Source organism: Pleurodeles waltl, chromosome 2_2 (assembly GCF_031143425.1).
Source record: "Pleurodeles waltl isolate 20211129_DDA chromosome 2_2, aPleWal1.hap1.20221129, whole genome shotgun sequence".
NCBI classification, from domain to species: domain Eukaryota; kingdom Metazoa; phylum Chordata; class Amphibia; order Caudata; family Salamandridae; genus Pleurodeles; species Pleurodeles waltl.
Window position 1 is genome coordinate 1,119,004,528 of NC_090439.1, and position 72,089 is coordinate 1,119,076,616.

Below are 72,089 nucleotides of genomic sequence, written 5' to 3' on the forward strand. Positions count from 1 at the left end.
ATGCCATCTATGAGTTTCTGAGAGACTCCTCAGTCTACAACTGGCCAGGCTCCAGGGTATGTCTCCATGAGGCGTGTGGTAACAGACTCCTTTCCCCACTAACGCGTTTGGAGGCCTGACCCCATAAGTGACCAACAACTACACCAGAAGAGGTTAGACATGAACCGAAGGGCCAGTGGCCACTGGCGCACCAAGAGCTCAGACCTGCGTGTCGGAGACTTAGTGCTTCTCAAGGATCAGTCCCCAAGAAGCAAGTTCCAATTGCCCTTCGAACGACATCCGTGGACTATGGTATGCCTGTGCTGCACCATGGCCATTGCCCAGAGAGGGAGATCCACTGTCACTCGGAACGTATCCATGTTTAAAAGATTCTATCTGAGACTTTGTCCGTCGAGGTCCGATTCCCCATCCCGTTTTCCCGAGAGTGATCAAGGCTCAGTTTGTGATGATGTTCCACCTACACATCTCTCTTTTACTCAGCGGAGCCATGCCCTGTTTTGGAGGGGACTGGAAGTACCCCACTTCCCAGTGGCAGACCGACGGATGACCTCATGATTCTGTCCACACGCATCAGGTATGGGCTACGAGGCAACCCGGTGCATTTCCAGAAGTTGCGAGATAATCTGATGTGAGAGAGTTATACTATTATGTAATTGTATGACACCTCTGTATGCTTCCATTTTTGTTGTTTATTTTGTGGAGGAATGTAGTGTTGCACCAGTGACGTAATTGGTTGCATGCACTAGTACTTACTATTGTGAAATCCCAGGGGAGTCGGCAGTGTTTAATTTGGAAATAAAAATGTGCCGGTGATCAAAGGCCGCCTCTTAAATTTGGGGCTGCTGCCATTAAATGTGGGAAAACGGAATACTGATGCAGCGTAATCGGGAAGCCATCTCGGGCCTCTTCAATCCATTTACGGCCACTCCGTGCCCCTTCACCTCACTCTTGCAGCTTTCTACTTTCTCCAAATGTGACGCTTTTTCGTTTTTCTCTTCCTCCCGCTTTCCCATATGTGTCTTTTTTTCTCGCAGCAAATGGTCGGGGCAGAAGAATAAGAGCGGCCCTCAATAATAAGTGCCGGTTCAGCGGAAACGGTCGTACGATTGACATAAACGTCCCAAGAGTGTTTCTCTTCCAACATGGCCGCTTGTGACATCATTCTGGTTACGTCATCAGCCTGAGACCGTCGGCGAGTTGATGTTGCAAACATTTCAGTAGCCGTTGCCTGGGATCGGGAAGGAGGAGGTAAGGGGCGGCGCGCGCTGCCGCGAGCGGGGGCGCCAAGGGCTGCTGTCCGCGAACGCAGTACAGAGGGGCGAGGGCGGCGCGACCCCCATGGTAAGGAGCGTTTCCGCTTCCTCGTCGCAGCTGGCCAGTCAGGCGGAACTGCTGCTGACCCCGGGACAGGAAGAGTAAGATGGAGATGGTTTGGGCAGGAGGTGCGTTGACACCGGACTAAGCGCCCTGATATGGTAGGTGTAGTTACTCGGGGCATGTGTAGGCAGCAAGTGTCATTGGAAGAGCACTGGGAAATAATAATAACGTGCCGGAGCCCGCAGCTCACTCTTGCAGCTTTCTGCTTTTCCCCTTTGTGACACTTTCGTTTTCCTCTTCCTCTCTCTTTCCCATATGTGTCTTTTTCTTGCAGTAAATGCTTGAGGCAGAAAAAGAAGTACCGGCCCTCAAAAATAAGTGCCGGTGCTCGGCACCGGTAATAACCAGCACAAATTAAGCACTGACACAGATACAATAGGCGTCTCATTCCCAGTGCTCTTAAAATATATCATAGCTAGCATAAGTCTCATTACAGTCAAGTTCTTATTATTACAATTAAAGCGCGGCGCCAATAAGTGAGGCCTTGAGAAACATTCACTTTGCTAACCTAGCATGAAAAGAAAACTTTAATATTCTACATGAAACAATGACGTGTTTCGAGATGTTATTTACAATTTATCAATCGTGTGCTGAGTGCATGGGTGAGGGAAAGGGTAAGACATGACTGCGTGTAGAGATAGATGGCTCCTGAATGCAGGAACCATTCTTGAACTTCAAAGCCTACATTGTCATTGTTAAAATTAATATAGTTTCTCATCAAAATGTGTTGAACAAATTGTGTTAATCACATCCTAGTAATACAACTATGTATTTTTGTTAAAACCACTCTATCAACAGTAAAGGAGGTGAGTGGTACGTTCTGCATAGAAAGTGGGTTAGTTAAGTGGCTGTAGGAGGCTGGCCTGGTTTGTAGTGGTACCAAGGGGTACTTACACTCTGCACCAGGTCCAGTTATCCCTTATTAGTGTAGAACAGGTGTCTAGCAGCTTAGGCTGATAGAAAATGGTAGCTTAGCAGAGCAGCTTAGGCTGAACTAGGAGACATGCAAAGCTCCCACTATACCACTAGTGTCATATGCACAATATCATAAGAAAACACAATACACAGATATACTAAAAATAAAGGTACTTTATTTTTATGACAATATGCCAAAAGTATCTCAGTGAGTACCCTCAGTATGAGGATAGCAAATATACACAAGATATATGTACACAATACCAAAATTATGCAGTAATAGCAATAGAAAACAGTGCAAGCAATGTATAGTCACAATAGATTGCAATGGGAGCACATAGGTATAGGGGCAACACAAACCATATATTCTAGAAGTGGAATGCGAACCACGAATGGACCCCAAACCTATGTGAGCTTGTAGAGGGTCACTGGGACTGTAAGAAAACAGTGAGGGCTAGAAAAATAGCCCACCCCAAGACCCTGAAAAGTGGGTGCAAAGTGCACCTAAGTTCCCCAGAGAGCACAGAAGTCGTGATAGGGGAATTCTGCAAGAAAGACCAACACCAGCAATGCAACAACGATGGATTTCCAGACGAGAGTACCTGTGGAACAAGGGGACCAAGTCCAAAAGTCACGATCAAGTCGGGAGTGGGCAGATGCCCAGGAAATGCCAGCTGTGGGTGCAAAGAAGCTGCCACCGAATGGTAGAAGCTGTGGATTCTGCAAGAATGAAGAGGGCTAGAAACTTCCCCTTTGGAGGATGGATGTCCCACGTCGTGAAGAAGCTTGCAGAGGTTTTTTCGTGCAGAAAGACCGCAAACAAGCCTTGCTAGCTGCAAGGGTCGTGGTTAGGGTTTTTGGGTGCTGCTGTGGCCCAGGAGGGACCAGGATGTCGCCAATTGCGTGAGGAGACAGAGGGGGCGTCCAGCAAGACAAAGAGCCCACTCAGAAGCAAGCAGCACCTGCAGAAGTGCCGGAACAGGCACTACGAAGTGGAGTGAACCAGAACTCACCCGAAGTCACAAAGGAAGGTCCCACGACGCCGGAGGACAACTCAGGTCGTGCACTGCAGGTTAGAGTGCCGGGGACCCAGGCTTGGCTGTGCACAAAGGAAATCCTGGAAGAGTGCACAGGAGCCGGAGCAGCTGCAAATCACGCTGTACCCGGCAATGCAGTCTAGCGTGGTGAGGGAAGGACTTACCTCCACCAAACTTGGACTGAAGAGTCACTGGACTGTGGGAGTCACTTGGACAGAGTTGCTGAGGTCAAGGGACCTCGCTCGTCGTGCTGAGAGGAGACCCAGAGGACCGGTGATGCAGTTCTTTGGTGCCTGCGGTTGCAGGGGGAAGATTCCGTCGACCCACGGGAGATTTCTTCAGAGCTTCTAGTGCAGAGAGGAGGCAGACTACCCCCACAGCATGCACCACCAGGAAAACAGCCGAGAAGGCAGCAGGATCAGCGTTACAAGGTCGCAGTAGTCGTCTTTGCTACTTGGTTGCAGTTTTGCAGGCTTCCAGCGCGGTCAGCAGTCGATTCCTTGGCAGAAGGTGAAGAGAGAGATGCAGAGGAACTCTGAGCTCTTGCATTCGTTATCTAAAGAATTCCCCGAAGTAGAGACCCTAAATAGCCAGAAAAGGAGGTTTGGCTATCTAGGAGAGAGGATAGGCTAGCAACACCTGGAGGAGCCTATCAGAAGGAGTCTCTGACGTCACCTGCTGGCCCTGGCCACTCAGAGCAGTCCAATGTGCCAGCAGCACCTCTGTTTCAAAGATGGCAGAGGTCTGGAGCACACTGGAGGAGCTCTGGGCACCTCCCCTGGGAGGTGCAGGTCAGGGGAGTGGTCACTTCCCTTTCCTTTGTCCAGTTTCGCGTCAGAGCAGAGCTGGGGGATCCCTGAACCGGTGTAAACTGGCTTATGCAGAGATGGGCACCATCTGTGCCCATCAAAGCATTTTCAGAGGCTGGGGGAGGCTACTCCTCCCCAGCCCTGACACCTTTTTCCAAAGGCAGAGGGTGTAACACCCTCTCTCTGAGGAAGTCCTTTGTTCTGCCTTCCTGGGCCAAGCCTGGCTGGACCCTAGGAGGGCAGAAACCTGTCTGAGGGGTTAGCAGCTGCAGTGAAACCCCGGGAAAGGCAGTTTGGCAGTACCCGGGTCTGTGCTAGAGACCCGGGGGATCGTGGGATTGTCTCACCAATGCCAGGATGGCATTGGGGTGGCAATTCCATGATCTTAGACATGTTACATGGCCATGTTCGGAGTTACCATTGTGAAGCTATACATAGGTAGTGACCTATGTATAGTGCGCGCGTGTAATGGTGTCCCCGCACTCACAAAGTCCGGGGAATTTGCCCTGAACAATGTGGGGGCACCTTGGCTAGTGCCAGGGTGCCCACACACTAAGTAACTTAGCACCCAACCTTTACCAGGTAAAGGTTAGACATATAGGTGACTTATAAGTTACTTAAGTGCAGTGGTAAATGGCTGTGAAATAACGTGGACGTTATTTCACTCAGGCTGTAGTGGCAGGCCTGTGCAAGAATTGACAGAGCTCCCTATGGGTGGCAAAAGAAATGCTGCAGCCCATAGGGATCTCCTGGAACCCCAATACCCTGGGCACCTTGGTACCATATACTAGGGAATTATAAGGGTGTTCCAGTATGCCAATATGCATTGGTGAATTGGTCACTAGCCTGTTAGTGACAATTTGTACAGAGAGAGCATAACCACTGAGGTTCTGGTTAGCAGAGCCTCAGTGAGACAGTTAGGCATCACACAGGGAACACATACATATAGGTCACAAACTTATGAGCACTGGGGTCCTGACTAGCAGGGTCCCAGTGAAACATAACAAACATACTGAAAACATAGGTTTTCACTATGAGCACTGGGCCCTGGCTAGCAGGATCCCAGTGAGACAGTGAAAACACCCTGACATACACTCACAAACAGGCCGAAAGTGGGGGTAACAAGGCTAGAAAGAGGCTACTTTCTCACACAACCCCCCCCCCCCCCCCCCCCCCCCAAACGAAGGACAATAAGCCTAACTTGGCCAGTTGAGACTTTATTGTCTAAGTGGAGAGTAGCTCTGTAATAGACTGGCTACTCCCTTTATCATCCACTATATGGTTACTTCCCTGTGGGGAGGTAAACCACCCTGTTTGAAGTTTTTTTTAGCTAAGCAACAATGTGAAGATATATTTTCAGAGTTTCTATCAGTAAGTTTTAGTTTAGAGCAGTGGGAATTGTCCACTGAACCTATTTGTAATGATGAAAAAGCCAGACAAGGATGCTGTCTCAGTAAAGCCATAGCTGGGCAAAAACTTTGTCCATATGGCTGGAAGAGGGAACAGGGATGCTGTTTCTCTTTAGTTGGAGCAGGGCAGGGATGCTGTCCTATGAGCTCCACACTAGGGCATGGATGCTGTCCTATGAGCTCCACACTAGGGCAGTGCTGCTATCCTAAGTGTTGTGAGGCAGTGCAGGGTTTCTGCACTAAAGTTTCTCTGGGAGGGTTGGAGGGATGCTCCATATTAACTAAAATGGTGCTCTTTTTCTCACCATTATGAGTTATCCCACAGAGAGGTACTTCCACCTCAGGGAGTACAGCTATGCCAGCTGATGATTCCCTTGGAACAGGTGCCACCCCAGGAGAGGTTTCTCCTACCACAGGAATGGTATCCAGAATGGTAGGGTGGGTAGGGGATACTATGATACCCTTTTTACCTGTTGTTGGAGAGGGATCCTGAGTTTTCAGGCCTTCTCTCCTTTGCTTTTTCATTTCAGTAGAAATGAGAGGGAACAATTCCTCAGGGATACCCAGCATGGCTGCATGGGTATAAAACTCTACATCAGCCCAACCTGAGGCCTCTAGGTCATTACCTAAGAGACAGTCTACAGGTAAGCTAGGTGATACTACCACCTGCTTAGGTCCAGTAACTCCACCCCAACTAAACTGAACTATAGCTAATGGAAGAAACTTAGTGGAGTTATGGACATCAATAATCTTATACTGTTGTCCAATGATGTGTTGTTCAGGAGCCACAAGGTTTTCAGTCACCAAAGTGATACTGGAACTTGTGTCCCTGTAGGCCTGAGCCTCAACACCATTTATTGTAACTGTCTGCCTGTATTTATCCATTGTAAGGGGACAAGCAGCCAGTGTGGCAAGGCCAATGCCACTAGGTGTGACAGAAACTGTCTTGGGACTGACTACCCCAGTTTCTATGATGGACCCATAAGTGAACCCAACTACACCCTTAACTTGACTGTTGCCAGCAGTCCCACCACTAGTACCACTACTGCTAGGGGCACTAGAGCTTGATGTATTAGTGGTGGTAGGCTCAGGGGGTTTACCTGGACAGGACTTATCCCCTGGCCTATGGCCTCTGTTTTTACACACAAAGCACCAAGGCTTTTTAATGTGGGTTGAGAAGAAGAGGAAGAATTTGTTTTATCCCCCCCCTGAAGAGTGTTTAGGATTTGAAGAAGGATCTTTGGTTTTACCCTTGTCCCCATGCTTATCCTGAGATTTCTCACCATCTTTCTTCTTGCCATCCTTGTCACCACCTGTATTAACTTTTCTGTTCACTCTTGTTCTGACCCATTTGTCTGCCTTATTTCCCAATTCTTGGGGAGAGGTCAGATCTGAGTCCACTAGATATTGGTGTAACAAATCAGACGCACAATTATTAAGAATATGCTCTCTCAGGATTAAGTTATACAGGCTTTCATAGTCAGAAACTTTACTGCCATGTAACCACCCCTCCAAGGCCTTCACTGAATGGTCAACAAAGTCTACCCAGTCTTGTGAAGACTCCTTTTTGGGTTCTCTGAACTTGATCCTGTACTGTTCAGTGGTTAAGCCATAACCATCTAGGAGTGCATTCTTAAGAACTGTAAAATTATTGGCATCACTTTCCTTCACAGTAAGGAGCCTATCCCTACCCTTTCCACTGAAAGATAGCCATAGGATAGCAGCCCACTGCCTTTGAGGGACCCCCTGTACAACACAGGCCCTCTCAAGTGCAGCAAACCACTGGTTAATGTCATCCCCCTCCTTATAAGGGGGAACTATCTTGTGCAGATTCCTAGAATCATGCTCTTTCTCAGGATTACTATCTGTAAAACTGCTGCTGCCACCATGGGGTCCAAACCCCAACCTCTGTCTTTCTTTTTCTAAGTCAAATGCTTCCCTGTCTAGATCCAGCTGTTGCTTTTTAAGCTTCAGCCTGGACTCTTCCACTCTCAATCTATTGAGTTCCCTTTCTAACATTCTGTCTTCAGGGAGGGTGGTTTGGGCATGCCTTGACACAGAAGAATGGTGTGAATGGACAGAGGGAGACCTGTCCCTAACAGATGGCACTCTAACATTCTGGCCTACAGAAGTAACACTCCTACTGTGATGAGAACTCACATTAGTACCAGCCATGCTAGGTGGCCTGCTAAGGGGCATGTTGGGAAGGTTCCCTTCTAACACTTTTACTGGGGCTACCCCAGAATTAGAGTGTGAACCATCAGCTAATTTCTCACCAGATGTGCCAACTATGGTCTTATCCTGTTCAATGAGCATATTAACTAACAGCTCTCTTGAGGGATTCTTCCCCACCCCTAAACCTCTTTCAATGCAGAGACTCCTTGCTCCTTTCCAGCTAAGGTGATCATAAGCAATTCTGGTCAGATCAACAGTTTGACCTGTGCCAGACATGATAGAAAAGGTTTAAGGGACAGAAAAAGAAAGAAAAAGTTTCAGGATTTTTTAAATGGAAACAGAAAAAAACCTTTTTCAACTTTTAAGAACTTTTTGAAAGTTTTAGAGGTACTTTTCAACACTTAGCAATAGAGTAAGAGGAGAAAAGTAAAACTTTTTGGTTAGGTGTACATACACTGAACTTGTTTTGTATATTTTTCTCTTATGAAAAGTACAAAATGACAAAGTGGTAAGTAGTTGCAAGTACTTATCCCACCACTGCACAACCAATGTAGGAGGCTGGCCTGGTTTGTAGTGGTACCAAGGGGTACTTACACTCTGCACCAGGTCCAGTTATCCCTTATTAGTGTAGAAGAGGTGTCTAGCAGCTTAGGCTGATAGAAAATGGTAGCTTAGCAGAGCAGCTTAGGCTGAACTAGGAGACATGCAAAGCTCCCACTATACCACTAGTGTCATATGCACAATATCATAAGAAAACACAATACACAGATATACTAAAAATAAAGGTACTTTATTTTTATGACAATATGCCAAAAGTATCTCAGTGAGTACCCTCAGTATGAGGATAGCAAATATACACAAGATATATGTACACAATACCAAAATTATGCAGTAATAGCAATAGAAAACAGTGCAAGCAATGTATAGTCACAATAGATTGCAATGGGAGCACATAGGTATAGGGGCAACACAAACCATATATTCTAGAAGTGGAATGCGAACCACGAATGGACCCCAAACCTATGTGAGCTTGTAGAGGGTCGCTGGGACTGTAAGAAAACAGTGAGGGTTAGAAAAATAGCCCACCCCAAGACCCTGAAAAGTGGGTGCAAAGTGCACTTAAGTTCCCCAGAGAGCACAGAAGTCGTGATAGGGGAATTCTTCAAGAAAGACCAACACCAGCAATGCAACAACAATGGATTTCCAGACGAGAGTACCTGTGGAACAAGGGGACCAAGTCCAAAAGTCACGATCAAGTCGGGAGTGGGCAGATGCCCAGGAAATGCCAGCTGTGGGTGCAAAGAAGCTGCCACCGGATGGTAGAAGCTGTGGATTCTGCAAGAACGAAGAGGGCTAGAAACTTCCCCTTTGGAGGATGGATGTCCCACGTCGTGAAGAAGCTTGCAGAGGTGTTTTCGTGCAGAAAGACCGCAAACAAGCCTTGCTAGCTGCAAGGGTCGCGGTTAGGGTTTTTGGGTGCTGCTGTGACCCAGGAGGGACCAGGATGTCGCCAATTGCGTGAGGAGACAGAGGGGGCGTCCAGCAAGACAAAGAGCCCACTCAGAAGCAAGCAGCACCCGCAGAAGTGCCGGAACAGGCACTACGAAGTGGAGTGAACCGGAGCTCACCCGAAGTCACAAAGGAAGGTCCCACGACGCCAGAGGACAACTCAGGAGGTCGTGCACTGCAGGTTAGAGTGCCAGGGACCCCGGCTTGGCTGTGCACAAAGGAAATCCTGGAAGAGTGCACAGGAGCCGGAGCAGCTGCAAATCACGCGGTACCCGGCAATGCAGTCTAGCGTGGTGAGGCAAGGACTTACCTCCACCAAACTTGGACTGAAGAGTCACTGGACTGTGGGAGTCAAGGGACCTCGCTCGTCGTGCTGAGAGGAGACCCAGAGGACCGGTGATGCAGTTCTTTGGTGCCTGCGGTTGCAGGGGGAAGATTCCGTCGACCCACAGGAGATTTCTTCGGAGCTTCTAGTGCAGAGAGGAGGCAGACTACCCCCACAGCATGCACCACCAGGAAAACAGTCGAGAAGGCGGCAGGATCAGCGTTACAAGGTCACAGTAGTCGTCTTTGCTACTTTGTTGCAGTTTTGCAGGCTTCCAGCGCGGTCAGCAGTCGATTCCTTGGCAGAAGGTGAAGATAGAGATGCAGAGGAACTCTGATGAGCTCTTGCATTCGTTATCTAAAGAATTCCCCAAAGTAGAGACCCTAAATAGCCAGAAAAGTAGGTTTGGCTACCTAGGAGAGAGGATAGGCTAGCAACACCTGGAGGAGCCTATCAGAAGGAGTCTCCGACGTCACCTGCTGGCCATGGCCACTCAGAGCAGTCCAGTGTGCCAGCAGCACCTCTGTTTCCAAGATGGCAGAGGTCTGGAGCACACTGGAGGAGCTCTGGGCACCTCCCCTTTGTCCAGTTTTGCACCAGAGCATGGCTGGGGGATCCCTGAACCGGTGTAGACTGGCTTATGCAGAGATGGGCAAAATCTGTGCCCATCATGAAAGCATTTCCAGAGGCTGGGGGAGGCTACTCCTCCCCAGCCCTGACACCTTTTTCCAAAGGGAGAGGGTGTAACACCCTCTCTCTGAGGAACTCCTTTGTTCTGCCTTCCTGGACCAAGCCTGGCTGGACCCCAGGAGGGCAGAAACCTGTCTGAGGGGTTGGCAGCAGCTGCAGTGAAACCCCGGGAAAGGCAGTTTGGCAGTACCCGGGTCTGTGCTAGAGACCCGGGGGATCATGGGATTGTCTCACCAATGCCAGGATGGCATTGGGGTGGCAATTCCATGATCTTAGACATGTTACATGGCCATGTTCGGAGTTACCATTGTGAAGCTATACATAGGTAGTGACCTATGTATAGTGCACGCGTGTAATGTTGTCCCCGCACTCACAAAGTCCGGGGAATTTGCCCTGAACAATGTGGGGGCACCTTGGCTAGTGCCAGGGTGCCCACACACTAAGTAACTTTGCACCCAACCTTTACCAGGTAAAGGTTAGACTTATAGGTGACTTATAAGTTACTTAAGTGCAGTGGTAAATGGCTGTGAAATAACGTGGACGTTATTTCAATCAGGCTGCAGTGGCAGGCCTGTGTAAGAATTGTCAGAGCTCCCTATGGGTGGCAAAAGAAATGCTGCAGCCCATAGGGATCTCCTGGAACCCCAATACCCTGGGTACCTTAGTACCATATACTAGGGAATTATAAGGGTGTTCCAGTATGCCAATATGCATTGGTGAATTGGTCACTAGCCTGTTAGTGACAATTTGTATAGAGAGAGCATAACCACTGAGGTTCTGGTTAGCAGAGCCTCAGTGAGACAGTTAGGCATCACACAGGGAACACATACATATAGGCCACAAACTTATGAGCACTGGGGTCCTGACTAGCAGGGTCCCAGTGACACATAACAAACATACTGAAAACATAGGTTTTTCACTATGAGCACTGGGCCCTGACTAGCAGGATCACAGTGAGACAGTGAAAACACCCTGACATACACTCACAAACAGGCCAAAAGTGGGGGTAACAAGGCTAGAAAGAGGCTACTTTCTCACTTTGGCTGAATACTCTCACACAGTAAGGGGAAGAAATGGGATACAACATGCATAGTAGGGAGCATTGCAAAGTGTGATGGGTTAAGTGGCTGCAGTTCCCTGCACATTAATAGAAGAGGATGGGCTATACTCTGCGCACCCTACTTCAGGCATAGAAAGGAAGGCACTTTGTACTTTTTCGGTGAGTTAAGTGACTGGGGACCCCTGCAGAATAAGGGGTGGAATTGCAAATCCCACTTAATGCACAGAACGGAGAGATAAAGGGTGTGCCCCCTTTGTTATGTTTTGTTATATTGATTTGTATAGCACTCGAATCACCCAAGAGGGTATCCTGGCACTTGTGTAGGGGTTTGGTCCCAAGGTGCTTATACGAAGAGACAGTTGTTCTTGAGGTCTGCAAGAAGCTGAAGTGAGGAGGAGCCTCTGATTTGTTGAGGGAGGTTCCTCCATGTCTTGGGTGTGATGTAAAGCTCCAGTTTTGTGTGCATGCGTGAGAGTCGGACAGAGACTAGGTGTCTGGTAAGTTGGTGAAAATGTATGCAGCTGTTCAGGTATTCTGGTCCTGTGTTTTATAGGGCTTTGTATGTGTGTGAAACATTTGAATTGGCTACGCTTGTGAATGGGGAGCCAGTGAAGCTTCCTGAGGTGCTGTGTGTTGTGGATGCATTGTGGAAGGTCAAATAAGAGTCTTGCAGTGGATGGTCTAGAATCTTTGTAGGAGTTGTTTGGCCATTCCCTCATGAAGTGTTTCCGTACTCCAGACTGCTGGTGATAAGTGCTTGCATGATGGTCTGTCTGAGGCAACCATTTGAAGTTGTTTGACAGCAACTGTAAGGATGGAGCTACTGGTTCACGGCTGGTCCTGCAGATGCAGGGCAGCCCTACTCGGGCTGTTCTGGTCCATATGGGGTTGCCTTGCACAGGCCGATCCCGAGCATAGGCAAGGCGTTGCACGGGTCTCACCACCTGGGTGGGGGACCATGGTTCAAGTCGCATCGCTGCCTCAGGTTGGGCGATGGGTCAGGTGATGCCATAGCTTCATAATGCAGCCGCAATGGCTCAGGCCACAGTGCAACTTCACGAGTCTGGCACAGTGGCTCCAGTCATGCAGCAACTTCACAAGTTGTGCGCAGAAACTCCAGTCACGCTGCAGCTTCATGCTTTGAGCCCAGTGGCTCAGATCATGCTGCAGCTTCACCATTCTTGACTGTACTCTCGGGGGAAAAGTTTCTGGCCCAGTCACACATCGCTCTTCATAGTCTTCTGCAGATCCATCACTCCAGGTTCATACTGCAGGCTGGCTGGTTTCCAGGCGGTTCAAGACAGGTGATCAGCTCTTCAGCAAGAGATGTACTTGGGTAATGTTCCTCTCACCTCTGGTAAGCAGCTGTCTAAGAGACAAAAATCAATTCCAATTGCACAGCAGTCCTCTGAGTACTCTGCACAGCAGTCCCTTCCTTGATCAGAAATAACTTGGAACAACAAGTGTGACATTTGCTCCTACTTTATTCTGTCAAAGCAGAAAAGAAATGGTGATTCACTGTCTGCACACTCGGAAACAGTATGTGTCAGTTCCTCTTTCAAGTGTGCTCTCCAGAAACAGCCTTCGTGCAGAGTGATGCTCTTCATAGCAGTGTTGTCTCCTGCCTGGAGCACCCTCAACAAAGGCACCCACAGATGTGAGCTTTCTAAACCTAGTTGTCATCACCTACACTGAAGAGTGATTAGGAAATAGCAAAAGCCTGGCCTCGCCAAAGCGGTCCCTCCTACTTTGAGCAACAGAGACTGCAGTCCCACCCATCACCCCTATTATCTACTTATTGACAGTGTTACAGGGAGGTTAATCAGCAGCTCCTCTTAACAAAAGGCCTAATAGAATTTCTGAAGGAGTCTTATCTTCTGTTTCTCACTTCATTGTCTGGTCTTCTCCCTCCGGCCAGTTTCAGGAATGTCAACAATATACTCTTCTTTTTTTTTTTTTTTTGTGTGTGCAAGATACCCAGTCAAGGGTTTCCAAAATGGATCCCACAGGCCTCCATTACCCTTGTTCAGTCATACAAACCATGCATGTACCTTGTAGGCCATACATACAGATATTCATAGCATACACTTGTAATGTCAGTGCTGTGATAGGCTCATAGAAGCAAAACTTTACATGAGTCGACAAGTTGGCCTCCACTGCAGTGACACTTATACAGATGTCTGGTTACAACTAGATTTACATAAAACAGGGCAGCACCACCGCTGCTTTATGTGCCTGTGACAGTAGTTGACTGCCTGTTCAATGAGGGAAGGCCTGGTACGTCACTCCCTGTTACAGGAAAGATCTAAGACCTTACTTATGTCAAGGGACAGGTGTAGGACGCGGCGCGCATGCTAGATTAATATGAGGATAGGGCCAAAAAAGTAGATACTCATAGTCAGGCACTCGGATCAGGGGAGCATGAATGTACACAATACAGAGAATCTTCCTGCCCAAGCACTAGGTCAAGACACACAAAGACTTTCAGATTTTTTTAAGCGACTCACAGATACGTGCTCAGTATTTTGCATTGTTCTCCTTTTGTTGCAATATAGCGTTGATTAAGGCGTACACAGTATTTGTTGATATTAATCTAAATTTAGAAATTTTATTTTTATCTTGCATTGGATGTATACAGTGGAGCTTATTACACTTTTTTAGTAAAGAATTAGATTTTTAATCCTGTAAAAGCTTTAATTGAGATTTTCCTAGCCTTGGTGTCAGAAAGGCTAGATTTTATTAAAGACAAGGAGGCGAGTATTATGCTTTTCTTTTCCTACTTTATTTAAACAGCAGCCAAGAACTACAAATCCCAGAATCCCTGGGAAAAGAACTACAAAAATGCATCACAATGGGGCCAACCAATCACGCAATGAGCCCCATAATAACAATCTTGACTGAGAGCACCGAGTCCTCTTTTCTTGTGAATGTCAGTCAATGGAGTAACTCGAAAAAAGCCATAATAAACCATAGAGAGTCAAAATGGCAGAGAGGTAGTCTTTGCAGAAGTCCTTGAGGAAAGGATAAACTGTAGAGCCGGATGATTCCTGTGAAGGTCCAGAACGATGAGCCGATAGAAGATGGTCAGCCAGAAGCTGTGTTGCTGGTTGCGGTTGAGGCAACTGGAAAAAAAGAAAACAGGGAGGGTTAGATGAGGAGGGATAATACTTGCCTCCTTGTCTTTAATAAAATCTAGCCTTTCTGACACCAAGGCTAGGAAAATCTAAGTTTTATTACAAGACAGGAGGCTCGTATTATGCTTGTTCAAAGCAATGAAATAACCGTTTGCAAAGGATGATCAACAGGTTTACAATAGAAGGTTCTAAATGTACTAACGTTAGACCAATCTGCAGATCTAAGGATATCATGCAAACTAGCACCAGACCAAAAGGCACAAGAAGCCGTAGCTTCTCTAACGGAATGGGCGCCATAAATTTTGCTACGGACCCCAGCCAAAGACATCAGCCACATTACCTACCGAGCCAAAGTGGGAGATGAGACAGGTTTGTGGGGCTTCAGAAAGGAAATCAGCAACTGAGATGAGGAAGGAACCCTGAGATCTGCAGTTCGTGAAACGTAAGTTTACAAGCAATTACCAACCCACAATTTGGGTTGAGAGGGAAAAAAGGGATAAAGGACAGAAGACAAATTGGTCTTGGTACGTCTAGATACATTAAAATACACACCTAAAGCGGAAAAATGAAAGGAGGAAACATCCAGAGCCTTTACATCTGAAACACGTTTGATAGATACAAGACAGAGGAGCATAGTGAGCTTTAGAAGACAAATATTTCAAAGATAGATCAGCATTATCAGGCCAAGAAATAATCAGACGAAGGACTGAGTTCACATCCCACATAGAATTATATTTGGGGACTTGAGGTTTGGAAAAACGTACTCCTTTTAGAAGACGACAAACTAAAGGCTGTTCTCCTACTGGTCTACCATCTACCCTGACATGTTCTGAAGAGATTGCAGACCTATAGGTATTGACGGTATGGTAAGCTTTGCCTTGAGAATCTAGGAAATTTACAACTAAGGTAACGTCTGCTGAAACTGGATTGGAATTCCTGTCCACACACCAGCTACACCATACTGACCAGGCAGAACGGTAGACCCTTGAAGTACCTGGAGCCCAGGATTGCTGGATGAATTGGACAGCCTGTTCCGAAATTCCTGGGGTTCTCCAGGAAGCCCTGAAATCCTCTAAGCTATGAGATACAGGGAACCTTGTAATACAAGATTTTGGGGAAGACCCTGGGGATTCAAAAGAAGATCGGGGAAAGGAGGGATCAGGATTGGAAGATCTGACGAGAGTTCTAACAGGGTTGTATACCAAGGTTGAGACTGCCAGAATGGGGTGACTAGAACTAGAGAGGAACATTGGCGGCAAACGTGTGCCAGGACCCGAGCAATAAAAAGGAAGGGGGGAAAGGCATACAGAAGGGAAGGAGGCCACGCTTGAAGAAAAGCGTTGGTAGCCAAGGCCAAAGGATCTGGTCTCCAACTGAAGAAGTTCGGAAGTTGGAAGTTGAGCCTTGAGGTAAAAAGGTCTATGGGCATAGTACCGAAAATAGAAGAAAGGAGCTTGAATATGGAAGGGTGAAGCTGCCAATCGCTTGAATCCTGGGAGTGTCTTGAGAACCAATCGGCCACTACATTCAGATTGCCTGGGAGGTATTCTGCCCTGACTGAAATGTTTTTGTGAAGACAAAACTCCCAGAGACTCTCGGCCAAGAAAGCCAAAGGTTTGGATCTTGTTCCGCCCAGGCGATTTATGTATGTTACGGCATATACGTTGTCCATTCTGAGAAGAATGGAGCATTTTACCCTGTCTTTTGTAAAGGACTGGATGGCAAAGGAACCTGCAAGCATCTCTAAACAGTTTATGTGCAGGGACGACTCCTGAATGGACCATGGACCCCCAGTCGAGTGTGGACCACATCTTGCGCCCCAACCTGTCAGACAAGATCTGGGGCGGCAGAGAAAATTGTTCTCCCGTTCCAGGCGTCTAAATGACTCATCCACCATGTGAGTTCTTCCCTGGACTCTGCATCTAGGACAACCTGATCTGAATATGAGAGACCTTGTTGAAGGTGACAGATCTTGAGCCTCTTGAGGGCTCTGTAATGAAGAGGGCCTGGAAAAATGGCCTGGATGGAAGAAGAAAGCAGGCCTACGAGACAAGCAAGCGCTCTGATGAAAGAACAAGGGAGAGACAAGGCATGACGAATCTCTTTCTTTATTAAGGAGACTTTGTATTGAGGAAGCTGGAGAATCGACTAGGTAGTGTTGACTTGAAACCCCAGGAACTCGAGAGTTTGTGAAGGAATTAAAGCAGACTTTTGGAGATTTATAAGGAAGGCCCAGTTGAGAAAGAAGGTCTTGACAAAGATTTAGTTGATTTACAAGGGAAGACTTGTCTTGCGCCATAATAAGGAAGTCGTCGAGATAGACGATAAGTCGTATCCCTTGAGCCCTGAGGAAGGCTACCACAGGTTTGAGTATCTTGGTGAAACACCAAGGGGCGGAGGAAAGACCGAAGGGAAGAGTTTTGAATTGAAAGAAAGTATTTTCCCACTGGAATTGAAGACATTTTCTGTAAGAGGGATGGACAGGCACTGAAAGATAGGCGTCCTGAAGATCTATGCGAACCAGCCAGTCGTTGTGAAGGAGGAGATCCCTGAGATGGAGAATAGTTTCCATCTTGAAATGGTGCTAAACTACGAAATTGTTGAACTCTTAAGTTTGACAGGACTATGTTTTTTGTTCTTCTTTTGAGCCAAAAAGATATTGCTGAGAAAGCCGGAAGGTTTGAGAACCACTTCCTCGATAGCCTGTTTTGATAGTAAAGCTTGTATCTCGTCCTGAATGAGGCGAGACTGATTGCGAGAAAAAAGGAGAGGACAAGGAAGAAAGGGCTGACAAGCGGTTTGGTAAAGATCTATGCAATAACCTTGAACGGTCTGAATTACCCAAGGATCGGAAGTTATTGACAACCAAGTGTTTAGACACAAAGCTAGTCTGCCTCCTACTGGAGGAAGGCCAGAACTGAAAGTTCTTACCTGCAGGTTGTTCTCCTTTGGATCTGTAACCCCTATTGTGGCCACCGCTGAACCTGCGGGGGTAGAATTGGGGTTTGTACCCCTGGTAGACGTCGAGCTGGTTTGGTTTGGGAGTAGTAGCCTCTGAGGGATTGTCCTCTTGCTGAGAAGCGGCCGGCAAAACGACTCCTTTACCAGTCCTTCCAAAAACCTGATTGCAAAAAATTATTTTCATAGAGGAATGGGCTTTATCCAAGTAATTGAAGGTAGAGACATACTTACTCATCTCCTTTATAAAAGAGTCTCCAAAAAGAAGTCCATCAGCATTAAGACCTTCCTCCTTGGAAGCAAGAGAGCTGAGCTTAGGATCAATCCTGAAGAGAAGTCTTTTGCGGCGTTCTTGCAAAATGTAGGCGTTGGCATTGGCCAGCATACAAATCGCCCGTTGAGCCCAGTTGGAAAGGATGTCCGGATCCACTTGTGAACCTTCTATTTTTGCTTCCTCAGCAAGGTCAAAAATCCTGGTGAGGGGACCCACGCGGTCTAGAAGTCTGTCCTGACAATTTGACCAGGCACAGTCAACTCTTTTTTTTTTTTTGGGGGGGGGGGGGGGGGGGTCCTTTCCAAATTTAGTAAAGAAGAGTAACATATTAGGGTCAATGGCGGGGGTGTCTGTAACTGTAAAAGGAAGGGAGGGTCTGGGACATTCAGACTTTAGTTTGTTTCTGGGTGACTTATCAAGAGGGTGCCAGAGATCGAAGGAAACATCATCCGAAACATGGTCGGAGGGAAACCACTCAGAGGAATTGGGATGATGGATGGAAGTAGGGTCAAACATGGGGTCACCATCAGGATCAACAAGATCCTCGGTTACTAAGTGAGGGGAATTATCATGAGGAGAAATGTTACGACTTTTCTCCGGAGGCCCATCAAAAGTCATAATTTAGCGTGTCTTGTAAGACATCGTCCCCGTCACTGTCCGTGTCCCGTAAATGAAGAATATTAAGAGGGGAGGAAGGGACCCCCGAAGAATTCGCCTCTCGGGTTGGAGGCCCAAATTTGGAAGAAACGCCTTTTGAAAGTGAATGAGAATGAGATACACATTTCTTACCTCTCAAAGGAGGATTAGCCTTGGGTGTATGAAGCATTTTAGAAATGGAGGCTTCTACATTTTTTTAAATGTCCAACATAGACACTGAAACAGCGTGTTGGACTGAATCCTTAATAAAGGATTTCAAATGATCTTTTATCTGTATGGATTGGGTCTGGTCATCCTCTGACATAATGGAAGGGAAAAAATTAGGATTTGAGAGAAAAAAGGGGTAAAAACGAAAGTAAAAGTGAAAGAACAGGCTGCAATCCTGTTAAACGTGAGGAAACCGGTGAGGAAGGGGTTAAAATGCCAGTTGTGAGAGAGGGGGAGTGTCTGCCTTGGAGAGGCTGGCAGGGGGTGTGCAGTGGGCGTGCCACCAGAAACTAAATGAAGGGAAACCCTCGCCGCACCAGAAGCGGAGGGTAAACACAATTAAACGAAGCCGAGCGTGTGAACGAAGCCGAGCGTGTGACTTAACAAGCGGGCGAAGCGAGGTAAGAATACCTCAGGCGCCGCTCCCAGAACGTCTATAGAATGTTCTGAAAGCTGGCCTAACGTGCGAAAAAGCGCAAATGAGGACGCGCAAGCACGCATGGAAGGGAATCGCAGAGCACGATAGAAACGAGCAAGGAACACGTAAAATACATAAATAAAACGTAATACACACACAAATATCCTTAATTAAATATATAATTGGCGAGCAGGGTACTTATCTTGACTGCGAGCAGCAAGAAAAGAGGGCTTGGTGCTCTCAGTCAAGATTGTTATTATGGGGCTCGTTGCATGATTGGTTGGCCCCATTGTGATGTATTTTTGTAGTGCTTTTCCCAGGGATTCTGGGATTTGTAGTTCTTGGCTGCTGTTTAAATAAAGTAGGAAAAGAAAAGCATAATCCTGTCTTGTAATAAAATTTACCATTCTTCTTTACTTGTAAGCAGATTGTGCCATGTCTTAATCATTGAACTATAATTGCTCAATGCCATTGAAATTTCACTTCTTTCTAAATGGATAAATAATTGAGAGTCGACACATGCTTTAGTGTGTGTGTGTGTGTGTGTGTGTGTGTGTGTGTGTGTATATATATATATATATATATATATATATATATATATATATATATATATTCTTTTAAACCTTAGTATACACTGGTTCCATGACCTCTGGGGATTCTTGTGTTCCAAAATGGCCAGTGATAGGTTGACATACAGGATGGTCTTTCTCTGAGCAAGAGTAATCTTCTAGCATGTGACCAGGCACAATGACTAGATTTCTTTAACCTTACCCTTATTATGCTGGCTGGCCTATAGAGTAGTATATATATATATATGTTCTTCGTCATATGGCAGTGTTCTCTCTTTATTGGAGCTTGTACAATTAAACGTTCATTTGTTTCAAGACTCCTAGTTTTTGTTGCAATTTAGCTAAAGTTAATTAAGCCATCTTTCTGATTATTCCAAGATCTGGCTATGAAAAGGCAACACATATTTCAGTTCAACATATTGACATTCAATAAGTACATGTTATTGAATGATCGCTTAGAGTAATGGTCCTGAGTCTCAGAAAAGTTAGTGAAGCTGCACTCTGAGGCAATGACCTTGCATTGCTGTATATTTACTCGTTTTTGGGGTTCCAACCATTTTCTAATGTATGCTTAGAAACCTACGCTAGCTGTAGGTTTTTAGATGCAGTTATTTAAAGCATTTATAAGTACACTATTTACACACATTTGCTTTTGAGAAAATGCTCATTCTCTTTTCACTGCACCATCAACATATATTCTAGCCACTAGTCCATCCATTTTTAGGGGAGATCCCGTGTCCTTTCCACTGTGGAAAAGGCTTTACTCCTTCCCTTGTCTAGAGAAAATGTATTTTCGAGTTTGGCAATGGGAATGCCCAGAGTGTTTTTCAGTCTACACAAACTCTTAAATATTCCAGTCCTGATCCCCCCCCCCCCTAGTTTCTGCCAGTTGTAGCAGATTTACTCACTCAAGAAATATGTGAGCGATACAATGCTAGCACAACAATGCTATGTAAAAGCCAAAAGTGGTTTTGTACTCCTAAAAAAAAAAAAAAAAAAATGTGCATGCATAAGGCGAACAATCATGCTTAAATAGACTTATGAACCACGTCCCTTGTCCTTAAACTTTGCCTAAAAATCAAAACTACTTAGCAAAACTGGATGGAACCGTTGCAATTTTTTCATGATGTCAATAGTTTCCAGTGCATTTTATTTCAGAAGCAGTCTCAAATCTCGTACAAATTGATGTACTTTCAAGAGGTGTTTACAAACTAATATTTCAGATTTTATGATGTTCTTACATGTTCCTTGGAGTTCTAGCTACTTTTGGCACTGGCAAAACTAGAGTTTTCAAAAAGAAATTATTTATTGCTTGAACAGTATCTGGTGAACAGCAGCCTGTTTAATAACAATTTGTTTAGTGGAAAACTGACTATAGATTTAATCGCTGCACAGATATCAAAAGTAGCATCTGCGTGCCTGCTTAAATCTTTGTAGGACTGTGCTTGCCTTTGGTTTTCAAGTAGTCAGAAAAGCTGAATAATTTGAATGATTGCTCCTGTATCTGAGGAGGCACCACATTTATTTATATATACATATCAAGAGACATTACCAGGGGAAACAACAAAGTATTATGTTTTACAAACCAGCTATGCATTTACACGGTGGAGTCACTGTGCCATTAACTTAAGTTGAGCCTGGAGTTCACCTTCTATGCATAAGAAACTTGCTGCAGCGTAATAGGAAAGTCTGTGCTTTAGTGAGTCATGATTCTGAATACCTGTATAGCGAGATCACTGAGAAATCAAGCACACATCAGCTGGCTTGAAGGGTGGGGGTGCAAAAAAAGTGCCTTCTAAAAATCCTCACTTCTCCATCCCCGAAGGTCAGTGTTAGGAGCTCAAATTAGATCAAGGACCCACGCTTGAAGCTGAGTCTTGTTGTGTCGGCACACGAAGATGGTCTGCTTAAAGAAACAGGAAACACTTACATTTTTTGTCCAGTCTGGTAGGAATTTACATAATTGGATCTTCCATCATCCTTATGTACAGGAAGTGACATCCTGGCATCCTCCTCATGGTACCCTGCTCTCCTCCCCCGCCTAAGACCTAGTTAATGGCAGCTACAGTGGGCACTCCAAAGACAATCACCAGAAACTGTCGTTCTCCACCATCCTCTGCTAACCTACTGTGCTCGGCCATGCTTTCAACACCGACCGCCTCTCACCGTACTGCTTCCACAAAACACAGTAGGAGCTTTCTCATGCGTGTCCAGCAAGTTCTCATGCTTTTTCCCACACCCTACCCCACCACTCCTGCTCCAACAGACCTTTCCTCACTTTCTCAAACCATCCACCTGCTCACACACACAAACACAACACACCACACTACACTTGCATGCATGCACCTCAACACCTGCTCTCTGACCAAACATGCTATGAGGAGATGGAACCTATTGCACAACCTCTTTCTGGACATGAGCTTCCTCATGGAAACCTGGCTAAACCCAGCCTCTGCACTTGACATCGCTACATCCTTCCCCACCAGCTACAAGATCACCAGGCAAGACCGTTGGCACACGCTCAGAGGTGGAGTACTATGATATTTAAAGATACGTTCAGCTGCATCACCTACTCAGACAACCCCACCAGCTATCTGTCAAGATATGCATCACAGCCAACTTCTCCTTGGGCGGAATCCTTGTATACAGACAACCAGAGCCCCACACCTGTGTTGCCAGCGATATCACAGACTTCATTGCAACCCTTATCAACACCAGCACCTTCATCTGCCACATAGACCTTAACTTTTACTTAGAAGAAACATTGACCCAAACTCTACGCCCTTTCGAGGAAACCTTGACCTCTCCCAACACGTTACCAAACCCATTCATGCTGCCGGACACCTGTTGGACCTGATTTGCTCCTCAATCGGCAGCATCACAGTAGACGGGCCATCAACTCTAACCTGGACAGACTATGCCCGTGTCAGTTTCAGCATACCCATCCCACACCACTACACATGTACCATCACCAGACCCCCGCCACAGCTAGAAAAGTGTAGAGGAATGGGCATCCATTCCGATCAGCGATGCACTAACACCCATCCTCAATACCTCTGTTGACTCAGCCACATTCTTGGACACCTGGAAACATGCCACCATCACACCATTCATTGCTCAAGTAACCACCTGCTGTCTCACCCACCCTTTCCAACTACAGACCCATCTCCCTCCTACCATACCCTACAAAAGTCTTGGAGAAATAAATCAACCTATGCCTCATCGACCATGTTCACATGAGACAGTTCAAATTCAAACCTAACCACAGTAAAGAAACCACACCCATCGCCAAGATCCTTACAGAGGAGACATGGCAACCATCATCCTCTCTGCAGCATTTGATAAGTCTTACACCCTATCCTCATCAGACACCTGCAAGATATTGGCTTCCAAGGACCCACCTTCCACTAGATCTGATCCTTAGCTGATAGAATGCCTTAGTCGCTCAGCCCCACCCTCTTCAACACATGCATGATTTCTCTGGCCAGCGTCATGCGTGCACATAACAACATTCTCATCTAAGCTGACGACATGATTCTCATATTAGTCTTCTCAGACAAGACACCCAACAAAAGGAACAAGTTCACCTTCTGCATGACCAAAGTTGCCAACTGTCCCACGCTCAACACTGCGAAGACCGAACTAGTGATCTTCAGGAAGAACATCTCACCATGAAAATCCAGTTGGTGGCTAGCTAAACTTGTACCCACATCCATATCTAGCACGAACGCAAGAAACCTCAGAATAATCATCAACAGCAAACTGGACATAACCGCAATACTCTGCGTCATCACTTCATCCTGCTTTCATACCCTGAAGATGCTAACGAAGATCTTCAAATGGCTCCAAAGCAACTCTAGAAAAACTGTCACTCACGCCCTAGTCACCAGCAAATTGGACTATAGGACCTAAGCACCAACAGAACTCATCCTCAATCACCCACACACAATCATACCACGCCTTGGTGAGCACCACTGATACTCGATACACAAACATGCTCATTTAAATCTCAATCTCTCTCTTTTCGCATCAACCCCCACCCCCAAACTCAGGCCACACATACCTGAACAGTTGCATCTTCCTCCACCAAGCACTGAGACACCACCTCTCTGCAGGACTCCTACTCGCACACATCCCAAGTGTACAGGATCAGATCAAGGCCACGGGTGTTCTTTCATTATTCCTAAAGTGTGACACTTCCTCCCACGCCACACAGAGCTTCTCTTCTCGAATTCCGCAAGAAGATGAAGACCTGGCTTTTCAGTTTATCAACCTGCGATAAGCAGGGCTAGGCACTCGCACCTGCTCAGCACCAGGCTACCCTCACGGGTAATAGTGCCCATTACAGATAAACAACATAACATTAACAAAAACTAAATGGTAATCACATGAGTGATGGCTCTGAAAAGATGTTGAGGTTACAGGGAAAAGCCTCCTGTAAGTCCTTACCTAAGTCACAGAAGTGGAAGAATTGTAGGATCATCAATGCCAGGGGTTGGTGAGTGGCATTCTGATTCAATCTGAAGAGGACGCAATCGAGGAAGAGGTGTATTTTATTAAGCTGGCTGATGTATAGAGCAAAGGTTGCAGTACTTTTAGAACTGTTATATGAAATAATGTTATAGAGCAAGAATAGATGTGTGCTTTAATGAGTTCACTTGTTTCATAAACCCGTTTTGCTATTCAGATAAAAGTTTAAAATAATCAACATGTCGTAGGAAACATTCTAATGAAAGGTGGACATAAATGTTTATTTGCGCTAGTTGCACAAAGGGTCCAAAATCCAAACATATTCAGAAAAATGTGATGCAGTCAGCCAATGAGAAATTTACTGCAAGAAAGCTGCCTTCCTTTTTATATACCTGAAACCCTTTCTATGTTTTTTTTTCTTTCCACTGGCTATAGAGTTTCCGTAAGCGTTTTCACCTTGGTATGCACATTCCCGTTCTTCTGCAAAAATAAACAAAACAATTAGTTGTGCTAGACTTTAAGTCCCTACAGAATCGTCTTTTCAAAAGATTGATGTTGTAGGAAGTTACTAATTTGTAGACCGTAAATAGCATAATTTTACACAGACATTAATCTCTTCTGTCTTCTGCCACAGATGAGCAGAGTCCTGCCTGCCCTGCCATTTTGACATCATGTGCTCTTTGGTGTTTCTCTGTGCTAAGAAGGTGGTGTCTGACCATTCATCCATACGTAAGGCCTTGGATTTTATTCCAAAAGAATTGTTCCCAGTTTTATTCAAAGCTGCCTTTGTCGATAAAAAGACGCTCGTCCTTCATGATCTGGTCCATCGCTGGCCTTTCAGTGTCCTCAGCTTTCAGAAGCTCCTACAGAACACCGGTGGTCCTGACTTCCAGGAGAAGCCCAGCAAGCTGTGTGTGCAGACAGTGGTACTGGGAGTGATCGCCTACCTGAATGAGAGCCTTAAATTGGGTGACCAACAACACAATGCACGGTAACCATTTTCTTTGTTTTGTATAGCATCCACTATAGTTTGGCTTAAGCAGTAATTGTCCGTGCGAATGCAGTAACAGGCTACAACATCTCCCATTAGTTTGGAAGTGTGACACTACAAATGGCGTAAGAAGCCATGAGCAGTCTCTTTTGTGGAGATGTATCTCTGTAGACCATCTGATCCCCGCAGACAAAACTCTGGGTACCTGAGGTCTGGGGCAGGGCGCATGAGAAAGTAAAGGTTGCTCATTTATCTGTGTAAAATTATATTCTGTTGTGTATTTCTTTGGTGTCTGCTACGAATTGAGGAGTGACCAGGAAGGAGTGACCCCGAATTATGATGATTCAGTGGCGGTCCCCAAGTTCTGTAATGATAAGGTGGGGGTCCACAGAAGTCAAAAGGTTGAGAAACACTGGCCTACGGTACTTGGAGGAGACTTCCCTGGTACATTTTGTCCTTATTTCTGCCACAGATGTTCCTGATTCCTTAGAGGCTGATGTTTGTTCTTTTGAGCTGCCTCATTTATTTGTGTTGCCCCAAAAGTAGAGATTAGAACAGCTTTCCCGATCGTATCTCTTCAGAATCATGTGTGAAGGTTTCAATTTATTTCGCAGATGACTGAAAGTCACAGAGAGGCCATTCAAAACTCCACCACCATGGAAAAGTTTATCACACCTTCCCTGCATGTAGGAGCAAAACAACTTTTCGACTTGGGAGGGTAGATCAGAAGCAAAAAGTGGAAGAAACATTGCTGTGACATGTATCTGAAAAGGACATTAACATTTAATTATTCAGGACCATTGTTAACTATTTGGCGGAACATAGTAAAGTATCCATCTCCTTCTAGCTTCCAATAATGGCCCTTTTAAAGCAAATATCCCAAAGACACTCCCCCGGCTCAAATACAAGACATTGCAAAATCAGAGGAAAATCCCAAGGAATAAAGAAGGTACGTGCAGAAGTTACATATACGTCCACCAAATCATAAGTGTTGCTGTGAATAAGTCCTGATAATGAGGTAGGACCGCAATAAGGTCACCTTTTAAATAAAAGGAGGGAGTGAAAGCAACAGCACCTCCTCACCCACTTACGCCAGTGTGACGTATTATTCAATGCGATTTGCATCTGTGAATCATGACTTGAAGGCTTCTTCTCTTGATACCTTGGCCTCGTTGTTCTAGGGTTTCTGAATCGGACAGACACAGATTACATAACTGAGCAGGTTGTTTTGGCCTTGAAGACCCACCTCTTTGAGAGCGGCTTTTTCCACTCCTCAGTAAATCACTGCAGTCCACCTCCAGCTGAAAGGCAAAGTGATGTAGATGCAGTTTATCAAGTTCATGCCTGATTAGGGCAGCTTGCCAACATGTTTCATGTGGCCTTTCAGCCCCCTTATGCAGTGTTGTTGGCTAAAGTCCCAGGATTGGCGGACGTAGACCCATTTGGTGTGGGGATTAGTTAATGGCTGCAGCTGGTGTTGGATATAGAAGTCTCACAGGATCCTATATAAATAGCACAACATTTAAAAAAAAAAAAAAAAAAAAAGATATGGTGCATTCGAGAAATATGCCACGCCGTATATAGGCAGGTTAGTAAGGGACCTGGCTTCTTCCAGAGTGCCAAAACATATGAGCAAGTTGATTGCAGCACTCAGCAAATTGTCTTTGTAGGCAGACCAGGGTATATTAGTAAAACCATTGACAAAGATACTTATTGTATGCGCTTTAATGTGCTAATGCATGCAACGAGCATTTGTGCATGCCTTTCTCTATATACATTAAAGCCAGGCATAAAGGCGTTGTTAATTTGTTATGAAAATCAACGTGATGCATGTTTTATATAGCAGACTTCACTCGGGGCTCTCTGGGCCCTGGAGGTACCCAAAAAAGCTAAGCTAAGCATAAGCTGTATACACATAGATCTAACGTCTGTGAAAAGTAAACATACCATTCAACTTTACTCCGGTTATCATAATTCTTTGCTCAGACTGTACATAAATGGATGAGTATTCAGGTGAACTTGCACATATTAAATTCCATCTGCATTATTTCTCTTTTTTTTTTTTTTTTTTTTTTTTAACTCCAAGGAGGCAACAGCTGAGACTTTTGGACATGACAGGCCTACAGGATGGAGGAACTGACCCCGAAGCAGTGAGTCTCTGGTCTCAAACCGTGGCACTAGCCAAAGCCTGCATTGAGGTGTCGAAGCGACAGCGCGAAGAAGCTAAGCGTGCATGGAAGCGTAGGAAGGGAATGGGGAATGCCTTGGTACCTGCACCTGCCCTCAAGGACCAGATGTACGTGGAGGTGCGTATGGACCTCTTTGTGAATAGCACTTCCTCTGGGGTTCTCAGAGAGGCCTTGCAGGTCAGCACTAGCAGCCCTCTGCGCCTGAAGTGCCGGGATTTCCGAGCTGAGGAGTTGCCCATCCGCAGCACCGTGGAACTTTTAGAACTCCTGGATTCTGGAAGTGTTCGCCAAGTGGATCTGAGGTTTAATAATCTGGGGCTCTCAGGTCTGAACATGCTGCTTCCATACATGGCTAAGTTTAAAGGTCTGCTCAGCTTGAAGTTGCCTTACAATAACATTGATGTCAGAAGATTGTCTGCTGAGATGGATAAAGGCCTGCAAAGTTTTGCCACAGAGCTCGGAAGATTGTCTAGTCTCAAGGAACTGAACTTGGGGTCATCAAGACTGTCTGGAAGACTGAGGCAACTGCTTAGGTAAAAGTCACTGAACTCCAAACACATTTTTTGTGGACCATAACTCTATGTATGTGCACTAACGTATTTTGTTGTAGATTAACAAGAATTTGACAAGAATGTAGCACTGAGCAGTAATGGCAAAGATAGGAGGGATTGTGATTGGAGGTCATGAGGAAAACTTAGAGGCAGATAGTCGGATCAATACGTGGGTTAGTGCTTTGTGATGGGACACGAGTAAAAGTGCAAGGATTAGTTAAATGATACCTCTGGTAGTGGTTTCTCATTTACTCTGTGTGGTGCATATATGTTGTGGCATGAATAGGGCATGATACTATCATGTGAAGCTAATGAATGCAACCCCAGGGTTGCTCAGAAAATCCAAATTGCTTTGTACTGTAACCTTTTGAGACTGTAACCAGATACCCCAGTACGGTTTAATACAAACATAACAGTTCACATTTAAATGTCTTGTGGTTTTAACATCTGCTTGACACTAAATACTCCAGGCCTGCTGCCTTTTGTCAGAACGTTTCATAATAAACTGATCAGTCCTATTGACTTGATCATTGGCTTGCCACAATAACCATCTGAGGGAGTCCAGCTGTATTGAGCATACAAGGCAGAAAGTGCAATACTCTCTTCAGTAGGAGCACACAACGGTTGCCCAGTCACATTCTGTACTCGAGAAGACCATCATGGGGGGAGCCAGCGCCCCTCTCCGCAGCGCTTCTGAAAGCTCCTTTCCTGTTCATCAGATAATGTTTGAGGCGCGGTGAAAGAGCTTCTTAGGACTGAATTTGACTAAGTTTGATTCTTGAGGAAATTGCTACGTATTTCCAGTAGGTGGTGCTAGACCCTTAAACATGAAGTCGACTTTAGTGTTTATTTACTAATTCTGTCTTTCAACAGTTCTTTATTAAGTTAAGACCTTATATATGGAAGTCGACTCTAATTTGAATGCCATCATCATGTCGTAAGTGTCAGAGGCTGTTTGAAAAAAAAAAAATCATGATGTGTACGCCCTGCAAATAAAAAAGAAAAAGTATTTGAAGGTTTACTGGACACTGTCACTTTAAATGCCCATCTTTCATTCCTCATCGCGCCAGTTCTTCTTGCTATAGGTGCCACAGGATAGGATAGTAGCACCCACAGGACACACTTAATAATGAAATCGACAGGTTTCTCTCTGAGAAGTGGATTGAAATGATCTGGACTCGTCCGTGATGGTAACCGCTTGCTTGAGGTTCTGGGCTAACAATGGCTGGTGTGGACCATCTATTCCAACATTGCAATACTTGTGTTTCTGTTTCTTCCTTTTTAACTTAGGAACATTCTGCCCTCAGTAGGTGGAATGTTGTAATAGCCTTTAAAGCCCTTCTGCCTCGGGCTGTACCAGTTAGGCCATCTCCCACATTATAGACCCTTGCAGCACCACTATCGCAGGCTATGTTATGACGCTAGTAGGGCCCCTGGTATGGATTTTTTTGTAGGTATTTTGTTGTTGTTGCTGGAGTGGTGTTGGCCACAGGATGTCTGGTATGATCATTTTGCAGGAGTGGCACCAATATGAAAGACGGAGGAATAGGAGTCATATTTGTGCATTGTGGGAGGAAAGGCAGTAATGGGGTTGTTTTGAGATGTTGGGATTCATATATACATTGGATGTGGACTTACGCAGATTTGTTTGCTGGGTCGAGAGGTTGCATGAAACAAATATGCCAGAATTCAAGGCATGACCTTATTTGGAGGGTAGCTGATATCACCAGGTGTCTAAAAAAAAAAAAAAAAAAAAAAAAAAAAGTGTTAAATCTGAATAGTTGGGCGAGAATTCGGTTTGTGTGTTTGGGGGACATGGAGACCGGAATAGTTGATTTGACGCCGCTGAGATGGCAGGATGCCTGTCCAGCTGTGAGGTAGAACGTGGCCCTATATGGGCTATTTGTGAAGGGCTGTTTGATACGTTAGGTCAGGCTTGGTGGAAAAGGACATGAAGTCGTATTTGGGGGGTTGTTTGTGCCAGTGTGATGCAAAGTGTGCCAGGCACAAGGTAGTTGGGGTGACTGGATCCCAGCAATAGCTTCATAGAGCGATAGGACAAAGTGGCTAGTTGCCAGGTATAGAATTTTTCTGGAATTTCAGGTGGATTACAAGAAGCCAGGTTTATGTATTCCGCAGGTTATTTATTGGTGGTACAGGAAGCCAGTTACCTGGGGTTGTTTGGACAGATTAGGTGGATGGGCATTTTGGAGGCGCATACGTAGGGTTGCCGTAATACCATATACAAACCTAGGAGATCGATGCGGGTGGCAGTTCCTTGGAATGCAAGGCATGAGCTCTTTTTTCAGAGCATTGCCCTGCAGGTCACCAAGATTTGGTGAGAGGGGTAGGGAGCCAGGTATCTGGTTGTTTGGAAGTACTGGTGAAGCAGGGTGACTGGTATGTGCTTTTGTGATGCTAGCAGTGTTGGGGATGGTAAGGAAAGCAAGTTTGAATGTTTATGGGGTGACGTTGGAAGCCAGGTATTGGGGCAGTGGTTGGTGACCGGGCGCCTGGTATGGGTTCTTGTCAAAAATATGGGGAGTGCAAAGTGACTTGTTCTCATGTTTGGGGGTGGAGTGAAGGGTGGGGGAGTTGGTTATAATACGCCAAGGCGTTTGTCATCAATTCCTTTCTGGCATGCCATCACATTTTTGAGGTATTTTAATTATAACTAGACTTAAAGCTGTAGCTCTACGTCCGTTAGTCCAAGTGATAGAGATTGATAAATACATTGCTTGAGATAGTTCATCTCCTGCTTTTTGTTGAAGTTTATTTTCTGCAGACTCTCTTGTTTGTCTGGCAAGAGGGAGTTCTTAGTTCATAGTTTGGAAGTCGCTAGGGTTTGGATATCACTGTAGCATCTGTGTGCGCAAGTCTTCAGCCAGGCCTAATTTACAGAGGTGTAAGCCGGCTGCAGTAGTTTAAAAACAGAATGGTGGCAGGCAAACGGGTCTGATTTTACCTTACTGTGGTTCCTCATTTTATTTTGGAACAGACTCAGGTCTTAGTCTTACATCATATTTGATTGGATGAAAGCAATTGACAATGTTTTGTGTACATCCTGTAACTGAGCCTTTCATATGCAAGTTGATAAAGTTAACAAAAAGTAGCAATTGTGATCACTGAATTGTTTTCATACTAAATATTTACAGATCTTCCTTTTTTCCAGTTGCTTGCACAATCCTTTGGAGAGCCTGGAGTTGGAGTTTTGCTATCTTCTCCCTTCTGACATAAGTTACCTCTCCGAGAGTATCCATGCCTCATCGCTAAAGAAGCTGGACCTCAGCGGCAACAACCTGTCTGATTTAGTCCAACAACCCTTCAAGAGGCTTTTAAGTCAGGTTTCTTCCACCCTGATCTACCTGGACATCATGGAATGCAAGCTCACTGACGCCCACCTAGGGGCCATATTGCCATCGCTGTGTCTCTGCAAGAAGCTGCGCTACCTGGGCCTCTACTGGAACCCAGTCTCCTGCCAGGGCCTTAAGACCTTGCTTCTGCACACCATAGCTTTGGTAGACCTGCAGCTTGTGATCTATCCATGTCCAGTGGATTGTTACGATGACAGTCTTCCCAGACACCCCTCCTTGTCCCACAACCGCCACGGTATCTTAATGCACGAAAAACTCGCCCAGCTCACCGGAGACCTTCACCTGATGCTGGCAGAGGCACAGAGGACAGACATGATCTGGACCACAGACCTGTACAAGGACAAAGCACTGGAGTATTTGAACCTTTAGCTGTGACTTGTGGCCATGCCAAGGTCCGGCCATCCATTCCTTGAACCTCTTGACTGTGATTGTAAGGATCAATCCTGTATAAACCCAAAAAACTGAAACACCAGCAATTCTTATGTAGCTCCTATATATTTCATAATTGTGCAATAAAACATGTAATCACTGAGAAATGAGTGTAGCCACCTAATTGATGGGAGTAACTGCAGTTCTCTCTGTGACATATGGGCTGCTGTTTGATGAAATGGGCCCCTGTGAAAATGTGACAGGCATAGCGTAGTGTGGCTTGATGACAGTAAAAGAGAAAAAAGGAAGGGGCCATAATGAGAGAAGCCATTTGTAGTTATGGCTCAGTTGGAAAATCATTTTGATCGAGAATAATCTCAGCCTAGTCCCATGAATCTGTTCTAAATATTCACAAGAAAGTATTTGACCAGCTGAAAAAATGTGTTACTTTTGTGTAAATTGGTCAATGCGCACAAGTTATTGGGGATGATCGTAGACAAAAGCAGTTTACTATTAAAGTCTCTGAGATGATTTTACTCTAGTGCAGTGGTTCCCAAACTTTTTCGACCCGCGGCTCCCTTGACCTATTGGCAATTGGCTGTGGCTCGCTGCTACGTTACTTTTTTTGGCAGGTGGGAGGATGTAAGCCCGACATCGGGGGTACTTCCATTTTCCTCCCTGAAATTAATTGCTGTGAAGGTATTATAATTGTAGTTGTGATCTACTTTGTCACTGAACTGATGCTGTAATAAAGCGCTTTATCATCAACAAATACTCACTTTACCACCTCTCCTTTTTACTCCAGGCCTTGAAGCCTTAAACCACACGTTCCTGCCATGAAAGCATCTTCTTCAGTGGCAGCAGCTTGCATCATATTCTGCACGTCACAGAACTAAACAGAATACATATCTCTGACAATCCTTAGCAACAAATATGACACAACCACTAAGCAGCCAATTTAAACATTTATTTTCTTGGGAATTCTGGCATTAACATCAGCAATCTGAAAAGGGAAGTGTTGGCTACATTCGCAGAAGGACCTTCAATAGAAAAGTCTGTTGCAGATGGCATACGAATGCCATATATAGCTGAGCTATAACTGAAATGCAATGGGAGTAACTTCCTATTCAAACTATCTCCGTGCCAGTACACTAAGAAGGTGATATCCTCTCAGACAGGAACCTGATGCTGAGGAAGCCAACCTTCCTCCTGCAGCAGGCAGGTCACTGTTTTCTTTAAAGGGAAAGAAGGGCAGCGCAAACCTCTGAGCACCCTTTAAGATGGCTATCCAAACCCTGCGCTCATCATTGCATTTCTCACACATGCAAAACTGTAGCAGTTGAGGCACCCATCTCTCTCTTTGTTGAAATGTAGGTTAGAGCAGGAACCGCTGCTGCAGGTGGGAGGGACTCAGTAGGAGTGAGAATAGGAGTATTCAGAGTAAGAAGGAGGAAGTAGAGTTAAGAGTATGAATATTTAGCAGAGTAACAGACAGCGAATAGCTGCAAGAGTAAGAAGGAATATTATTTGGAGTAAGCAGAAGCTTTGTTGCTAGTAAAGTGATGAAAGTAAGAATGACAGAATGAGATAAAGATAAGAGAACAATCCTTTAATTTACTTCTAACAAAGAATCTGTGCTAGTAAAGCTGGATGTGCTTTCCGTTTCATGCACAGATCACATTGAAGTAAGGGACTTTAATTAAGCACTATTGCAGCTTGCTTCAGTTGATTAAATATCACATGCACGCAGCTGAAATAGGTAATATTTACACGTTTTAAGGCGATCAGACACTGCTGACATGCACTACCTGGCATTTATAAGCACGTTATTGCTGTTTCACTGGCTCACTAAGGTACAATGTCTACAGGTACAATAGTTTACAGCTCTACCTGTCTCTGTAACATACCTTGTATGGAAGAAGAGTGCAGTGGAAGGTGGGCTGTGGTGCATTAGCAGGCATCCAGCCAAGGTCTGACTGCAGTCACTAGGCTGAGTATCCTATGATCTTCGTCTTATAGACAAATGTTAGCTGTGTAATAAACTGCCTGTCTGTAGGGCCCTGCTGACAAGAAAAACAAAGTGCACAAGACAATAAAGGTACCTACATACAGACAATGCATCTGTACTGCACACATTTTTCAAAAGTGTTTGTCTTAGGGTGGCTTATTCCGAGTGAAGTGTTTGTGACCTATCCTTGAAGGGACAGAATTAGTTGTCTGTGACAGCAGGTCTTCCATGAAGGCCTGAGTATGCATTATTTGCTGAGCAGAAGAAATGCCCTTTACAGTGCTTTACTGCATATTTCTTTATCGTTTATTTTATTTTTGGAGCTTGTGTATTGAATTAATGTTATTCACATTCACCCTTAATGACCTTTATAAGCAGTCTTCCTTGTCTCCTTACCTAGGTCGAGGTTATAAGAATTAGCATGTATATTTTAATTATACTGCACAAAAGGTTTTGTTAAATTGCATAAAGGGATTTCTAAAATTCACTCAAGCAACACTTCTGAACTGTTTAGCTCAGGGTCAGGACCTGTTGAATAACTCTGAGTTGAGAGATGGTTTTATGTTTCAGTGACATCCATTAACAATGCAGTTAGCAGGAGGCCAGGGCAAGTAGTGACAGCAGATATTTATAGCTATTCCTCATTTCGTTTCCAAACCCTGTGCTTGGTGCATGGCGCCCCTGGCTAGTTTAGATGGCGCACCTGGGTGCCACGGCGCACAGATTGGGAGCCACTGCTCTAGTGCAATGAAAAGAGTACTGGGCAGATCTAGAACACACATGGCAGAAACAAGGGCCTGGTACAACATGGAATCTCTTTGCGTTTCCATATTGTCCAAAGCCCTTGTCCCTTGCCATTATCTACACCAGAAACAGCGCTACTTGTAGTTGCAATTTTAAAGACCTGCTTTTTAAAAACATGTTATCTGTATAAATTAAACTTTTATTTTCTTATTGTTTTAATATAAATCATTTTTTGTTATAAATCTCACTACATTACCCCCGCTCGTGGACTTTGTTCTGAATATAAATATATTTTACACTTTCAGAAGAAACCGATCAGGGTTCGTTTTTCCTAGCTCCTTCCCGTTTTTTCCCCCGTTTTTTTTTTTTCTTTAGCCCCTCCTTTATTTGTACATTCAAGTGTCTGCCATATTAGTTTGGAGGGAATCGGGACCTGTTGCATTTTGCCAGTCTAGGCAATGAGAGGGAAAACACATTTTAGCAACAAGGGCATGTGTGCATACAGCAGACGTTTCACTGGCACACTAGAGGGTCACCAGAGGCAAACCTCCGACCTCATCCGCAGCTTGACTACTCTGAGCGTCCAACACTGTGCCCTTTTGCCCCTCAAATTACTCCTAGACTTCACACAGGTAAGGGATATGGAGTATGCGCACGGCAGTGCTGTGAAAGGTTGACCTACTGTTCCTAAGGCTTTGAAATGAACACTGCACAGAACATTAACTCCTCGAACCTCTAGCAACACTATTGGCAAATATAAATATTAAATACTATGAGGGCAAGCAGAGGGTAGCAAAAGCAAGTGTTTCTGATAAATGCTCAGTCTCTGGTTAAAAATCAATTTGAAATATTTTATTTTATTAAAGCTAACTCAACGAACATATATTGTTTCTGACTGAAACTTGTTTATCTGAGACAAGTGGTCCTGACATTGAGGAGGCTATGACTCCACTGTTTAAGATGATCAGGAAAGTCAGAGCAGCAAATAAAGAAGACCGAGTGGCGATGGTGTTTTAAAACTCGTTAACATGCTTCACCTCCAATGAAGACATTCATTTTTCTGAAAGTTTTACTTTTAGTTTTCAAATAAACCCTAACACCAGCCTCTTTGGGCTGTAATCGATTGCGCCCTCTGCAGGTGACAGTGCGATTCACAAACTTTGTTCTGTTGTGCTGCCTGAAACATCACAGGATGTAGATGCTTTCAAGCTGACGGATAGCTTCTCAGTCTTAGGCATTAAAACAACTGGTGAAGGCCCCCGCATGCTCAGCTGGACATAGACTACACCCTGTCTTCACTTATCTTCCTAGGTTTAAGGTTTGGGCACCGATCACTCTTGCATGGTCGGACCATGCAGCAATACTTTTCACAATGGAACATTTAGTGGGCCCGAAACTTCCTGAGAGTAAAAGCCTGCACCCGGACAATCATTAATAAGGAAATTTTTGGTAAGGCTCTGGAACTACTGGATCAGCCTAAGGCAGTTTACATAGAAAGCAGAACAGAACAATTTGATGACTGGATCTCTGGCACCTCAATTAAGTTTTCAGAATGCGCAAAAAGGACCTAAAAGAATCCACTTGTCTGAACCCTGGTTCTCTTCTTAGGGAAACCAAGAAAGACAATCACTAATCTGGAGGTGGAAAACACTACCCCCCGACTCCGCTAGCTAGAGCAGGATGGGAATGCACCCACACTGTAACATGCACAAGAACCCAACTTGGATATATATATATTTTTTTTAACCACCAGTTATCTTTTGTAACCCAGATTAATAAGGTTGTCCTGTATGCTTCGTTATTTTGCACATGCTGCATACAATCTTCCCTTTGTGCTAGTCAGTATTAGCAAGACCATCGTTCAAGCACTTCAGTTAGTCTAAAACTCAGCTGCCAGACTCAATCTAGGTATACCTAAGTTAATGTCAGTCTCTACTCACCTGAAAAAAACTTCACTGCTCCCAGTGAAAAAGTCTGTTAATATTTTCTGCCTTGCCCACAAAGCCCATTATGGCATTGGACTTTCCTACCTTAGCTGAAAATACAGACATGTTCCTGGAAGAAATCTCTACTCATCGAATGAAAGTCTAGCTGTGATATCTAGAATTAAGCACTGCAGACAAAGTAGGAGACCCCCCCCTTTTTTTTTTTTGTTTTTTTTTTATTTAATAAGAGTCCTACTCTGTGGAACAAACCACCATGTGAGCTTACATGTTCCTGCAATCCCCTATCTTTCAGGAAGCATCTGAGTACGCCCTGACTCTGTATGTGTGACTTTAGTTCCTTCTTAGGAATTCTTCCTGTGCTGGAACACCCTTTGGTAGCTGCACACTCTAAAAATTCCTATCACTCTCTAGTCAGTCAATCAATCTATAAATCTATACAGTGATTTCAGATGGATACGTCTACCTGCAGATTCCTCACCCATGGAATATCCCATACATCAGATTAGATCTGGAAACTTGATATGTAGCTCACCCACACCTCTTTGGAGTAATGGCTTCATATCAATGCCTCAAGCTGTGCCACTGGAGTCATTGGAGTCCACCTTTGCCCTCTGACAACAGTTCCTTTTTTTCTGTGCTCTTTAACATGGATCTCTGAGCTTCTCTCACCCTTCTGTCATTCGAGTGATTCTCGGATGAGATTTTTTTGCATGAGAATACAGTATCTTTAGTGCAGTGCATTAGGGATGTCACCCTCCCAAAAAAAAAAAGTCCGGGTTTATGCCGTAACGAGGCTTTGACAAACCGATATCCACCACTGACTCACATGAGGTGTGTCTGTGGTGCCTTAGATTGAGGCATAATTCGGACTACTGCCACCAGTGGAGGAGTGCAAGACCAAACTGTATATGGCCCGCACCTGCGACAACTGTCAGCCTTGTATGTGCAACTGTTAGCGAAGGAGGGAGGGTGGGGAACCATAGAGCAGTAGTTTGACTCCACTAACCATATAGTCGCCAGAAGGTTGGCCCTCTAGTGGTTAGTCACTCACTGCATATAATGGCGGCAGGCGTGCTGCTGGAGTGCCAAAGGCAAGTCCATCTGCGCTTGTTTGTGCCCAATGTGGACCAGGGGCTAGGACCCCTGCCCGAATGTCCACATATCTGGTAAGCTATACTACACAACAACCTTTGTCACCTAGGCCTTTACCTAAGACGCAGATATGCACATCTTTCAACTTGGATAACATTGAAAATCACTGCCCTGCCTGTAGTTATTCCTGGAAGGCTTAGAAAAGGCCCAATGAGATAACTGTTCGCCTGTTAATGGATAGGGATTACTGGAAGATGGGCCTAGTCAACTGCAGATCACTAGCATGCCTTAAAACAGAGATTAGGCTGATGCTGGAGGAAAAGCAGACAGATGTCCTGTTTATTACTGAAACTTGGCTCCATGAGAGCACAAGTCCAGACATTCTGATGGCCCGACCACTGGGTTACCATATTTGCAGACTAGATCGTGTAAGCAGATAAAGGTTGGCATCACCACTGTCCTAAAAGATAATTATAAATGTCTTACCCACTTGCCAATAGATGCCAGGAAAATGGTTGTGCAGGGCTTAATCACGTCAAGACTAGATTGCTGTAATGTTCTCTACCTTGGAGTTACCAGGGGCAACCTCCCTAAACTCTCCTTTATGGGACAGGTCCTTAGGATTCTCCACTGGCTCCCGATAAGGAAGAGAGTGGCCTTTAAGGGCTTGTGCTTTTGCCACAAAATACTGCAAGGCAATAGCCCCCGGTATTTGCTTCCTATGGTGTCATGGTACTGACCATATCGGAGTCTTAGATCTTCTACCATGGCCCTGGCATCAACCCCTAGAGTTAAGAAAGCACGGATGGGAGGATGCTCTTTCATGCTCCTGGCCGAAATGATGGAATTCTCTGCCATTAGAGCTTAGACTGGAAAGCCAGGAGCCAGTCTTCCGGAAAAAACTTAAAACTTAGCTTTTTCAGGCTAACTTAGATTAAAGTAGGAATCTCTGTGGATGGTAAGCTGGACACTCCAGCTGGAGCACCCAGGTGCTGTACAAGTTTCATTAACATAATATAACATAACATCATTACCACTCCTTTACCAATCCCTGATTGCGAAAACTTCCAGTTTGTCATAACGCTGCCTCCACCTGCACTTTTACTGGGGTTTTAACCTATAGACCTCCATGTACTAAATTAATGGAAGCCTTATGGATGTACTAGCCAGTCTGGTCGACGTAAAAAGTTATCTTAAATTCTAGGACATTTTAACATACACCAGCATAAGATTAATAATCCAGTTACTACTAATTCAGGACTTGGATGCCGTTCAGCTGATACAAAAAGTAGGTGCCCCCACACATGTGACAGGACACCTCCTGGATCCAATCTTTAGCAATGATTTAAAGATTCAGGTAAAAACGTCTTCTCCTTTACCATGGACCGATCACCACTTCATCCCATTCACACTTGAGAATTTTTCGGCAAGAGCTGTAACCAATTCCTCTACCAGACTAGGTCGCAGATGTGCCGAACTCTCACCCAGTGATTGGATGGCGGCCCTAGAAGCCACCTCACCAATACTAGGGGCTCCTCAACAAGGGAAGACTGGATAGGGAAACGCCTAGATGGATGTATTCCAGTGTCCAGGGTAAATGACAGACAGACTTAACACTAAGTCAGCCCCATGGTTCAGTAGCCACCTTGCCTCTCTGAGGAAAAATTGCAAGAGACTTGCAAGGAGATGGAGGAAATCCATTGAGCCACAGCTAAAATAGACTTTAAATTTGCCATTAGGCACTACTACAATGAAAGTAAAAAGGCACAGGCCTCTTATTATGAGGAGAAAATTAGTCAGGTCTCAAATTCTCCGAAGGAACTGTTCAAGGTGATCGAATCACTCATTACTGTTGATCAGGGTAGTCCCCTTCTGTCGTCCACTGTGGCTCGGTGTAATGAGTTAGCGGCCTTCTTCCGGAAAAAGGTTACGGTTACGGACAACTATGATTCACTTGCTAAACTTTGGAATTCAATGCCCCCGTGTTGAGGGGTATGAAAGAGGAACCACATTTCAGGAAAATGCTCAAAGCCTGGCTTTTTCTATAATAAACTTTGTAATAGTTCTTCTACGCTGATCCCTCTTGTTTACCTTACTCTCTCACCTAGCGTTGGGAAGCCTCAGGGTAGTCATGCGCTTTATAAATACATAAACATAAACATTACAGTCATTTTAGGGAGTACCTTGATGCAACAATTATTGATATGGAGACTTTTCCTTGGGTTGAAATGTTAGCCTTCTCTCTATCCCCACTGCTCCTGCAACATTTTAATGTATTCTGGGCTACTGCCATCCTGGAAACTCAGTGGAATTATGTCTCGGATTCAAGAATTGTATCTATACACTTGTTTTAATTTTTATACATTTTTCTCAGGTGATTTTAACTCTTGGACTGAATCATCCACCCATCTTTCTGTTTGTACCTCGTTAGGTCTCAAACAATTAGTTTCAGTGTCCACTCATTCAGCCGGAATTTTTTTAAGATTTTATATTTGTTGCTTGGGATTTTATTTTAGACAGAAAAGATTTATCTGTCGATCGGTCGGATCATGCAGCACTCAGGTTTTCAATAAAAGCCAATAGGGCCCTGGGCCCACCGTTGGCTATCAGTCATCTGTTTCAAGGTTCATGTGGACTAACATCTCCACCTGTAGTTCTTATTCCTTGATAGAGAAGGACCTTGTAGTTTACAGACAGTGCGCAAGAAGACACCAGCTTCAGTGCTTTAGTCTCTCCGGTACTTACCTCTATACTGTCCGCCCAGTGGTACTTTATAGTGCTAGCTAATGCCAACGGTGGCTGAACATTTTTCGAAAGGATGGGACACAAAGAGTATTCTATGGAAGGTAAAGTTGGATATAAAGAGGAGCAACTCAAAGGGGCTCGTTCTGAATATTACATCAGGTAAATACACTTGTCATGAATTTTTTTAAATCGTCATCTCGGTGTGACACTCCCACAAGAATTAGGTGATTCTTTTTCAACACTTTTTTGATGGAAAAGATTCTGGTGATCCATCAGTATTTTACTTTTCCTATCAGTACTGCATCAATGTACTAGAAGTCACGCTTGCACCATCCCAAGTGACTATCCCTTCAAACTTTACACTCTATCAGGTCATGAACTCCTGATGATCTGTTTTCCATCCGATGGGACCGAAATGAATTGCACATGGTAGGGGATAGGGATGGCGTGCTCCTTCACCTCTCCTCGGCCTTTGATACAGCCTGTCATTTTTCACTGTTAGGCTGATGGAAACTGGAGTGAGAGGGCATGCCTTGTGCGGGCTATGCTCCTTTCTAAGCAGGTGGAACCATGAAGTGTTCATGCCACCCATCGCCAAAGCCATCAGTGTGTAGTGTCTCGCAGGATTCTTCTCTCAGCCCGACCATGTTCACTCTCTATACAGCCACTCATTCCTAAATTGGCTCACTCCCCCATTATATGCATTGGTTGGTTCGCGCCTTGAGTATATCAATGGCCTCTCTCCAGGGCTGCCTGCATACCAACTCCAAGGTCTTAAATTGGTGCAAAATGCTACAACATACTTGCTTCTGAATTTACAGCATCAAACCTCCATTTGAATTCACCTCCATGGTCTACTCTAGCTACCTTATTGAGAAGCACACCCTCTGAAAAAAGGCCTCAGAGTGCTGTGTGACTGTGGTTGTGTATTTATCAAGTATTTTTTTCATAGTATCTTTTTACCAGAGACTTTTGCTCAACTTCTCCCTATGTTCTTGACGTCCCTAAGACTAAGAAAGCACAAAAGGAGGGCAGATCATTTGCGTACCAGATTGCAATCCAGTGGATCTTGCTTCTCACAATATGAGATACAAATCAAACTTCTTAACTTCAGGAAACATTAAAACAAAGATAAATAATCCATAGTTCCCGTTCAGGAGCTGTGAATGCCTGATTGATCTTCACTTGGCACCAGAACGCCTCTAAGTCACTGCTCCCTTTCCAACTGCACTAAATAAATAAATAAAATATGGCCCTTGAGCCTTTGCTTGCACCTGGTAACATTAGACATTAAGATTTTGGGCAAAGCCAGAAAATGTTAATTTAATAGATCTGGCTTTGTGAAAAAAAACTCTGATTTATGTACTGGGCAGCTCCCTTGCATACAATTAATTAGGTGGGGGGGGGGGGGGGGGGGGTGTTGGTGAAAAGAGATTTGCTCATTGGACAAGGGTCCAATTTTGTCTAAAAAATCTTTTATGCATGAAAGTGGATCCATTGCTGCAGTCTGCACTGCTCTGTATGGCGTGGTCACTAGTGTAAACATTTATCAATTCTGGGCCTCTGTTGTTTGTGGATTTGGCATGAAGAAATTCACAGCAATCCATTATTGTAATTTAGAGTGGTAAATGAGGAGGCCATTGAGTAATGTTTGTCCTCAGCATATGGTGAAAGCAAGTCAGGTCCCTTCCATCAGGGAACCCAGAAGCCCCAGATAGAGACTGTGCAGTGTGGGAGCCAGAGTGGAACTGTGAGGAACCCTACAAGGCAGAGCAATCTGTCACAAGAATGCTTCCCCATACTGGCCTTCTAATATATGCTGATCAGTGAGGATGAAAACCATCTCATACCAATGCACAAATGCTCATATGGTGCTCCAGAGTTCTGCAAGTGTTTAGTGGCCAGTGGTGGGGGATGCACCAGAGAAGCCTAGGTATTTAAGAGGTTCTCTGCGGCTAAAATGCAATGCACATCATGTGGCAGTCTGAGGCCAGCAGCCATTTCAAAAGCCTGACAGATAGATGGATGGCAAGTGTTCTTGTTGGATCTCTAATAATTAAGTTGCATTAGAGCACAGTGCTCAGTGACTTTCCACAGTGCTCTGTTACTTTTCATTGCGCTCAATTACTTTCCAAGTTTCTCAGTTTCTTTCCACTGTGCTGAAGTACCTTCCACTGTGCTCAATCGCTTTCCAGTGGGCTGAAATACCTTCCACCGTGCTCAATCGCTTTCCACTGTGCTGAAGTACCTTCCACCGTGCTCAATCGCTTTCCACTGGGCTGAAGTACCTTCCACAGTGCTCAATCGCTTTCCACTAGGCTGAAGTACCTTCCACCGTGCTCAATCGCTTTCCACTGTGCTGAAGTACCTTCCACTGTGCTCAATCGCTTTCCAGTGGGCTGAAATACCTTCCACCGTGCTCAATCGCTTTCCACTGTGCTGAAGTACCTTCCACCGTGCTCAATCGCTTTCCACTGGGCTGAAGTACCTTCCACAGTGCTCAATCGCTTTCCACTAGGCTGAAGTACCTTTCACCGTGCTCAATCACTTTCTACTGTGCTGAAATACCTTCCACCGTGCTCAATCACTTTCCACTGTGCTGCAATACCTCCCACCGTTCTCAATCGCTTTCCACTGTGCTGAAATACCTTCCACTGTGCTCAAGTACCTTCCACCGTGCTCAATCACTTTCCACTGTGCTGAAATACCTTTCACCGTGCTCAATCACTTTCCACTGTGCTGAAATAACTTCCACTGTGCTCAAGTACCTTCCACCGTGCTCAATCACTTTCCACTGTGCTGAAATACCTTCCACCGTGCTCAATCACTTTCCACTGTGCTGAAGTACCTTCCACCGTACTCAATCACTTTCCACTGTGCTGAAATACCTTCCATTGTGCTGAAGTACCTTCCACCGTGCTCAATCACTTTCTACTGTGCTGAAATACCTTCCACCGTGCTCAGTCACTTTCCACTGTGCTGAAATACCTTCTACTGGGCTGAAATACCTTCCACCGTGCTCAATCACTTTCCACTGTGCTTAAGTACCTTTCACCGTGCTCAATCACTTTCCACTGTGCTGAAATACCTTCCACTGTGCTTAAGTATCTTCCACCGTGCTCAATCACTTTCCACTGTGCTGAAGTACCTTCCACCGTGCTCAATCGCTTTCCACTGGGCTCAATCACTTTCCACTGTGCTGAAGTACCTTCCACCGTGCTTAATCACTTTCCACTGGGCTGAAGTACCTTCCACCGTGCTCAATCGCTTTCCATTGGGCTCAATCACTTTCCACTGGGCTGAAGTACCTTCCACCGTGCTCAATCACTTTCCACTGGGCTGAATTTTCATTGTGCTTAGTTACTTGTCATGGTGCTCAATTACTTCCCACTATGGAGAATTATCTTTCATTGTGCTCAGTTACTCACCATGGTGCTAAATTACGTTCCACAGTATTCAGTTATTTTTCACCATTCTCTGTCATTTTCCATGGTGCACGATCACTTTCCGCTGTGCTCACTTACTTTGCGTGACATTACTTTCCACTGTGCTCACCGACTTCTCAGGCTGCTCAATTACATTCCACTGTACTCAGTTACTTTCCACAGTGCTTTATAATTTCCAGCGGATAGTTATTAGTTACTATCCGCTCTGCACTGTTACTTTCCATAGTACTCAAGTACTTTCCTCTGTGTTTAATTACTTTTAATGGTGCTTAATTATTGTTCCCAGTGCTCAGTGACTTTCTACGGTGCTCAATTACTTCCCACGGGGCTCTATGACTAACTGTGATGCTCAATTACTTTCCATCATGCTCAATTACTTTCCACTGTGCCCAATTACTTTTCTCTGTACTTAGTTACTCTCCTCTGTGTGCTGTGATTTTCCAAGGTATTCAGTTATTTTCCACGGTGCTCAATTCATTTACACAACTCTCAGTTAGTTTCCAGGCTGCTCAGTTACTTTCCACTCTGCTCAATTACTTTTCATTGTGCAGCACTCCATTACTTCCCACAGTGCTCAATTACTTTCTGTGGTTCTGAATGAAAAGTTTGCTAGCATTCACACCAACAATTTCCAATTCTGTTAAGGACACGGAGGTGAGGATTATGCTTTCTCTTCCTTTACTGCATTTTTTACAGCAACCAATAAAACATTTTAAACATAAACTGCATTTCTCAACAACCCATAACATACATCACCACCAATCATATCCACCATGTACGTAAAAATACAGCAAGCACCATCCTGACTGCCTCTTTCTCTGCTGCTTGGCAGTCAAGATAAGTGCATTATGGTTCTGTCATGTGCTGGCATGTTAAGGGTTATTTGGAAATATAGTTTATAGGTTTAAAATGTTCTTGGTGGCTGCTGTAAAATACAGTAATCTGAACCTCCGGCCCTGACATAGAATGACTTTCTGCAGCACTGTATGATTTACCATGGTGCTTAGTGACCTCTCACAATGCTTAATAGCTTCCTGTGCTGCTCACTGACTTCCCATAGTGCTCTTGGATGCAGGAGTGGCCAGACTACCTAAGATGGCCGACATGTCCGAGTAGCGCTCTCTACCCACCCTACACCATCCATCATACCCCTGAGGCCTGGAGCCTGCAAATCACTCAAGACATTCTGTATAGGGGTGGGAAGCTGTTGGCTGACCCTGGTCCTCGTCGTCTCTGTAGATCATTGATACTCGAAGTACGACCCGGGGGCCGCATGCGGCTCTCTTGACCATTACATGCGGCCACCTGGTCAACAGCAGCACTGGGATGCTGTTTTCTCTTCTCAACACTAACACTGAGAAATGAGTTAAATGAACAGGCAAGCATTTATTTAGAGGTCAATTGAAGTTAAAGAAAGGAAGTATCCAGGTTATCCTGCATCACCTAAGTTTAGAAACACCTTTATTTTTAAAGACATCTTGCAGCAAAAGTGTAAAAATAAGATAGGGTATCTTTAAAATTCAAAAAGTGTTTTTCATTAACATGCAGAACCTTTTCACCTTAGTACATCACATTATATCAATGCCCCCCCCCCCCCACTCCGATTATAATGTCAATAGTGAACTAAGATACAAGTCAGTTGTAAATTGCACTCCTTGAGGTGGGTTCCTATTATACACGAAAAACATAATAGTTTACTAAATCAAAAACGGGAGAAGATTTGGTGTAATGCACATCAAGAAGTCATGTGTTTCGGTGTCCTTTTATGTATGATAATGAAGAAAAAGTGAAATAAACAACTGCCTAGGATCACACAATTTGGTAAAGTGACGAAGCTGAGATTAAGCCCAGGTTTTTCTGATTTCACATTAGGCAATTCAGCCACTGGATGTATATGCTTCACTTTCCCTACAGCCACCTTACCTGCACCGACCTCCAGCCTCCAGGACTCCCCACCCCCAACCACCACTCTCCTGGCATCAATGCAGCCCTCAGTCACATCACAGGCAGTCCTTTTGTCCCCTGGGTAAATGTTTGTGAGTACCTATGCTGTAGATGCTGCCTGACTGGGACAAGGGGATCCTGAAGGGGTCTCGCTGAACAAGGAGCTTGCTGAGAGTTATCAATGCGGGGTTACAGGAGGCCACACTCCTTCCCAATCCAGATGCTTTGGATGGTTGGCCTGCGACAGTATCAGAGGGCTGACTTTGTGCCACCTGGTGAGTGGCTGCCTGCGGTAGGAGTGGAGGAGCGGTGTAAGGTTAATCAGTCGCCACAGTCCCCTTTGATTTCTGACCTTGTCCTTGCTGGTCAGCTTCTGGGATCTTGGCAGTGAGGGACAGTAACCAGCATCACTGGACCCGGGGGCACTGTGTCTTGCTGATCCACTGTGGCCATCCCACAATCTCTGCCCACGTCAGACCTCCAGTGATTGCTACCATCACTGAATGGTGCAAGTCTGCCCAACAGTTCTCAGCAGTAGCCAGTCCAATGCAACCACAAATTAGAATTGTAAATATACTGCAGAGTTCCTATATAATTACTGAGCATCATCCTGGTCCTCGTGCTAATTCCCCCTGTGACAGGTCTCCTGACACTGCTGCTTCTTCGCACATCTCTCCTACTGCTGTTCACCCTCCATTTCTATTGCCTTTAGTTTTCCACAGTTTTTGCCTCTTTGTTCTCTCTCTTTTGCCTCTTTGCTCTTTCAGCTCCTTTTTGGCCTCTGTTTTCTGTGTTTTTTTGCCTCTTTGCTCTCTTGCTTTTTACCCTTCATCACTCTTACCTTGGTTCCTGGCCGCCTGCTTCCTGCCACCTCCCTCCACCCAGCGTCCCTCCCTCCCCCCAGGATCTACTTAATGGAGGCCGCAGCGCAGGTGTCCAGCGGTCCCCGCAGCAGATATGCTGCTGGCACACCAAAGGCAAGGCCGTCTGTGCCTGGACTGCGACCAGCACCAGGAACTCTGGCTCTCCCCACACAAGTTACACCGTCAAGGAGCTCCTGCCCCTGAACCCTGGACGATACAGCAGCAGCTGCTGCAGCTTCTCCCCTTGAGAAACCAAAGGACCCTTCACCTGCCGTCACTGCCACTTCTCCTGCAACGCAGTACCACCAGTCCACACAGGATCTCGTGCCACACCCACCCTGAAGACCATGAACAGCCAAGAACCACTCCAGTGCATCCTGGACAATGCCAGATCCCTCTGCAAACACGCCACTGAAACCTGGGATACCATCACCACCTTCTCCCCCGACATAGCAATCAGCACCTAAACCTGGCTCAGCTCCTCCTTGAGCCCCAACATAGCCACAGCAACACCCAATGGCTACAAGATGATACTCCAAGACGGCGGAGGCATGGCCATCATCTTCAAGGAAACCATCCGAAACATCGCCACCGATGATAAGCTCACTCTTCTCATGGAACACCTCAACTTCCAGCTACAGCCTAACGCCAAGACAAAAGTAAGAGACACACTCGTATACAGACTCCCAGGACCTCGACTGGCCTTCTGCAATGCCATCCCCAACCTCATCACCCCTCTAGCCAGTGACTCCAACCACTACATCCTACTCAGTGACCTCAATTTCCACATCGATGACCCCAATGACGCCAACTCTTCCACTCTTCTGAAGAACATGAACGACATTGGCCTCACCCAATTGGTCACAGAACACACACACAAAGCTGGATACACACTCAAACCGATCTTCACCTTCAGTGACAAAGTTAAATTCAGCACATCACACAACTCACTTGGTCCGACCACACCATTGTTCACTTCACCATATGCGGTACACAGAACACCATCACCGGGCACCACAGCTTCTCCCACTGCAGCTGGGGCAAGGTAACAGGGACACAGTGGTCTCAGGCCCTTGGCGCCTCCCAACCCAAAGCCTCATCAGACCTAGAATAGGCTGTCCAGAACCTCTTCTCCCGTATGAAGCAAGCAAGAACCAACCAACAAAACCTCAAGACAAGCCAGCTGGCACATCCCAGAGATCAGAACCACCAAGAGCAGCTCCTACTGACTCGAGAAAAAATGGCAATCTGCCAGGAACCCTTCTGACACAGCCACCCACAAATCAGCCCTCTGTGACTACCACCAGCAAATCAAGGAAGCCACTAGAGCAGTCATCACAGCCTACATCAATACAGCAGCTAACCACACTAGAGAACTATTCAAAATAGTCAAGGAATACTCCAACCCAGCAGCCACAGAGAACACAACCCACCCTTCCCAAGAACTCTGCAACACCCTCTCGGACTATTTTCACAGCAAGATTGCCACCATATACACTAACTTCAACCCCCAAATCACAGTTCTCAACCTCAACATCCTCGATCAACCAGCACACACCAGCCGAACTATCACTGCATGGACACCGCTCACCACACAAACTACCACAGCCATCAGTCTTAATAAAGTTTGTTTGGTGCATATAAATACACAAAATCCAATGTACCTTAGACTAGATATTCTCCTTTAATTTTTTCAGTTTTATACTGCTTTCATTAAATTGTGCAATCATTTATTCTGTACATGCTTTTATCTAATTGAACATTACATGTCTACATACAACAAATAACTAAATGTTATCATTTTTGACTAAGAGATTAACACAGTTCCAAACAAATAACTTAATGTTGTTGTTTTCGTCTAATGTATTATCACAGTTTCAGCCAACACGTGTGTTTAAGCAAATCCTGACGCTTCTTCAGGACTGAAATGAGAATAAAGAGGCTTATAAAAGAATCAAAAATAAATAAATACATCCATCCAATTACACTCTCAAATAGCTCCAACTGACTAAAACAATGTCCATTGAAATAACAATAGAAACATATTCTTTACCATTAAGACAAAATATTGTCACTACTTTGCCCAAAATCTATTGATTCTGATTCATGTTCAAAAAGTGCCCACATTATGAAGAGAATACTATATACTAAGAAACACACTAATGCTAATTAAATAAAATATTTTTAGTGCACCAAAATATTTTGCCTAATGTAGGAACCACAGTGATCCTCTGAACTATTGTCCTATATTATAACCAAAAACATTGATATTTTGGGGCACTATCTAGATTCGTATTTCAAGCAAAAACCAGTCAGCTAATGGCTTACAGCTGTTGTGTATCACTACAAAATGTTTTCACAATATAAATTTTTTATTATTAAGTAATGGATATATTGATTTGTATAGATCTAAGTAATCCGCAGTACTTCTCTTGAAACCATGTATAAAAATAAAAGTAAATAGCTATTATCCAATGACTAAAGATTAGTATATCAACTAAAGTATTAAAAAAGAAACGTCTGATCAGGATGAGTTGAGCTTACCCATATTGAGGTATGATAATTTGAGCTTGGATCAATAATTTTGCTTTGTTAAGATCGAAGAACGTGAAAACAACGCCTCTGCGGTGCTTGTCCATGTACCCAGAAACGCATTATGCCAAATATTTTGCTATTTTCAACACAAAACCTGGTAATAAACCTTACTTTCTGATCTTGCCTTTGTTGCATCACATTCCTCTTTAGTCTTTTAGAGTTTAAAGTGTATCTCTCGAAACACTTTGAGGCCGTTTGACAGAATCTAAGAGAACCTTGGGAGGATAATCTCTCATAGCAAGTCTTCTTAATGTATCGCACTTTTCTAAATGATAACCTTCTTCCTTAGAGTAATTTCTTTAATGCCTAAGTAATTCCCCATATAGTATATTCTTATTCTGGTTATATGGATGACCTGACTTAAAGTATAAAGTACTATTGCTTGCAGTCCGTTTCCTGAATGATCTAGTGTTAAGACGGTTGATACACTCTATACACTTCTATATCTAGAAATGTTGTGCTATGCCTACTATAGTCATGTGACAACTGAACATTAACTTCATTCACATTCAAATACCCATGATAAGTCTGTAGCTCTTCCTCAGTACCATCCCATATCATAATAATATCATCAGTGTATTTAACCCACATCAGAACATGACTGTATCCTAAATTCTTGTCCACATCTCAGGCATGCTCCCTTTCATACCAACCTATAAATAGGTTGGCATAAGAGGGAGCAAACCTGGCACCTATAGCTGTACCACACACCTGGTGGTAGAGTTCGTCTTGATAAAAAAATAATTATTTGTAAGGACAAATTCAACAAATTCCATAATCATTTTCACATGACTAAAGTAACTGGCTGATTTACTAGCAAAAAACCACTCCACCGCTTTAAGACCATCCTGATGTCTGATACTTGTATACAAACTCTTGACGTCCATTGTTACCAACCAGAGTTCTCTATCCCAAGGAATTCCTTGAAGGGTTTGTAACAGGTCTTTAGTGTCTCTCAAGTATGATGCCAAGTTAGTCACTAATGAGGCCAAATACAAATCAACATGTTCAAGTCACATATCCTATGCCAGATATTATGGGATGGGAGGGTCGAATCTTACCACCTTTGTGCAGTTTGGAAAGAATTGGTATCTTAGGATATTTGGCGTCCAAATACTGTAATTCTTCCATACCTAAAAATCTCATACTATACAATTTTTTCAACAAAGTCGGTGCCTCCAATTGTTGAATCATACTGTATCTGATTTCTTTACATTTCACATTTCACATAGTCAAAAATCACTAAAAATGGTTTCAAGGCTTCATGCTCATAGTCTTTAAAGTTTAATACAACCACTTTGCCCCCTTATCTGCCTGTCCAATAATTATATTGACATCATTTCTCAACATGGCCAGTGCTTTTCTCCTCTAATTTATTGTAAGGTTATTCTTTTTGGTACTGCATGGCATACTTTCAATCTTTTATTACAGAAAATTAAAAAAAAATATCAACAACATTGTCTTTGAGCAAAGTAGGAACAAAACACGATTTATTAGACAGACTGCTTTCTTGTATGATATTTTCCTCAATACCCATTTCCTATATTAAATTCTCTATGTCAGGTATAGTAGTTTCTGATGTACCCATTAGCACTTGGTATCTTGTAAATCCTGAATACTCAAGTGAGGAATATTAGTAGACTGAACCTCTATTGGAGGTTTCACTTTAGTCAAAAAGAATTTCTTCACTTTGAGGATCCTCGTAAATTTGTGTAAATCTGTTTTCAACTCAAATTTATCTACGTCTGGATGGGGAAGACGCTAATCTTTTGTTAAGAACATCAAATCCATGTGTACTGAGCATTCTATCTGAAAGATTAGCTACTAAGTTTGTTTCAGTCGGAAACAACTCAGTATTGGATAGTGTTTCTGACATTTCTCCTAGCTGGATAGCTATTTTTTTAATTCTTCGCCTGTGATCGTGTTCTGACCACAGATGCCATTTATTCTCCTGGAGCGTTTTGCTCCATTTCTTTTACCTCCTAGTTTTCTTGAGCTTGTTAATTTCTGCATTCCCTATTCTGAATGGTTTCTGCGAGGCTCATCCTTTCCAATGAGTCTAAAAAAGTACTCGATGAATAGAGGTCCACACCATTGTCAGCTGTCCCTCGCAAGTCTACCCTTAATGCGCTAGAGGATGTTACACTATTCACTGAAAATGCTCTCTCTAAAGATTTATGATTGCCATCATGTTGTCTATCCACTCCGGGGCACCCACCGATCCTTGCTTCACCACCACTTTTTCAACCTCAGAACTACTCACATCAGCACGGAACTCACCAGCATTCTCAACACCTCTATCACCACGGCAGTCTTCCAGGACAGATGGAAACATGTAGAGATCAGACCCCTCCTAAAGAAACCCTCCGCCGACCCCAGCAAACTCAAAAATTATCGACCGATCTCTCTGCTCCCTCAAGCTGCCAAAGTACTTGAGAAGGCCATCATCTTCCAGCTCACCAAATATCTGGAACAAAACAACCTACTTGACATTCCCTAATCAGGTTTCTGAACCAATCACAGAACAGAGACCTCACTGATTGCAGCCACAGGCAACGTCAGAACACTCCTCGATTGCAAGGAGACTGCTGCCCTGATCCTCCTCGACCTCTCAGCTGCATTCAACACCATATCCCACCAGATCCTCATCAACAGACTCTACAACATTGCATTACAGGAGAACACCATCAAATGGATCACCTCTTTCCTTACAGGACGTACACCGAGCATCCGGCTGCCTCCTAACACCTCTGAACCCAAGAACATCATATGCGGAATCCCCCTAGGATCACCCCTCAGCCTCACAATGTTCAACACCTACATGACCCCCCTGACGGACATAATCAGATCCCACAGTCTCAACATCATATATCCTGCACTGGCAACACAGCTCATTCTCTCAATCACAAAGATTCCCCCACCACCAGAACAAACTTTAGCGACGCCCTGAACAACGTAGCCAACTGGATGAAAGCCAACTTCCCCAAACTCAGACAAAACGGGAGTATTGATCTTTGGGAGAAACACATCCATATGGGACCACAGCTGAACTTAGACCCACCCCATGCAACAGATCACATACTCAACCTTGGCATCATCCTCAACAGCAATCTAACCATGAAGGACCAAATCAACATAGTCACCTCCTCCTGCTTCCACACCCTCCCCAGAATCTTCAGATGGATCTCAGTCAACACCAGAAAAACCGTCACCCAGGTTCTCATCACCAGCCGCCTCGACTACGGCAACACACTCTACTCCGGCATCTCCACGCATCTCCTCAAATGACATCAACCACCGACTGAACTTCCATCAACCCACCAGACACCTGTGCTCCTCACTAGCCCTCGCACGCAGGCCTTAAATCTGACAACGCTGCAGTGGTGGCTTTGTCTTCTCCTACACTGCTGCCAAGCCCAGGAACGACCTGCCCCTCCACCTTCGAACAGCACCCTCCCATGTGGACTTCAGAAAGAAACTCAGGACCTGGCTTTTTGATGGGGACCTTGCAGCCCAGGGCCCAAATACCCCCAGGGGTGACAATGCTGTGCTCTACAAATACTGATTGATTGACTCACATCTACATGGTAAGTCCCTTGGAGTCCTTAACACCTTATCCATAATCAAAGCTTGAATATTCCAACAGACAGTATGGCCCTCATGATCTGCAATGTTTGAGGAATCGGCACAATGAATTCAGGACAAAATATATAAGCCTTCATCAGACATAGCAATGTTTACATTACATTTAGGAGGTCCATTTTACAACAGCAGATGGGATACCATTGCAAAAGAGATAGAGGGATCAGTGCTTCTATAACACTTTCTCTGCCTGTGCCAGAGCAGTACTCTGGCCAGGTGTTGCCTTTCTACAAATGTCAACTACGGTGGAAAAAGAAGGGAGATATGTCCTAGCTGCAGGACTATGAGATGGCATAGCAGTATTACAGGGTAATATTTATGCTCCCAACTCAGTTAAGCCATTCTTTCTCTCTAAATGAACCACTATCTCATCCAGATGGGCATACATAGCTTGGCTACTAGGGAGTGATTTTAACTGTGTATTAGATGTAGTTTTAGATTAGTTAAGTCCCCTATACCCATGTTCCTCAGAAATCCAAAATGCTACTGCCTATCCAAATGGTAATTGTACTGGCCTCTTGTAGATGTATGGCAGAGAATACAACCTGTAAGGAATATTCTTTCAACTTGCCACCCCTCAACCTGCATGTCGAAATAGACCATATGCTATTCTCTAACATTTAGCTGCCAACTGTGACTCTCACTGAAGCTTTATTCAAGACTATGGGCCTGATTACAACTTTGGAGGAGGTGTTAATCCGTCCCAAAAGTGACGGTAAAGTGACGGATATACCACCAGCCGTATTACGAGTCCATTATATCCTATGGAACTCGTAATACGGCTGGTGGTATATCCGTCACTTTTGGGACGGATTAACACCTCCTCCAAAGTTGTAATCAGGCCCTATCTCTGATCATAGCGCCTTGCTTGTGTGCTTGGCCTGGGGAAGAGCATTGGCCCCAATCCCAATGTTGAAACTACAACCCACAATGTTAGAGGACCCAGCATTTAGGGGATCCATAGCTGAAAAAACCCTCTGCCGACCCAACGAACCTCAAAAACTACATACCCATCTCACTGCTCCTCTTCCTAGTCAAACTCATTGAGAAGACCATCAATACCCAAATCACCAAGCTCATCAAAACCAACCACACCCTGAACCCCTCCCAATCAGGCTTCAGATGCAACCACAACACTGAGACCGCACTCCTCACAGCAATGCATGACAACTGCACTCTCCTTGACCAAAGCGAAACTGCAGCCCCCATCCTCCTAGACCTCTCTGCCACCTTCAACACCGTCTTACACCACACCCTCTGCACTAGACTCCACGACACCGGCATCTGCAACAAAGCCCTAGAGTGGATCTGCTCCTTCTTCACCGGCTGAACCCAGAGAGTCAGGGTCCCACCGTTCTCCTCTAAAAGATCAGCTGCGGAGTTCCTCAGGGCTCCTCTCTAAGCCCCACCCACTTCAACATCTACATGGCCCCACTTGCAAACATTGTCAGAAACCACAGACTCAACATCGTCTCCTACATAGACAACACACAGCTGATCCTCTCCCTCACCAATGAGGCTACAACAGCCAAAGGCAACTTCCACAACGGAATGAAGGCAGTCGCCGACTGGATGAAAGACAGCTGCCTGAAACTCAACTCCGACAAAACTGAGGTCCTCATCCTAGGTTCCATCCCCTCCACCTGGGACGACTCCAGGTGGCCCTCAGCTCTCGGAACCTCCCCACCCTCACTGACCATGCACGCAACCTCGGCATCATCCTTGGTTCCTCGCTCTCAATGAACCGCCAAATCAACGCTGTCTCATCCTCCTGTTTCCCCACACTCCACCTGCACCAAAAGATTTTCAAATAGATCTCCATCGAGCCCAGGAAAACAGTCACCCAGGCGCTCATCAGCAGCAAGGTAGACTTCGGCAATACACTCTATGCAGGCACCACCCAAAAACTCCAAAAGAAACTGCAGAGAATCCAGAACAACTTGGCCAGACTTATCTTGGACATCCCTCGCCTCAGCCACATCATGCTCACCTGAGAGACCTACACTGGCTCCCGATCAACAAAAGAATCACCTTCAGGCTCCTCAGGCATGCCTACAAGGTCCTCCATAACATCGGACCCGCATACCTCAACCACTGCCTGTCCTTCTACAAGCCCACCAGCCACCTCCGCTCCACCCAACTGGCCCTCGCCACAACCCCAAGGATCCGCAAAAACTCAGCTGGAGGAAAATCCTTCTCTTACCTCGCTGTTCAGACCTGTAACGCTCTTTTGCTACACCTCAGGCAGTCACCCTCCATTCCTCCATTCAAGAAGGACCTCAAGACCTGGCTCTTCGACTGAACTGCAACTCCTCTCCCCTTAGAGCCTTGAGACCCTTACAGATGATTAGCCGCACTCTAAAAGAACCTGATTCATTGAAGGTATTACAACATATTTTGAGACAAATACTGGCACCGCTACCCCTCCCTTAATCGAGTGGGGGACATTTAAAAATATAATAAGAGGATTATAGAATTATGCATACAGACTACTGAAGGCACCCATAAAACAACAGTAAGAGAATTGAGCGAGTTGGAGACCTCATTAATACACCTAAAGTCTCTAATAGGCCAGTGGGAAGAAGAAAATTCCATCTTTGTAGACAGTGGACAAAAAGATGCACTCCTTATAGAGTACAGATTATGAGACTATAAAGTTTACAGGGCGAGGACCCACTCCAAAGCAGACGAAACTTGCAGACTGTTTTCACTGCTACTCAATCCTTTTCAGACACAATAGTTTATACATAACTCAACATCCACATACTGTTTCATGATCATTACACTGGTGTGGCAAACGCCACACTAGGTGGCACTGCCAGTGGTGTAACTGGGTTCTTAGAGACTCTTTGAACGCCGAGATTTACTCTCAAGCACATGGCTGCAATTGAAGATCTGACCTCAATGCAAAAATTGATGCTACTCTAAAAGGATTATCACATGGTAAAACACCGTACTTAGAAGCGTTTGCCTGTTGAATTCTATAACACTTATGCTTCACAATTAGCCCCCATGCTGGATGAACTTTATCACCCTTATACTGAAACTGATAGATTTCTTCTCACTTAGGGATGCACTCATAGCATCCTTGCCCAATCCAGGCCCACTCCAGGTGTCATCCTGTAAGTCCAGTCCCCATACTAAATAATGAATACAAAATACTAAGCAAATTACTGGTGACAAGACTACTTCTCTGACTCCCTAGCTTGGTCCTTTCAGATCAGAATGGAATTAACTCAGGTAAAAGTACCTCCATTAACATTAAATGTGTATATCACATGATGAAGGGTGCCTTGGCCAGATGGCCTCATACAGCTTGCCTGGTGTTGGACCTCAGAAAGGCATTTGATGGCCTTGGGTCACATTACATGTTTGCTGTCCAGGCAAGTTTTGGGACTGGTGCAAAGATGCTCTGTCGCAGCAATGTTTTGTTCACAGAACTGACAGCTATGGCCACAGGTCAAGGTGCAGGCAGCGGCTCGGTGACGGCATCCAGCGGTGTCGGTGGGACCGGGGCTGGGGTGTGAAGTGGGGCAGTGCGATGTGCAGTGTCACGGTGCAGGCGGCGGCATCGTCGTTGCTGAAGCGCTGTCGTCGGTATGCCCATGCCGGTGGTGCGGGACTGGACGGTGCTTTGTGACCCCTTACGAGCGGTGTCCACAGGCCACGGTGCAGGCAGGATGCCTGGTGACAACACTGGAGTCGATGGTGCTGGCGTCAGTGGACCGGGGCTGTGGTGCGGGACAGGATGGTGCTTCGTGTGCCTCACGATCAGTGTTCACAGGCCACAGTGCAGGCAGCGGCGCCGATGTCAGCAGGAGCGTTGTCATCTGGGATGCCAAGGCTGCGGTGTGAGCAAGGCGATGCCGGACTGCGGACCCATAGGTCGCGAGGTGAGCAGCGGCTCGGTGAAGTCGTCTGATGACGGCATCGGTGAGACCAGGGTTGCAGTGTGAAGCGGGCAGTGTGGCTCCGTGCGGTGTCTGCAGGTCACTGTGCAGGCCAGCGGCATCGGTGGTGGCGTTGCAGTGGTTTCTCCCCTTGGACAGCACAAAACACACAATTCCCAGTGCTGCAGGTCAAGGAAACTGAAGTATTTGGTGTCCCTGAGACTTCCAACAGGAGGCAAGCTCTACTCCAAGCCCCTGGAGAACTTTCTCAAGCAGGACGCACAGCAAAGTTCACACTTTGCACTCTTGACAGGCAGAAGCAACAACCGCTGGCCAGTCCAGCAAAGCAACACAGCAAAGGGACAGTACTCCTCCTCCAGCTCTTCAGCTTTTCTCCTGGGCAGAGGTTCCTCTTGATTCCAGAAAGATTCTAAAAGACTGGGGCCTGGGGTCAATACTTATACCCCTTTCTGCCTTTGAAGTTGGCAAACTTCAAAGCAAAGTCTCAAGTGTTTGCAAGATCCTTCCTTGTCCAGGCCAGGCCCCAGACACACACCAGAGTGCTGGAGACTGCATTGTGTGAGGGCAGGCACAGTCCTTTCAGGTGTAAGTGACCACCCCTCTCTCCTCTCCTAGAACAGATGGCTCATCAGGATATGCAGGCTACACCCCAGCTCCCTTTGTGTAATCAACAATCAAGCAGAGTCACAGAATGGTTTAAGCAAGAAAATGCCTACTTTCTAAAAGTAGCGTTTTCAAACTCACAATCCAAAAACCAACTTCACAAAAAGATGTATTTTTAAATTGTGAGTTCAGAGACCCTAAACTCCAAATTTCTATCTGCTCTCAAAGGGAATCTGTGCTTTAAAGTTATTTAAAGGCAGCCCTCATGTTAACCTATGAGAGAGATAGGCCTTGCAACAGTGAAACCCGAATTTGGCAGCATTTCACTGTTAGGACACGTAGAGCACACCAGTACATGCCCTACCTTTTAAATACACTGCGCCCTGCCCATGGGGCTACCTAGGGCCTACCTCACCGGATGCCTTACATGTATAAAAAAGGGAAGGTTTGGGCCCCGGCAAGTGGGTACACTTACTAGGTCGAACTGGCAGTTTAAAACTGCACACACAGACACTAAGTGACAGGTCTGAGCCATGTTTACAAGGCTACTAATGTGGGTGGCGCAACCAGTGCTGCAGGCCCACTAGTAGCATTTAATTTACAGGCCCTTGGCACCCCTGATGCACTTTAAAAGGGGCTTACCAGTAAATCAAATATGCCAATCATGGATAAACCAATCAACAGAACAATTTATATAGGTAGCACTTGCACTTTAGCACTGATTAGCAATGGTAAAGTGCGCAGAAACAATAAACCAGCACAAACAGAGTCCAGTATACCATATAACAGGAGGTCACAAAGCAAAAAGACAGGGGAGACATGCCAAAAAAGCTGCCAGGTCTAACAGTCACTAATTGAGAGACAGTGTAATTGCCGTGGTTGCCAGCTGGGTCTTTTAAATAAAGCAATTTCTTAAAATGCAGCCCATTATCCTTAAGGGAAAATGGGATGCGTTAAATAAATGAAGGATTCCAAAAACCTTTTTTAGGAGCAGTCAGTGGTCCCATGGATGTTTTTGTTAGCATTCACAAAGGGGGCCATTTCCCATTTGCAAATGGCTTACCACATTCTTTGAGGAAGTGGTAATATACGAATGTTTTCGACCAAATTTCAGTCGCAAAACATTAATAGACACTTTCAGAAAAAGGTATCTGGAAGCGATGCCCTTAACGCGCCCCTTCCAAATACTGATTCTGTATGTTCTCCCAAACCCAAATTGCGATTCGTAACATGTTAGGGTTTCGTGAACACACAAATGCCATTTTGCGGTCGCAACTGCTCTTACTTTATGAATCAGATCCTTTCCAGCAGCAAAATGGTTTTGTAATGAGGGCCTTGGATCCTAAATCACGTTTTGAAAATCCTTACCTATGACCACGATTGGTACAATAGCTGCGGCCAAAATGATTGTGCTTCTCCGGCTATTATTTTACTTCTTCAACTTCCTAGGCAATGTTTCCGAAATCTTGTCAGGATGGTGGGCGACTTGATTGGGAACGCGGTCAGGCACAAGGTATCATTGTCTAAGTTAGGGCTTCAGACCTACCAAGGGGGTTTAGATGCTCCAAAGTTTGAGCACTACTATTTAGTGGCCGATGGGCTTCTTGCTGGCTTGCCACTGATGGAGGAGCTAGGCTTTGCATGTGACAGTCCTAGCAAAAATAACATGCGAGGGTTATTTCTTCCTGTAGCTCCTCATCTGAAAACCCCCTTCTATATATTATGGGTAGCTATCTACAGTTATAACAGGAGTCTTCAAATCAAGTGTTGCTTAAACCCATTCCAATACAATGAATCCCTAACTTTAGGAGTGACCTTTCTAGTCATTCCTTGGACCACTGGATAGATGTGGGACTGATAACAATAGGCAGTTTATTTCAGGGTGGAACCCTGGTTCTTCTTGGGGAGCTGGTGGACCAACCAGGCCTTTCACTCAGGACAATTCCTGGCTTATGGATTAGGGCTCTGTGCACTTACTGGGCAATAAGAGACAGAGAGCCTCAAAAACATTCTGTATTGCAGACGGTCTATTATAATGTTGCTCCATTAAAATAAGAATATAGCCCACATGCAAGGTGCGTATGAGAACTGACTTGCCTCTTAGTTCACTAAAGGTATCGTAAAAGGGTGGGGATGAGGGCATGAATGTTTCTACGTTTATGTTTACTTTCACTTTCACTTTTAATAAACGCTCTCTGTCGAAACCGGCCAAAATCTCAGAAATCAAGATGTTGCTTCCCAGAGTGATGTACTGAGTGATGGGGAACTCATGGGACTGTTATACACAACTGCAGTAGAGGTGGGTGAACCAACAGACTAACAGAGAGTGTGGAGTCAAGGATCCGTCTTGGCTTTAAGAGCCCAGGCACGAGCTGCGCAGTGGAAACATGTGGCATGGAAACTGGGCAACTAATATTAGGTATAAATATGATAATGTGTCTTTAAAATTCAAAATAATATATTTCTTAAACAACTGTTTCACCTTGCTATGGAATATTATATCAGTGCATTGAGGGGCATCTATTAAAACTGATAGTTTTTCAGCATGAACTTAAAAACAATAATGCCTCTGCCCCCAGCTCAACAATGATACCATTAGTGAGGAAAGTCGTTTCTCATGTGCACCTTATATGTGAGCTATATTCTTATTTTACATGCAGAAACATTACAGTTTATTAAGACAAACACAATAAATATTTGTACCATCCACATCCTCATATATTTCAAGGTCAATTAAAAATAGGAGGCACAATACAATACAATTTTTGCCTAGGATCACACAATTTAGTCAAGCGGCCAAGCCAGGATTGATCCCAGGTTTTCTGGTTTCACATTGTGTAATTCCACCACTAGATTCATATGCTTTTCTCACTCCTGTTTGACAGCAAATGTTAATGCTTTATTTTTTTATTCTTGGTGCATGAGATAAGAGTGCGGGTAGCAGCAGAAGCCACAGGAAAATTCTGCTCATTTTGGGCCTGATGCCCTCAAGCTGAACCAGGGCCTGGCAATTGGTTCCAGCCTTCAGTAGCTCACTCATCTCTTTCCTTTACTCTGGGTATTTTTAGACGCTGCTGCCAGTGTGATCCCTGTTTTGTATGTGAGGATATCATTACTTTTTTTATACCTGTGTTGTGTGTGAGGGAAATGTGTGTGTGTGTCTACATCCAGACTTGGAGTGCTGCTGCAAATGCTATACTTGTTCTATACATGCAAGGAACATTGTTTCTGACAGATCTGCATGCGTTCTGTTGGTATGAGAGAAGTTTGTATTCCTGCCCTGTGCAGTACCTGTTTTGTGTGTGGAAAAGCTTGCAATGTGTATCAGTCAAGCTTGCACTCATACTCCCACCCTCAGTGCTGTTCTGTGCACTTCCACCAAATCTGAAATGCCACCTATTCACTGTCTAAGGAAGGCATATCATTGTGCTGCCCATTACCACACATGTTCTATGTCTTTGAATGAAGCCTGCACTGTCCCCGCAGTACCACATTTGTTCCATGTCTTTGAAGGAAGCCTGCACTGTCCCCGCAGTACCACATTTGTTCCATGTCTTTGAAGGAAGCCTGCACTGTCCCCGCAGTACCACATTTGTTCCATGTCTTTGAAGGAAGCCTGCACTGGCCCAGCAGTACCACACATGTTCCACGTTTTGAAGGAAGCTTGTGTTGATCCTGCAGCACCACATTTGTTCCATGTCTTTTAAGGAGGTTTGCACTAACTGGCCATGTAGTAACACACATGTTCTGTGTCTTTGAAAGAAACTTGCACTTGGCCTGCAGTAATGCACGTGTTCCATGTCTTTAATGGAAGCTTGCTCTGGCCCTGCAGAACCACACATGTTCCACGTCTGGGAAGGAAGCTTGCATCGGTCCTCCAGTACCATGTTTGTTCCAGGTCTTTCAGGGTAGAATGTGATGCTCTTGAGTGGTGCTGTTAAGCATGTGAGCCACGGACACGCGCTGCCCGTGCCCCCTGTGCTCGATTTCTGTGTGTTTTAGGTTTTACCAAAAGGCTGTTTTAGCTGTCTCACCAGGCAAATGTTTTCTCAAAAATAATAGGTAATCCTGCTTAGAGGAAATGGGCTTTGGGGAAGGCCACTTCAGTTATTCATCAGCCGGAGTGTCTTGGATGATAGATATGATTTTAATTCAGCCCTTCTGAACTTCATACATACAACTAAACTGTGGATCAGTCCCCTTCATCCATGCCTTTGTTGTTAAATAGAATTAAGAGGATACTTCTGTAGCATTTTATAAATGTTGTTCTGTGATTTTAACAAATATGTAAAATTATTTCACATTATTATTTATATATTCAACAAAAACTTTTGTACTTTTTTTTCAAGTTTAATAAACGTTTTTACTTTTCCTGACACTTTACAGTAATACGATCTGTGTCCCCTCTGTCGCTGTCGTCACCAGTGACTACAGCCGAGTCCAGAGCAGAGGACATATTTCTAGTTGAATGTTTCCATAGTTCAGCATTTTTCAACAACTTTCCGTGATACACAAGAACGTGGCAAACCATCATTCTCCTTCCTCTGATCCCTGCTGACTTGTGGGTAAACACAGAAGCACTGGGGCCTTTTCAGGGCGAGAGATGATGTGAGGAGGCGCCACCCCCTGTGTACACATTGTAAATCCAGAGATAAGGCTGGGGTGTGTCATCACTAGCCTGACGGGAGCGTGAACTCATTGTTGTTAAGAAGTGAAATGCTGCATTTGTTCAAAAAGGCAATGCAGTAATAACGAGATTTGTTTTTCATTTCTTAAATTATTTTATTAATTTGACTGTTCAACAAATACAAAGAAATGAACAGAGCATCACATTGGCAGCTGATTTCGCAGTACATATCATCAGAGATGCATTACAACGGGAGCGGTGCAGAGCACACATGCAAGTAAATACAGTATTTATTATTGGTGCGGATTATTTATTTTTTGTCCCACGCTCATGAAGAGAGCGGCATCACTTCCTGTCTAACTAGCAAATCATTTGTGAAGATGGTCCACAGGTTCCTGGGGCGGGATGCCCTGGGCAGTTCCTCTGCACAATCTTCTAGAATGTTTTTGGAATAAGTCACTTCTTTCGGCCATTTTACTTGTGTGGGGTATGCTCTTGTTCCCCAATGCATGGCCACTTACCGCTTAGCCAGTAACAGTGCTATTGCTGTGAATCGGCGCGCTGCGGGTTGCAATGATTGCACCATGCCCAGCAGGCATATCTGAACCGTGCACTGCATTGGTTCTTCGATTATGTCACACAATGTACCCACCACTTCTGTCCAGAATTCCCTTATTTTGGGACACTCCCTTTACAGATGTTTAAATCCTGCCCCGTCACCCCACATCAAGCGCATCGGGTGTCTGTCCGTAACCCGTATCGTTGCATTTTAAGAGGTGTGTGACACATCTGGTGCAGATATCTATAGTGTATAATGCGAAGGTTGCAATTAGATGTTAGACAGCTGGATATTGAACAGCAATATTTCCAGGCTTCTTGTGTCAGGGGAACTGGGAGAACGGTATTTCAGCGTGCTAAGGCTTTGTCGGTCAGTGATGGGGTGTCCGCCTGTGTGGCTTTGAATAGTGTAGTGACTAGTTGTCTCCTATCCTTGTTCGTGAGTAAGATCTGTAATGTTCTCAGTGTTGGGGGCTCTGCTGGGAATGTCAAGTATAGAGCCTTTACGGCATGTGTGAGATTGTGGTAGTAAAATTTGAAAAGTGTCATGCATTGTGTATATGTTGTAAGTCTATCAGACCCACAAAAGTTCCACCAGATTGAAAATCTCCCATGGTGGCTATTCCTACTGTTTTCAGCAGAGTCTGCACTCCTGGCTCATGTGTAACTGACAGTGCTGGGTGGTTCTCTAGAGGTAGTGCGGGGGCGTATACGGGCAGTCATCCCACCCGTGCTCCTAGTGCGTGCCAGGCTGCAATTGTGCAGTCTACTGTGCTAATCTGTGCCAGGAGTGTCTCTACGTGTTCGTGGCAATACATGGTGCAATAGCATGGGGTGTACTTTTTCTGCCTCTACAGCTAGGTGTGGTATGTATTCAGACGAACCGTACCAGTAGTGTGCGTGTTGTGCTTGCACGCATAGATAGTATAAGTGTAGGTCTGGCGCTGTGAAGCCTCCTTTTTTGTGTGGTAGTGTCAGGATTTCCCAACTCGGCCTTGGTTGCTTCCCTGCCCATATTACCTTGATTAATTGCGCTCTGCGGAGCCTGAAGAACCTGCCAGTCAGGGTGATAGGAATATTGTTGAATAGGTATAAGAAACGGGGTAACACTACCATTTTTATGACCGCCACTCTGTCTGCAAAGGGCAATGGCATTGCCACCCAGCGCTCCACCAGGTCTTCTAGTGTTGATAGAGCAGTGCCGTAATTAGCCTGCCGCCCCACATTAGGGTCTTTATGTATCCATAAGCCTAAATATTTTAAAGCATCTGTGCACCACTTAAGCGGGTGTTCTAGGGGTATTAGCTTAGTCTGAGTCGTCAGAGGCAAGATCAATGATTTCTCCCAGTTAATACAAAGCCCAGAGTATTGTTCGAATCTTATGTATTCCCTGAGTATAGGTGTCAGTCGAGTTAAAGGGTTTCTCACATATAGTACCATATCATCAGCGTAGAGAGACACCCCGATCGGACGCTGCCTAAATCGGAGTGCCGCTTCTGAATGTCTCTGCCGTATAATGCAGGCCAGTGGTTCCACCATGAGAACGAACAATAGCAGAGACAGTGGGCATCCCTGCCTTGTCCCGCGGTCTATTGACACTGGATTTGACATATGTCCATTTATTTGAACTTGTGCCGTTGGACTGCTATATAATAGCTAGATCTATCAGGGATACATACCGGGCAGGCCTTTTGGCTCCAATATCATGAACATGTAAGGCCATTCTATAGAGTCAAAGGCTTTGGCGGCATCTAATAGTACCGCCGCTGCCTCTAGTTGGGAATCCAGGCGGTGCTGTAGTGCAAAGAGCGTGTGCAAGTTGTTAGTGGTAGAGCGGTTTAGAATGAAGCCTGAATGGTGAGGAAGGACCAGATTTGGTGTAAGGGTCTGCAGGCGATTTGCTATTAATTTCGCTAATATTTTCGCATCATTGTTTATTAGGGACAGGGGGTGGTATGATCCTCACTGATCCGGTTCCTTGTCCTGTTTATGGAGCACTACAATGAGGGCCTCTCTCAGTGACGCATGTTGTAGAGATGGGGGATCGCTTGCATAGCATATGCCTTGTAGACTTCTCTGGTCAGCCCATCAGGGCCCGGCGCTTTCCCGTTTGTAATGTCTTTATTGCGTCGCATAACTCATCTATGTCTATAGGCCTCGAGAGATTCTTACGCTGAGCATCCGACAGCCACGCCAGGGCTATATCTTTCAGGTACTCCGCTATGTTGGACTTATTTGCATCTTTAGAAGAGGCGTAAAATGACGCGTAGTAGGCTGCGAAGACGTTCAAGATCACTTCTGCAGTCCAGTGTTCTCGACCTGTTTCGTCTTTTATTTTGATTACTTGCTGCATACTTCTGGCTGGTCATAAAATGGCTGCCAATGACTGGCCTGGGTGCCCTCCTTCACCATATGCTCTAGCCACGTATCGTCGTCACATATATCATATCTCCCGATCAGCAATATCCTGATATTCTCTGATGTGGTCTCGGATATGTGCTAGTTTTGTGAGATCCCCTGTGTGTTCGTATTTCTGTTCTAGCACCTGAATAGCAGCCTCTGTCCTACCCAGCTGAGTGCGTATATCCCTGAGTATCCCTGATTTAGTTCCAATGCAGACACTGTTGATTGTGACTTCGAAGGCCTCCCAGAGGATGCCTGCGCTTGTCACTGACCCTTTGTTGGTGTCAAAGTACTCTCGTATGGCATGGCCTATGGTGTCTTTATGTACCTGGTCTAATAGCGCTGCATTTGGAAAACGCCATATGAATGATCTAGGTGTTATTGTTGGAATAGCAATATCCAGCCTCACTGGTTTGTGATCGGACAACGTTTGTGCTAAGTGCTGGACTTCTGTTACCCAAAGGCTTGCCTCCTCCAACACCAGCCAGTAGTCAAGTCGGGCCCAAGTCGCATGTACCGTGGATGTATATGTATCCTCCCGTGCCTTTCCATTGCGCAGTCTCCAGATGTCTACCACATCAAAGTCTGCCATGGTTTCTTTGACTATTTTTGCAGAGTCACCCACATTTACCTGTCATTTCATGTGTCTAATGTTGTGTTTAAGTCTACTCCCCAAATGATCACCGCAGGCGACATGGTGTGCAAAGTGTTCCACAAAGTGGTGTAAACTGCTGGGTCATCAATGTTCGGACCGTACACATTCACCAGTGTGATCATATTTCCCTCTAGGGATCCATGTAGAATAACATATCTTCCCTGTTCGTCTGTGATAGTGTGCGCTACTGTGAATGGTGTGCTTTTTTTTATGAGTATCATCACTCCAAGAGACTATGAGGAGTACGACGAAGCTACCTTTACTCCCCCCCAATCATGCGCCTATTATTTTTTCTGATGCACGTTTGTTTCCTGCAGGAAAGCGATCTGTATGTGGTGTCTAAATGGTGCAGAATTTTGCGGGGATTATTAAGTCCCCGTACATTCCAGGTGAGGAGTGATTTAGTGGGTATGCAGTGGAATTGTCGATTTGGTGTTTCACATATGGAATCTATATTACTGAAGTTTATGTGTGCATTATTATCTTACAAAATCTTCTGACATGATACATCTGCAGCTGCATCTTAACGTTACCCCAACCTTTTCCCCCTCCCACTTCAGCATCCCAATTATGCTAAAGAGAACCCCATCAACTTGCGGAGACTGTGTACTCCGCATTTCATATGTCTCTGGAAATTGGTCACTAAACTTGAACTCTACTAAATAAACCATTGGTCAGTTCCGTTTGGGGTGCACCCTCCGTAGGGTGCTCAGAGATCCCATATCCCCCGACTAGCAGGGTGGCTGTGGCGACTCGTGCACAGCTCAGGTTCTCTATCTTTCTTTTTATGTTTGGGTGCACATATATAGAAGGTCTGCACCCTCTAGCATAGTTGTTATTGTGGCGCTCATCAGGCCACGCTGTATACTGTCAATTATATTGAGTCTGCAGTTTCCGAAATGTTCTTATCTGGTTGATTTAGTAGGTGATGCTAGCTTTGCATTGCCTCTCCCAAAAAGAGCTGGATAGAGCCTCAGTCTGAGTTCGCATCGGTTTCAGCTTCTGGGGGTTGGTGCTGCTTGTGTTTTCTTAACAATTTGTTAGTGTCATCCATTGCAGCTTGCGGCGAATTAAAGATTCATGCTATGTCCAGATGGTCTATCCTCAATTTTGCTGGTTAGAGCATGGCGTAAATGATTCCTGCTTATTGTAGTTTCCGTTTTACTGATAAGTATTCTTTGCAAGCAGTTTGCACCGTGGTTGTGAAATCGGGGTGAAAAGATAGATAGTTTCCTTAGTGGGTGATTTCTTTTGTCTCGTGCGCCAATTTTAGAATTGTGTCCCAGTCTCTATAGTTCAGCAGCTTGACCAGGACCGGATGTGGTGGTGCCCCAAGAGGGGGCTTCAGTGTTAGGGATCTGTATGCTCTCTCCACCACAAACATTAGTGACAGGTATTTCAATAATGAGGCGTTCAATATAGGACTCCATGTTGCCTCTTTTGGTCGACTCTGGGAGCCGTGTTATGCCCACGTTATTGCGTCTCGAGTGTGCCTCCAGGTCTTCGTTTTTTGCTTTGATTACTGCTATTCAGCAATTTTCCATATTCAGCTATTTTTCCTCGAACTTGACGGCTTCATCTTCTGCATTGGATACTCTTTGCTCAATGTCTGTGATGCTGGAGTCATACCGTTCCAGCTTAGTGGAAAGGTGGTCCATGCAAAGGTCTAGTCTGTCTATTTTGCTATCAATAATTTGTAAACTTTGCTGCATGGCGAGTAATGTATTTTCTATGGTACTTTCGGTTGTGCTGGGCGCCTGTAGGAGGCTGGCCTGGCTTGTAGTGGGTACCCAGGGGTACTTACACTCTGTACCAGGTCCAGTTATCCCTTATTAGTGTAGAAGAGGTGTTTCTAGCAGCTTAGGCTGATAGAAGGTAGCTATAGCAGAGCAGCTTAGGCTGAACTAGGAGACATGCAAAAGCTCCTACTATACCACTGGTGTCATATGCACAATATCATAAGAAAACACAATACACAGATATACTAAAAATAAAGGTACTTTATTTTTATGACAATATGCCAAAAGTATCTCAGTGAGTACCCTCAGTATGAGGATGCCAAATATACACAAGATATATGTACACAATACCAAAAATATGCAGTAATAGCAAAAAGAAGTAATGCAAGCAGTGTAAAGTTACAATAGATTGCAATAGGAGCACATAGGTATAGGGGCAACACAAACCATATACTCCAAAAGTGGAATGCGAACCACGAATGGACCCCAAACCTATGTGAGCTTGTAGAGGGTCGCTGGGACTGTAAGAAAACAGTGAGGGTTAGAAAAATAACCCACCCCAAGACCCTGTAAGGTAGGTGTAAAGTGCACCTACAACCCCCAGAGAGCACAGAAGTCGTGATAGGGGGATTCTGCAAGGAAAACCAACACCAGCAAAGCAACAACAGTGGATTTCCGGACCTGAGTACCTGTAAGACAAGAGGACCAAGTCCAAGAGTCGCAACAGTGTCGAGAGTGGGCAGGAGCCCAGGATATGCCAGCTGAGGGTGCAAGGAAGCTGCCACCGGATGGAAGAAGCTTGGTTTTTGCAAGAACGAAGAGGACTAGGAACATCCCCTTTGGAGGATGGATGCCCACGTCGTGAAGAAGCTTGCAGAGGTGTTCCCACGCAGAAAGACCGCAAACAAGCCTTGCTAGCTGCAAGGGTCGCAGTTAGGGTTTTTGGATGCTGTTGTGGCCCAGGAGGGACCAGGATGTCGCCACTTGGATGAGGAGACAGAGGGGGCGCCCAGCAAGTCAGGGAGCCCTCACAGAAGCAGGCAGCACCCACAGAAGTACCAGAACAGGCACTTAGAAGAGGAGTGAACCGGAGTCCACACGAAGTCACAAAAGGGAGTCCCACGACGCCGGAGGACAACTCAGAAGGTTGTGCACTGCAGGTTAGAGTGTCAGGGACCCAGGCTTGGCTGTGCACAAAGGAAATCCTGGAAGAGTGCACAGGAGCCGGAGCAGCTGCAAATCACGCGGTACCCAGCAATGCAGTCTAGCGTGGGGAGGCAAGGATTTACCTCCACCAAACTTGGACTGAAGAGTCACTGGACTGTGGGAGTCACTTGGACAGAGTTGCTGAGTTCCAGGGACCACGCTCGTCGTGCTGAGAGGGGTCCCAGAGGACCGGTGATGCAGTCTTTTGTTGCCTGCGGTTGCAGGGGGAAGTTTCCGTCGACCCACGGGAGATTTCTTCAGAGCTCCTGGTGCAAGAAGGAGGCAGGCTACCCCCAGAGCATGCACCACCAGGAAACAGGCGAGAAAGCCGGCACGATGAAGCGATACAAGGTTGCAGTAGTCGTCTTTGCTATTTTGTTGCGGTTTTGCAGGCGTCCTGAGCAGTCAACGGTCGATCCTTTGGCAGAAGGTGAAGAGGGAGATGCAGAGGAACTCTGGTGAGCTCTTGTATTCGGTATCTGAAGAATTCCCCAAAGCAGAGACCCTAAATAGCCAGAAAAGGAGGTTTGGCTACCTAGGAAGGAGGATAGGCTAGTAAGAAAGGTAAGAGCCTATCAGAAGGAGTCTCTGACGTCACCTGATGGCACTGGCCACTCAGAGCAGTCCAGTGTGCCAGCAACACCTCTGTTTCCAAGATGGCAGAGGTCTGGGGCACACTGGAGGAGCTCTGGGGAGGTGCAGGTCAGGGGAGTGGTCACTCCCCTTTCCTTTGTCCAGTTTCGCGCCAGAGCAGGGCTGGGGGATCCCTAAACCAGTGTAGACTGGCTTATGCAGAGATGGGCAGCATCTGTGCCCATCAAAGCATTTCCAGAGGCTGGGGGAGGCTACTCCTCCCCAGCCTTCCCACCTATTTCCAAAGGGAGATGGTGCTACACCCTCTCTCAGAGGAAATCCTTTGTTCTGCCTTCCTGGGCCAGGGGTGCCTGGACCCCAGGAGGGCAGAAACCTGTCTGAGGGGTTGGCATCAGCAGCAGCTGCAGTGGAGACCCCGGAAAGGCAGTTTGGCAGTACCCAGGTTCTGTGCTAGAGACCCGGGGGATCATGGAATTGTCTCCCCAATGCCAGAACGGCATTGATGTGACAATTCCATGATCTTATACATGTTACATGGCCATGTTCGGAGTTAACATTGTGACGCTATACATAGGTAGTGACCTATGTATAGTGCAAGCGTGAAATGGTGTCCCCGCACTCACAAAGTCCGGGGAATTTGCCCTGAACAATGTGGGGGCACCCTGGCTAGTGCCAGGGTGCCCACACACTAAGTAACTTTGCACCCAACCTTCACCAGGTGAAGGTTAGACATATAGGTGACTTATAAGTTAATTAAGTGCAGTGGTAAATGGCTGTGAAATAACGTGGACGTTATTTCACTCAGGCTGCAATGGCAGGCCTTTGTAAGAATTGTCAGATCTCCCTATGGGTGGCAAAAGAAATGCTGCAGCCCATAGGGATCTCCTGGAGCCCCAATACCCTGGGTACCTCAGTACCATATACTAGGGAATTATAAGGGTGTTCCAGTATGCCAATGTGAATTGGTGAAATTGGTCACTAGCCTGTTAGTGACAATTTGGAAAGCAGAGAAAGCATAACCACTGAGGTTCTGGTTAGCAGAGCCTCAGTGAGGCAGTTAGTCATCACACAGGGAACACATACAGGGCACACTTATGAGCACAGGGGCCCTGTCTGGCAGGGTCCCAGTGACACATACAACTAAAACAACATATATACAGTGAAATATGGGGGTAACATGCCAGGCAAGATGGTACTTTCCTACAGTGCCTCATTGTTTTTTTGGTTTAAATGTCAATTGGGTTTGCAAGTTTTCTGATTTGCCCATTGTCACTAGGGTCTGTCACCAGGCAGCTCATATGTTGTTGCTGTTGCTCCTCGTTGAGAGAGATCCCTGGGAGCGCCAATTCTAGGCCCTGCCCTTCACAGTCTCTGGCACGGTGTCTAGTGTCTGATGGCGCTTATGCGCTCTGTCCTGTGCACAGGGTCCATGTACCACCGGTTCCGCCCGCCGTGCTTGGTGTACTGGTGCAGTACTTGTCTTCGTGGCTCTGAGCCTGGATATTTGTAGTTCGTAACTCATATTGCCCTCACTTCTCCCTTACCAATAGTAGTGCTCAATATTTTGTAGCAGCTGGGGGCGGGCGCCACCATGGTCTTTAACTCTCCTCGAGCCGTGTGTGGTGGTGTTCTAGTCGTGAACCTTGTGCCTGTGAGCCATCAGCCAGTGTCTTCCCACTTGCCCCAGCCACTCGTTCGCGTCTGCCTCGACCTCCCGGGTGTGCCACACCCTGTTTTGCCATCGCTCCAGCCCGCTGCCGCACCGCCTTCCTTACCACTTATGAAGTTGACTCTTTGGGCCTCTTGTTACTGTCAACGTGGTGCCCGCTGCCTCGGTTCCCCTCCACACGCCGCGCGGTCGCCTGGCCCCGGCAGCCGTTTGTGAGGACCGCCCTGCCAAGATGCACGCCCGTGTTCGTTCCGAAGCCAGGTGCAGGTCTGTTATCAGGCGGGATCAGTGTTGCCAGATTTTACAAGCCTTCTATAGCCCAAAGCTGTTGAAAAACCAGCCCAAAGTAAGCCCAAATGAACCGGTCCCAGCCCAAAAAGTAGCCCAAACTTTTAACACTGAACTAATGCAATCGTAGGCTGAAGCAAACATTTTAAAGCATAAATCTAATTTCTATTGTAAGCAAATATGTGAATATGTTTCAGCCAGACAATTGACTCTTTGGATTTGTCATGTTTTGAAATGGGGAATGAGCCAAAGGATGGCAACTACCTCGTATTCAAGGTTAAGTAAGAGGTATGCTCTAGCTTTCAAACTGGTTTTACAATAAAGCAACAATTCACCGATAACAGCAAAAAGTTATACATCTTAATGGACTACCCCTCATACTTACTCAACTTTTCATGCCGAACTCAAGTTTGTGGAAAGCAGACTCAATGCTGTTTTCCCTTTGCATTTTACAGTTCAAGTCCTGTTAATCCCAATATGTCAGCCCCAACATGCAAAGATAACATTTGCTACATTAGCTCAGTCATTAACCTATGATAATCAACACCCCCCAAATGGATTCAAAGCACAACCTTTGTTCTTTTCACTGCCTTTCAGATGCACACGGTAGATAAAGGTGAAATGCAAGTAGCCATCTAGCATTCCCAGTGTGTATCTGCAGTCTGCTCTACTACTGTTCTACTTTCTGGACTTTTCATTAAATGGGCAGCAGACCAACATTTCACTCATTTCCTGCCTCCTTCGGACGTACTCAGGCACTACCCCTACACTTGTTTTAGTGGGCTACCTCTACCCTGGACAGTGGAGGTCAACAGGGCCCTGCAGAAACATACATCTTTGTGTGAGGTGAAAAAGGCTGTTTGTGTGAGGCGATAAACACCCTTTTGCAAATTGCTACCAGAGGCCAGAACACAGTGACCCAAACTCCGTGAACTTGAACTTAAATTATTGGTAAAGGCTAGTGTTTTGTGTCAAATGCAAGCAATGGCTACGCTGAGCAAAGCATGACTACAAGTGATGTCAATAATTTAGGCACTAAGATCACTAACAGAACCATGCAGTGAGGCTGTGCACTGACCATGTACCCTCATTTCGCTTAGCTCAGCCAATGAGACCACATTTGTGCTTGCACTGCCTGCAAGTGGAGTGAAATAAATGAATACATCAGCTGAGCACACAGCTCAAAGTGCATTGAAAAAAGTATGGGAACAGTGATGCTGCATGCAATGGGGCAGGGTTAAACGTGCGGCTAAAAAAATATATATATATATATTCTGTTTCAGGCAGCCACATACATAACTCATGCCTTAAAATAAAAAAAGTTAAGTTAATCACTGTATATTA

General features: G+C 45.3%; 1 protein-coding gene across 3 annotated transcripts; it reads left to right on the top strand.

The window, feature by feature from the left end:
• The first annotated feature begins 1,140 nt into the window (after positions 1-1,140).
• Positions 1,141-32,008, top strand: LRRC14 (leucine rich repeat containing 14). 3 transcript variants are annotated; one of them, XM_069220921.1, is made up of 4 exons: positions 1,141-1,248; positions 24,628-24,984; positions 27,071-27,706; positions 30,897-32,008. In XM_069220921.1, the coding sequence occupies exons 2-4, from the start codon at positions 24,665-24,667 to the stop codon at positions 31,465-31,467; spliced, it is 1,527 nt and encodes a 508-aa protein (XP_069077022.1). In that variant the 5' UTR covers positions 1,141-1,248; positions 24,628-24,664; the 3' UTR covers positions 31,468-32,008. The 3 variants fall into 3 exon arrangements, with proteins under 3 accessions (XP_069077022.1, XP_069077023.1, XP_069077021.1); XM_069220922.1 differs by having other exon boundaries at positions 1,245-1,442; XM_069220920.1 differs by having other exon boundaries at positions 1,248-1,475.
• Positions 32,009-72,089: the final 40,081 nt, after the last annotated feature.

Coding starts and splice junctions, on each gene's coding strand:
- LRRC14 (XM_069220921.1), top strand. CDS start 24,665: ATGTGCTCTTTGGTGTTTCTCTGTGCTAAGAAGGTGGTGTCTGACCAT. Junction 24,985..27,070: donor GACCAACAACACAATGCACG/GTAACCATTTTC, acceptor TTTAACTCCAAG/GAGGCAACAGCTGAGACTTT. Junction 27,707..30,896: donor AGACTGAGGCAACTGCTTAG/GTAAAAGTCACT, acceptor CCTTTTTTCCAG/TTGCTTGCACAATCCTTTGG.